Source organism: Pseudophryne corroboree, chromosome 3 (assembly GCF_028390025.1).
Source record: "Pseudophryne corroboree isolate aPseCor3 chromosome 3, aPseCor3.hap2, whole genome shotgun sequence".
Lineage (NCBI taxonomy): Eukaryota > Metazoa > Chordata > Amphibia > Anura > Myobatrachidae > Pseudophryne > Pseudophryne corroboree.
The window spans coordinates 420,056,260-420,128,348 of NC_086446.1; the positions used below are offsets into that span (position 1 = coordinate 420,056,260).

Sequence of the window (72,089 nt, forward strand, 5' to 3'; positions counted from 1 at the left end):
GGTCACATAAAAGACCATTTGCAAATGTTGTAAACACTGATACCGACACGGATTCTGATTCTTGTGTCGACGATAGTGAATCCAGAGAGATAGATCATAAATTGGCAAAAAGTATACAATATATGATTGTGGCTATAAGGGGCGTGTTGGAGGTTACAGAAAGCACTCCTGTACCTCAGGAGAAAGCTTATTTATGTAAGGAAAAGAAATCCAAAGTCACGTTCCCTCCTTCACACGAACTAATTGCTCTGTTTGAAGGGATGTGGGTGAATCCTGATAAAAAATTTCGTATTCCCAAAAGGATTCACATAGCTTATCCTTTCCCGGTTGAAGACAGGAAAAAATGGGAGTCACCCCCTGTGTTAGACAGTGCACTTTCCAGGTTGACAAAGAAGGTAATTCTCCCTGCTCCTGGCACGGCTTCTCTTAAAGAGCCGGCAGACCGCAAAGTGGAAACGACATTGAAATCCATTTATGTTACCAGTGATACACTGCTCAGGCCCACTATTGCCTGCGCATGGGTGAGTCGCGCTATTGAAAAATGGTCAGAAAGCGTGTCATCAGAAATTGACACGATTGATAAAGATGAGATACTCCTTAAGTTAGGGAATATCAAGGACGCTGCCGCCTACATGCTGGAAGCAATGAAGGGTATTGGACTCTTGAGTTCACAAGCCGCTACCATTGCAGTATCGACTAGGCGGGCTTTATGGATTCGCCAGTGGAACGCGGATGCAGATTCCAAAAGAAACATGGAGGCTCTCCCATATAAAGGTGAGGCCTTATTTGGCGATGGCCTGGATGCATTAGTCTCGGCGGCTACCGCAGGTAAGTCAACATTTTTGTCCTCTGCGCCTGCACCGGCAAAAAAGACCTATCACCCGCAAATGCAGTCCTTTCGGCCCAATAAATGCAAAAAGACGAGAGGTTCCCCCTTCTTTGCAGGTAGGGGAAGGGGAAAGAAGCCCATACCGGCTCCAGGTTCCCAAGAGCAAAAGTCTACCCCTAATTCTGCCAAATCCCCAGCATGATGCTGGATCTCCCTTGCGGGAGGCCGCTCGGGTGGGGGCACGTCTCAAACTCTTCAGCCAGGATTGGCTTCTATCTGGCCTGGACCCCTGGGTGTTGCAAATAGTATCCCAGGGATACAAACTAGAGTTTCAAGAAGTTCCCCCATGCCGATTTTTCAAATCGACCTTGCCAGCTTCTCCGCCAGAGAGAGAAGCAGTAACAGCGGCAATCCAAAAATTATGTCAAGACCAGGTCATAGTCCTGGTACCGTTGTCACAACAAGGGCGGGGTTTTTATTCAAGCCTCTTTGTTGTTCCGAAGCCGGACGGCTCGGTCAGACCGATCTTAAATCTAAAAGATCTGAATTTATTCCTGAAAAGGTTCAAGTTCACTTCGGGCGGTGATTGCCAGTCTGGAGGAGGGGGACTACTTGGTGTCGGTGGACATAAAGGATGCTTACCTGCATGTTCCCATTTATCCTCCTCACCAGGCTTATCTGAGATTCGCGATTCAGGGTTGCCATTACCAATTCCAGACGTTACCTTTCGGTCTCTTCACGGCGCCGAGGGTATTCACCAAGGTGATGGCGGAGATGTTGGTCCTCCTTCATCAGAAAGGAGTCAATATAATCCCTTATCTGGACGACCTCCTGATAAAGGCGAGATCCAGGGAGCAGTTATTACAAAACATTTCCCTCTCCCTGTCAATACTCCAACAACACGGGTGGATCATAAATTACCCAAAGTCACAGTTGGAACCGACGACAAGGTTGTCTTTCCTCGGGATGATTCTGGACACAGTAGTTCAGAGAGTATTTCTTCCGCTGGAAAAGGCTCTGAAAATCCAGAAAATGGTAAATTAGATATTGAAACCATCAAGTGTGTCGATCCATCAGTGCATTCGGTTGTTGGGGTAGATGGTGGCGGCCTACGAGGCCATACAGTTTGGCAGGTTCCATGCCAGAGTATTCCAGTGGGACCTGTTGGACAAATGGTCGTGGTCACACCTACACATGCACAGAAAGATAATCCTGTAGTCAAAAAACAGGATTTCGCTCCTGTGGTGGTTATACAGCTCTCACCTGCTAGAGGGACGCAGGTTCGGGATTCAGGACTGGGTCTTAGTAACCACGGATGCAAGTCTCCGCGGCTGGGGAGCAGTCTCTCAGGGAGAAAACTTCCAGGGACGTTGGTCACAACAGGAAGCCTGCCTTCACATAAACGTTCTGGAGCTAAGAGCCATTTACAACGGCCTTCAACAAGCGGTACATCTTCTTCAAGACCGTCCCGTGCAGATCCAGGCGGACAATGTAACAGCAGTCGCATACATAAACAGGCAGGGCGGAACGAAAAGCAGGGCGGCAATGGCAGAGGTGACAAAAATCCTCCACTGGGCAGAAAAACATCTACAAGTTCTGTCGGCAATATTCATTCCGGGAGTAGACAACTGGGAAGCAGACTTCCTCAGCAGACACGATCTCCATCCAGGAGAGTGGGGCCTCCACCAAGAAGTCTTCGCAGAGGTGACAAGTCTTTGGGGATTTCCTCAAATAGACATGTGGCGTCTCGTCTCAACAAGAAGCTTCTGAGATACTGTTCCAGGTCGAGAGACCCTCAAGCAGTAGCAGTGGATGCACTGGTGACCCAGTGAGTGTTTCCGTCAGTGTATGTTTTCCCTCCACTTCCGCTGATCCCAAAAGTACTCAGTATCATAAGAAAGACAAGGGTTCGAGCAATCTTCATTGCCCCAGACTGGCCAAGAAGGGCTTGGTACCCAGATCTTCAGCAGTTACTCATAGGAGATCCTCGGCCTCTTCCTCCTCGGGAGGACCTACTGCAGCAAGGGCCGTGTGTGTACCAAGACTTACCGCGGCTACGTTTGGCGGCATGGCTGTTGAGCGCCGTATCCTAGCCAGGAAGGGTATTCCTAAGGAGGTCATCCCCACCCTTATTCAGGCCAGAAAGGGAGTAACGTCAAAACATTACCACCGTATTTGGAGAAAATATGTGTCTTGGTGTGAATCCAAGAAGGCTCCTTCGGAAGAGTTTCACTTAGGACGTTTTCTCCATTTTTTTGCAGGATGGTGTGGAGTCGGGCCTACGATTGGGATCAATCAAGGTCCAGATTTCGGCCTTGTCAGTGTTCTTCCAAAAACAATTGGCCTCTCTTCCAGAGGTTCAGACCTTCGTGAAAGGGGTTCTGCACATCCAGCCTCCATTCGTGCCTCCAGTGGCACCATGGGACCTTAACGTGGTATTGCAGTTCCTTCAATCGGATTGGTTTGAGCCTCTACAAAAGATAGAGTTGAAGTTTCTCACTTGGGAAAGTGGTGATGCTTTTGGCATTGGCATCCGCAAGGCAGGTGTCTGAATTGGGGGCCTTGTCTCACAAGAGCCCTTACCTGATTTTCCATGAAGATAGGGCAGAGTTGCGAACTCGACAACATTTTCTTCCTAAGGTGGTTTCTGCTTTTCACATAAACCAACCTATTGTGGTGCCAGTAGTTACTGACACATTCACTGATTCAAAGTCTCTAGATGTGGTTAAAGCGTTGAAAATCTATGTTGCTAGTACAGCTCGTATACGGAAAACAGAGGCTCTGTTTGTCCTGTATGATCACATCAAGATTGTCTGTCCTGCTTTCAAGCAGACTATTGCACATTGGATTAGAAATATGATTCAGCAAGCTCATACTACGGCTGGATTGCCATTACCGACGTCGGTAAAGGCCCACTCCACTAGGAAGGTGGGCTCATCCTGGGCGGCTGCCCGGGGGGTCTCGGCATTACAACTTTGCCGAGCAGCTACTTGGTCAGGGTCAAACACATTTGCTAAGTTCTACAAGTTGAGGACCTAAAGTTTGGTCAATCGGTGCTGCAGGGTCATCCGCACTCTCCCACCCGTACTGGAGCTTTGGTATATACCCCATGGTCTTGATGTCGTCCCCAGCATCCTCTAGGACTTATGAGAAAATAGGATTTTGATAACCTACCAGTAAATCCTTTTCTCCTAGTCCGTAGAAGATGCTGGGCGCCCGACCCAGTGCGTATTTTACCTGAAGTTTAGTTATTACAGTTACACAAGTTGTGTTAACTTGGTTTCAGCATGTTGCTGCAATTAGTTCATGCCTGTTGGCGTGTGTTATGTTGAATGCCATGTGTGTGGCATGGTTGAGGGTGAGTTGGCAGATATCTCACCACCAGTTAAGTAATTCCTTTCCTCGAAATGTCAGTCTCCCTGGGCACAGTTCCTACAACTGGGGTCTGGAGAAGGGGCATAGAGGGAGGAGCCAGTTCACACCCAATGAAAAGTCTTTGGAGTGCCCATGTCTCCTGCGGATCCCGTCTATACCCCATGGTATTGATGTCGTCCCCAGCATCCTCTACGGACTAGGAGAAAAGGATTTACCAGTAGGTTATCAAAATCCTATTTTCTGCAAATATCTAGAACATATAATTTAATTTAAAAACCGTGTTAATTACAGTGTCCTTTGACAAGGATTTAAAATTTAGTTTTAGTCTTAGTCACGTTTTTTGGTTTGTTTTAGTCAAGATTTAGTCAGTGGATCTCAGTTTTCCTTTTAGTCTAATTTTAGTCCTGAAATAAACTGTAGTCGATGAATACTTTTAGCCAAAATTTTCCTCGACAAAATTAACACTGCAACTGTTAAAAACAGAAAAACTGCAATACATTTCCAACAAGACAAAGGAGTTTTACATGTGCAAAGAAATTGCTCTTCAGGTCATGAGATGACATTGGCATTTACAGGTAGAAAGAGGTAGAGACATTATACATGAAGATGCCACAAAGAAATACTTTTATGTTCTAATACATGGTTCACAGCTTTCGAATTACAGTTCAAAATGGCTATATTTTTTGTGTACTCAGAAAATCAGGAGTATACAGAAATTTAGTTTTGTGAGCATGAACATCATATTATCAAGAACGTTTGTGTGGACTGGAATAATTACATGAGTGAGGTTTGTGCAGCTGCTTTGCTAAGGAATCCTTAGTTGATAGGAGGGCCAGAACTGACAGAAATATACACAAGTTTATTTTCTAAAAGGACAAATAGCGTTGGCTGTATATTGCCAGAGCAATGGGTTTTCGGAGGAATTTGCCATGAAACTTGTGCTTCCTTATTACTGTTCCAGAGAGAAGTAGAGTATTACACATTAAAAAACAGTATATTCGACGTGGCACTACGATACTATCTGAGGAAGGATGAGTGTTCAATTATCTATCTGATAGAGATTATTTACAGTTGTTGGTAAATCATTCATAAAACTTTGTAAATCCGAACACAAGTGACCACACGCAGTCAGTGAAATCCATCTGGGGTAAGGCACAATTTAAGAACAAAACCCGTTGGGGCACTCATAGGAGCATGTTGGATTCATACTTATGTGAATTTATGTGGCGGGAAAAGGTTGAACAGTGATGACGACCCATTTCTAAATATTCTTGAAGAGATTGTCGCGTATTGGTTCCCAGAGTGACATTGCTACCTAATTTGTTGGTATTTATGTTATACGGTATTATAATTGTTTTATTAAATTTAAACAGTTGTAAAATGTATCACAAATGGAATAAAAAGGTATTTTTCTATCAAAAGTGTCATGTTATATACCAGAATAGTGGAGGGCAGATAAGGCCTCTGGGGTTTCCACTGGTTGGTTCTTCACCTTCATTCCTCCTCAGTCCATACCCCACTAGAAAAGTAGAGGTTTAGGAAACCTGGTGGTGGGGAAACTCCGCAGGGTCCACTGGACCTTGGGTGAGAGCCGAGGTTGTCAAACGCGTAATCCAACCCGGTGAGTACAGACTTGTCACACCTGATATTGCACAAATGCTATAGGTCTTGCCGTGGACATATTTTGAAGTTATTGTGTTTGCATGCTTTCTGAGTGCATTTACATCCTTATTTCTCTTGTCAACCATTATAACATATATTTGTAAAGTACCAAATTTACTGATTTGTTTGTATGCAACATTTACTACAAGTATAATGGTCAAACTGTTCCAGATCTACTGTTACTGTTAGGATTGCAAAAATTACAATGTTTATGTCAGCAATTGGTTGCACCCTCAAATTTAAGCTTTAATAGGTCAAAATGGATTTTACATTTTAGCCAATGATTTGATCAGATGATTGCTTAGGGACACTGACCAATTTGGTCTAAAGTAAACTGTTTGACATAAACTGGGCCAGCGACAGAAATTATGTGGCACAGCACACTCCTGTTTTTGTGGCCCTACATCCCTCCCCTGTAGGTACATTACAGTCGGCCATTGGCTCATCCTCCCCCCCCCCCCCAGTATCTCTCCAGCCTATCCCCCTTGTCTCTCTAACTTCAAGCCCATCTGGGTCTCCCTTATCTCTCCGTGTTTCGCTTGCCTCATCCTCGCCTGTGCCTCTCAGCCCCCCTTGTCTCCTAGCCCCAACATCCTGTGTCTCTTTCTGATGTGTCTCCTCTGCCCTGTGTCTAAATCATCATCTCCCTTTGTATAACTGTATCTGCAGCCACCACCAGCCCATGTCTCTTTAGCTCACACTCACCACATGCTGCTCCTCTTCACAGCTACCCTGCAATCCAGTGGCAAGACGTCATGTTGTCACACATGTTGTGCTGGCAACAATAAAACTTTATTTTATTGACTGCTGGGCTTCTTTTTTCTGTCTGTGCCATGCTGAGTACTGCAGCGAGACAGGCAAGATGGCACATAAACTGGACTACCAGACTCCTTAGGGATTGGGGCCCTTTTGGATTCTCAGGGCCCAGTACAAGAGTCCCCTTGCACCTTCTTGTCCATGGGTCTAGACACAATTGCCGAAGGGTTGAAAGTTGCTGTGCTGGTAACCTTTGATTTTGTTTAAATATAGTTTCCCCTTTAAATCCAGCATCCAAAACCAGTGAAGACACTGTACATAAGGGATGCGGTCAACATCCCGCTGGACGGGATCCCGGCGGTCGAAATACCGATGCCGGAATCCCAACCGCCACAATCCCGACATATTCTCCCTCCGTGGGTGTCCACGACACCCATAGAGGGAGAATATAATAGTGTGCCAAGCGTAGCGAGGCACCGTGCCCGCAGCGAGGCAAGCGAGGCTGCGTTCCGCTCGCCACCCCTGTCGGGATTGTGTGGTCGGGATTCCGGCGTCGGTATTTCGACCGCCGGGATCCCGTCCAGCGGGATTACGTACTGATCCCGTACATAAAGTGCTGCATAGTACATTTAGCCTCAAATGATTAAGTGGCCCTGTTTGCATTGCAAGCCTGTGAACCAGCTGTTTAAATGTAAATACAAAATTATGAGATTACAACATTAATTCACTATAATTCAGCAGATTATAAAGTGTAAACAAAAACCCTAATCTGTTCCCATGCATCACATTGCAGAAATCGTTATAAGATTGCAAATGCTGGTCATACTATCCTGGAACTGGACGACATATAGATAGTTGAGTCAGGACTGTTGTAACCATTTGGTGAATTGGGTAGGCTGCCCGGAGTATATTAATTTTTTATCAGAAACTGAAAATCTACTTGTTTATGAAACATGTTTACTGTAAATAGTGTTAGGATTTTCTATTGCTATAAAGAGTACAGAAAAATAGACATATAATAGTGTCCAGTTATAAGTATAAGGGAAAGCTTCTATATACAGTATAATGTCATGATCAATACAACCTACCATATAGATGAGACATACTGGTGCTGCCCATCCACATGTTTAAATGTAAAGCCATGAGTGACTTCAGCATCTGGAAGAGACCCATTGTATCGTCTGTAGCCATAATTTCCTTCGGAAGTGGAAAATTTGTGTCCCTGCTCTTGACAGCCAACAGACTGCAAACATGCTCACAATGAAATGTAACACGGCTCTTGGCAGAATAAGTAACAGCTGGGTCTCAGTTGCAGCACTTGTTACAGTAACGAGCCATCTATACGGATGCATTCATCATACAGGTAGAGAGCGAAAAAACATTAAATACATGCTATTAGGGATTTTATATTTGTTTGAGATGAAAAGCATTAACTTAAAGTACAGTAGGTCGCAATAGGGGGATTCGGTTACCATATCTGCGTTCAGGATGCTGGTAGTCGGAATACTGATGTCGGAATCCCCACACTGGTTAGAAGATCGATGCCGAGATCCCGACATCGATCACAATGCCAGCACCGGAATCCAGACTGCCGGCATCCATATCATAAGTATGCCGGGGAGGGTTAGGGTTAGACTGCAGGGGGTGTTAGGTTTAAGCACTAGACGGAGGGTTAGGGTTAGGCTGCGGGGAGGGAGATTTAGGGTTAGGTATCAAGGGGGAGGGTTAGGCTGTGGGAGGGAGTTAGGGGTTAGGCTGTTGGGGGGTTAGGGTCAGCCTGCGGGTAGGGAGGGTCAGGGAGTAGGAGGGGAGGGTTAGAATACTTACCGAGTAGGTGTTGGAATTCTGTGCATTGGGATGCCACTGTCAGTATTCTGACCTCCAGCATCCAGTGTCGTAACTACTGTGGGTGCAGGGGGAGCAGCTGCTATGGGGCCCACTGCTTAGAGGGCCTGCTGTTCCCCTTATGCCTCCAAGGCCCGTAGCTCCCCTTCATCCCCAAGCTAAGAACAGCCGCCGATGGCATGAACTCCCCCCAGTACCCCTGAGGCTGCATCCACATGGAGGAAGCAGCAGGGGAGGGGGGGCTACCTTACTGGCTTTGGTGATTTGTGGGTATTTAGGGGGTGGGGTCTAATGCCCGGAAGTGTTCTGCCCCATCAGAGACCTCTGCTGGAGTCAGGTAGTGCTCACCCCCCCCCCTCACTTGCCCCCCCCTCTCTCTCTCTCAAAGACACTCTCTCTTTCTTGCTCCACTCTCTTTTTACTCTCTCCCTGAGACTATTTCTCTCTCTCTCTCTCTCTCCTTGATGACACTGTCTCTCTCCCTCATTCTCTTCTTGACACACTCCCTCTCTCTCCTCTATCCATGACACTGTTTTTCTTCTTCTATCTCTCTCTCTGACACTGTCTTTCTCTCTCCCTGACACTGTTTCTCTCTCTTACTTACTCTCTTCCTAACACACTTCCGCTCTTTCACTCCCTTCTCGCTGACACTGTCACTTTTCATAACTCCCTTACAATGTCTCTATCCCTCTCTCTTGCCCTGACACTGTATCTCTCCCTCCCTCTCTCTCCCTGACCCCCCGGACACTATCACTCTACCTCTCTCTGACACTGTCTCTCTCTCCCTGATACACTCTACTTCTCCCTGACACTGTCTGCCTCTCTCTGATACTCTCTTTCTCTCTCCCTGACACCCTCTCTCTCTTGTTCTTTCTCTCCCCGACACTATCTATTGCCCTCTCTTGCTCCCCTCTTTCTCTCTCCCTCCCTGATACACTTTCACTACTTCTTGCTCACCTCTCTCTCTCTTCCTCCTCCCCTTTCTCTCTGACACCCTCTCTCTCTCTCTCCATGACACTGTCCCTCTCTCTCTCTCTCTCTCTCTCCTTGACATCATCTCTGTCTCCCTGGCTCACTCCCTGATACTCTCTTTCTTTGATTCTGTCTGTCTCTCTCTCTCTCCCTGACACCCTCTCTTGTTCTCTCTCTACCTCTCTGTCTCTCCTTCTTTCTCTCCCTGACACTCTCTCTTACTCTCTCTTGCTCCCCTCTTTCTCTCACCCTCCCTGACACTCTATCTCTCTCACTCCCTCTCGCTCCCCTCCCTCTCTTGCTCCTTCACCTACTCTCTCACCCTGACACCCTCTCTCTCTATTCGACACCCTCTCTCTCTGATGCCCTCTCTCTTTCCCTCTCATCCCTTTCTCTCTTTCTCCCTGAAGCCCTCTCTCTTTTTCCCTCATTCCTTCTTTTTCCATGAAACTCTTTCTCTCTTTCTCCCTGATCTCTTCTCTTTCTCTCTCTCTCTCTCTCTCTCTCTCTTCTTGTGCCTCTCCCTCTGATACTTTCTCTCTCTCTCTCTCTCTCTCTCTCTCTCTCTCTTTCTCCTGCTCCCCTCAGGGGCATTTTAATGACAAAGGCAGGGAGCGGCCTTTCAAGATTTTGCTATGGGGCCCACAAAGTTCTAGTTTCACCCCTGCCAGCATCCAAAGCACTGGGATCTGATACCATCCTGCAATAGGTATGTGTATTAGATGCAATCTAATGTCATGTACCTAATATGTTACCATTAGTGGGACACATGTGTATCTACTTCTGTATTTAGCAAGCATAGCATAAAGACTCACCTGGGCAGTCGCAACACCTGTCACATAAGGCAGTGTTTCACAAACTTTTTTGAGTCACGTCACCCTAGACTACCAGAATTTTACCCACAGCACGCCTAGGCCAAAAGTTAGTTATTGAGAAATTCAGCAAAAATATTAAATTAAGTAAATTATGTTTATATGTCATCCTTAGGTTCAGTTATCTGGTAAGGAACAAAATTTGCTTCTGTTTGTCCACATATTTTGTGATTGGAAGTCACAAGCATTGGTTTTGCCTATTACATTGACCATAATAATTTGAGTTAGTCCTGGATCACCAACTAGAGGCATCCTTGCAAGTGCCCAAGGCACCCCAGGGTGCCACAGCACCCAGTTTGGGAACAACATGAGGCATGCACTGTGAGCAGGGGTGTCACTACACTTGGTGACACCTGGTGTCGGTGAAATACCACATGCATCCCATTAAAAGGGGTGGGGCCTCGCAGGAAGTGATGTGACCTCACATTTTCATCACTACGGGGGTCTTGAAGATGATGGGCTGCCCCCAGAAACTGTCTGCAGTGATGACTCCTTCACTGTGACAGGAATGGAGTGCTGCACGTAATGTTACAATCATGGAGGAGGAGTTGGCATTTTGGTGACACCCCTCGGCAGGTGACACCCGTATACGGCTCGCACCCCCGTACTGATGCCATTGACTATGAGCACTGTTAACATTTTAATTGGTAAAACTAAGAGCAGAAGAGAACTTATAATTGGGGGGACCAAGCAAATTAGATGGGGGAACAAAGCGTAGTGAATTTAGATAAAATGTTTTCTAAAAACAATTAGCATTTTGGTCTGTGTTGGTAGATTAAATAATGATTAAAGTGCATTATAGACATTTGATAGTTTATACTATAGCTGTGGATGAGAGGGGCTGCAATATAGTTTCTGTATTACTGTCTAATAATAAATAAAACTATTACCACATAAATTCAAACAAATAATAATACTCTAAGGGGGGTCATTATCAAAGCATGGAGAGAAATAAAGATAACCAATCAGCTTCTAAAGCTGGGTACACACTAGACTATATGCTCCATGAGCGATATTGTCAGTGTGTACCCTTGAACTCGTGGAAAAATGATATAGTGAATACACACTGAACGGTATCGCTAATGATCTCATTCAGTGACGTCACCTGGCCACCCCACTGAACATGCAGGTTATATGCACGATATAGCCAAAATTTATCTGCATGTACAGATGACAGAACACCTTGTTAATTACTTATGACATTGTTTAAAATATTGCCTAGTACGTACCCAAGCTTTGTTTGAAAAATGATAGGAGACGATTGGTTAGTGCATAATTTCTCTCAACTTCCTCTCTCTCCAATCTTTGACAAATGTGCCCCCTAAGTAGTAATAATAGTATATAATCTCCTATAATTGCTATACAGTATGAGTGTTATATAACGTGTTATAGATATATTCCCCACCCACATAGTACAGTATTTCTGTTTAACAAAAGCTGAATGCAGAAGATATCAAATATATATTTCCTGCATTCAGCTAAGTAATAGAGGGGTAGATGCAGGGTTAGATTGGCCCACAGGGTTACCAGGGAACCCCCGGGTGGGCCCCACTGCCTAAGGGCCTACCGTCTCCTCTAGGGATCAGGTTCCGTACTGTGCACTTGAATGATACATTATACACGTTACATTATACTGCACAGGACTACGGTGTATTTTCTACAGAGCATTTATGTAGTTAACTGGTACATTATCATGCATGTACTACAGCAGAGAGCTGTCCCTGTTGTAGTGATGAGGCAACGACACTTGCAGCTGTCGAAATCGATAGCTGCAGATGTTGAAACGGTCAGTGCCACTGACCGTTCATACATTGCTCCGCACATCCGTGCGCTATCTTACAGAGCATAGCAACCCTGTCATTTAACACTCATTGCGTCCTTAATACATAGGGGAGAAGCGGTATCCCCACTTCTCCCCCATACTGAGTCTCCTCACATCTACTTCACTGATTGCTGTTGTTCAAATTTTTGGAAATGGCAATAGTGATCTTCTCCAATTTAAGCATTTCAATCAGCCTATGTCAACTGAAAGAAAAACAGCAGTTACCAAATTCTGAATATGTTACTCTCTGCCATGTAATAGGAATGTTACAATACACCTTTTTTTTTTCTTTTTGCTCCCGGCTCCCTCTGCATCATTTCTAAAACTGGAGACTGATGGGGCATAGAGGCAGAGGAGCTAACACACTACTTTAGAATTCTTTGCCAGCTCCCAATAAGCCACCGTCTATTCCCCTAGTGTCTACAGCCACCAGTGTCCCCTGTGGAATCAGAGAAACGGATATATTGGTAAGTACCAAAATCCCATATTTTTTGTAACACTTCATTTCAAGTTTCCAAACAAATGCATATTTATTTATTTACATTCCATTTAATACTTATGCTGATCCCTGGAAATAACATAACTTCAAATCATAAATAATATTATAAAATATGTTTTGTTTATGAATGCAATGCTGTCTTTGTTGGTGCAACGAAATTCAAGCTTTCTCCTTATAGGATTGTAATTATCTACTCCAATATGTTTAATAGGATAAATATTTTAAAGGAACATTACAAGCAAATTAATATAATGCAAAGTACTTAAATGAATATAGTGTATTGTTTAAAAGATTCCATTTAAATTAAAAGTAAATAATTGAATACATGCAAGGCCTAAATCAGTACATTTCTGAGGGAACAAAATTGTTTTCTTCATTGATTCCTGCAAATGTTGTTCTTCAGTAACCCCTTTGCATTTGTGAAACAATTAGGGGATAAATCATGTTCTTCTTTTGGTTCCTCCTTTTGGTAAAATGTTTCAGCTCACAAACAAGGAGCCATGCAGTGATTGAATGCATTATAGCTGTATTGTGCAAGATCACAGTCAGAGGAGGAAGGGTTAGTGTGGTAAGAGTACATCATTTTTAGTTTTACTGTAAGATATGATCTGCAAACATGAAATGTACTCAGGAGAAAAGAAACAAAGCCTTGTTATTTAGCAGAACAATCTCTTGCAATGAGACATAGTTATACTAAGTTTCAATTTGCCCCATTTCCATATGATTTAGGAACTGATGCAGGGGCTGGTGGGAAACTTTCAACCTGGGGGGCAGACTCAAGCAAGTGGCCCAGCCAGGGTCGGACTGGCCCACAGGGGTACCAGGGAAACCACCGGTAGGCCCCACTGCCCGAGGGCCCACTCCTTCCTCTAGGGATCAGGTTCCAGACTGTGTACTTGTATTATACATGGTAGATATGTTGCATTACACTGCACAAGACTATTGTGCATTTCAAGCCTCTGTGGAGGCTGGCCACACCCCCTTTGTAGACTGGCCACACCCCTAAGTATAGGCCCCTATCACTGCATTCCCCCGGTGGGCCCTTCATACCCCAGTCCGACACTGGGCCCAGCTACAGGGGCATCCTCTGCCTACCTCCGCAGTCAGGTGGCACTAGAACACTTAAATTGCACTGGCCTAAAGGGCAGATAGCCCCCTGCCCCCCTGCTCAACCAGCCCCTAATCTGATGGGGATATAGTTATGGGATTGGCAAACAATATGTTGACAGTCACAATGTTGATTCCAGAATGCAGGTGCTGGCTTGTTGTGAAGGTTAACATGCTACTTACAGAATGTTACAGTAACTGGATTGGCAGTACAACATTCAAAATGCTTCTAGTGCTAGCATCTATACAGTTTTAATACAGATTCAGATAACATGCTGTAAGTAGTGTATTATATTTCTGAACAAGGTGGCACCTAACTTCTCGGATCAACATCGTCACTATAGAAACTGTAGACTGTCAATCCTACACATCCATCCCATATGATGACAAAGAGACTTATCCAGATCCCGACTGCCGGCATACCATTAGCTGGGCGAGCGCAAATGAGCTCCTTGTGGGCACACTGTTTATTCTCCCTCCAGTGGGGTCGTGGACCTCCAAGAGGGAGAATAGTTGTCGATATGCCAGGTGTCGGGATTCCGGCGTCAGTATACTGAGCGCCCGGATCCCTAAAGCCAGCATGCTGAATACCACCCGTGGCCTCACTATGACTACAGAAATAGTTTAAATCACAATGAAAATATATTGAAGTAAATGGTGAGATCGTGCAGCTAATAAGTAAACAAGTGGTTCGGAGCATCCTAATTGTTCTGCAAAACAGTCACTTATTTACATTTTTTCATTACTTATAAACAACAGTGCATGCTTCCTATTCCCCAACAATTGTGCATGACTCATTCTTTATTTCTGTAAAACAAGTGCTATGGGCAGTGTAAAGCGACTTTATAAGCGCTGCTCCTGCAGTTGTCATATATTTGAATCAGAATGGGGGGAAAAAAACAGTTTAAAAAAAATAATAATTTGTGTTTAAACAGTATTTTTTTCATTTAAACCATTTTTTTTTTGCATTAATGTTTTAATGAGAAGAACATGGAATCCTGCTTATTATACTAATACTTTGAAACATTGCTATTTGAAACCTTGATCAACTGTTGTAATGCTTTCTAACAATAACAGTCCAAAGTTATTAGGCTTTGCCATAATTTTTTTTACATATTTCAATAAAAACTATTTTTTAAAGCTTATTATTCCTTTTACATCTGAATATATGTAGATAGACTAAACGTACAGTATTAAAACATACAAAGTACTGTACACTCATAAACATCTCAATAGGACTGAAGGTTTTGAATTGAAATAAACACGAAAGAGGTGTTTCTCTGTGTATTGCCTCTTTCATGTGTTGGAGTTGTTAACCCTTTAAGATTGAGAATGTTAGTTGTGGTTTTCTCATGTCTTGTATAATTGTAGGGGAGGAGTTTGTGGAGTCTTGGCTGATGCTAGGCAGGTATATGGTTCACCCTCCCACCCTGCCTATATCTCTGTTGTCTGTGTGAATTTACTGCATTGGTTCAGCTCATTCAAATGAATGTGGACATGAATGTGGAATAATACTAGGGATATTCCCTTATAACAGGATTTTTTTAAAGAAGTCAAGGTGCCGTGCCTATAGTCACAGCATAGAAAAAAAACAACCATTTGGTTTAACCCAGCAAGTCCTGATTTGAATAAAATGTGTGCGTTTTTCACACTTGCAACCAATCAAAGCAGTGATCATTATCAATTTTGAAATCATTACTATTTATTTTGAAATCATCACTTACACCAGGCAGGAGCTGACACAAGTCAGACCTCTCCAGGAGGCTGCATTTGATACTTTTCTGTGGCGATTCTCAATTTATGAATATATACTCACAGTGCATATTAACTTACTGTACTTTTTCTGCAGTTACATACACTACAGTCGTATTCACACCCACTTACTTTGATTCCAGAGACATTCTACCTCAGTCTCAGCCCATAGTGGCAGAGAGTCTCAAGTCAGACCTGTCACCTGAGACAGAAAAAAGATGCAGATGGTAAAAAGACACCTGTGTTCAGTAAAGACAACACAAGTAACAGTTCTCAATACATTGAGCTCAGGTGAAAACTGCATAATGGTAAGCCTCTGTGAGATGTTGCACGCTTTATACTGTATGTCCATCCCTAATTCACCTGTAATAAAATTCAAATGTCACAGATAGACCAATTGATTGCAAAAATTATATAAATATTGTTTAGTTACTGGCCTATAAGGTAATAGACATCTATTTGGTAGGTACTGCCATTACAATGTACTTTTTGCCTACATGAAGTAGAATTGCTTCTTTGCAAGGTGACCCAATATTCAGCTAACAATTCAATATAAATGTGTGACATAACTGAGGGACAGGATTAAGCCTTGGTGGGCCCAGTGCACTTAAGACAGGGGGCCCGGGGGAATGGAGTGTGTATATTATAATGTGCATACCTCCCAACATGACCCATTCCAGGAGGGAAAAAATGCTCTCTAAATGCACTACCCTGTTACAGTGGTGCCGAGAGAGGAGGGGAGAGGGTACAAATTACCCGGGCCCAGGTCTGATAGAGGGGCCTAGTGAGGGTCAAGTAGGGGCCCAGGCTTCCTCCCACTTACCTGGCAGCAGCTGCAGCTTTTCTCATCCCAGCACACTCTGCTGTGTACTGGGCTGCAGTGTGGCCATGGAGGTGCCTAAAATACTCTTTTTTTCAGTATTTTTTTCTAAGGGTACATCACCACACCTCCTGAGATTAGGCCACACCCCTTTAAAAGTACCTGGGCCCAGCCCGGCTCTCGACTGCCGTGCCCTGTTAATATGTGATTGGCGTCACCTGTGTTGAACTATTAATTGATCATATAATTAAGAGGAAAGCCAAGGTAGAGAGCATTTTATTCCTCATCGAATTGGTAATGTTATGAGGTATGGATTGTATATATTAAATATAAACCAAAAGTGTATATTAGATTTAAACTAATATTTTAATAATGCCTGAGTACTGTTTATAGCTCCACCTAATTGAGAGACAACTATTTTATAAAGTTTTCCTGTAATGGAACAACGACAACTTAAAAAAACCTTAAAATACACATAGAAAAATAAAATCTATAATTTATCTTGCAAGATTGCAATAGCAGCAGCCTCTGTACTACTTACACACTGTGACAGGACTCAGGAGGACTCTCTGTGTATCTCTCTCTCTAGACTCGAATGCTGTCATTAGAGAACAGGTTACATAGGACCCAGACACCCAGAAGGGAAGGAGGAGAAGCTCGAATCCCTGGGTCACTTACAGCTCTCTCCCCTCCTATCTCTCCACTGGTAGGGAAGCTCTGTCAGTATCTCTTGAAACCTGATACTTCTGTGTCTCTGCCTGTACTGCATACTCTCCTGCTCACATTCTGGTTGCCTGGTTCTGCTGCTGCACAAGAGGGAGAGCTAATGATGTCAGTGTGCTCCGGCTGGGGGTCCCCTGATAGAGGGTGGGCCTGGGTTACAGTATGCCCTGCTCCCCTCCCTTAATCTGGCTATGCATAACTAAACAGGCAGAAGTCATGAAGAAGCCTGTTCAGAGTTGCCCCATGTCTAGCCACAAATGAAGCTTTAAAAAGCAGCGCCTAATGACAGCATATTTACAAACACATGCTGATGTATCAAATTGCAAGATGCATAAAAAATACATTTGTTATTAAAAAGGTTAAGGTTGGCGTTGACAGCTCAGCAAATGTTGGTATGTCAGCATTTCTCCTTGCAGCCATTTCTCCTACAAATAAGGGGTGGTGCAGGTACTGGGTCCCCCTTATCCCCCCCTCCCCCGCTCATGATTTTTTACTAGTTTCATTGATTGTGTATGTAGGCAACTTTCTGTTCCTCCATGTAACCCCATCATGTACACAGCTGTATAGTATTTTACAAGGAAGAAATGTGACATGTTGACATTTGTTTCTCATTTTACTAAGCCTTCTGTCTCATTAAGTAACTGTGTTTCAGGATGAAGACGTTTAGACCATGCTGTAGGTAGCAGCAATCTTTGTTCCTCCACTGTCAAAATGAAATTGGGAATCATGGCCTTGTACTGTAGTGTAGCATGTTTAGGGAGCGTTCCAAAGAAAACAAATACCCTAATTCCATCACAAAAGATTAGATGTAAAATAAAATTCACCTCTCTGTAATCTTACAGTGATGAATTAAAATAAATTCAAATATGACATGAAAAGAGGTTATCTGAACCACATGTAAATGTAAATGTCAAATATAGAGAACAAGACAGGAAGGGGCTAATTTAACAATATATGCATTCTTACCTCTGTAGGTTTAATTTTTTGTATTTTGCCACCTATCGCCTTAATGAGAAATATATTTTATTGGCGTCATTTGCCAGTACATGGGCTTCAAACAAAGCTTGTGCCAGCGAAGTCTAAATAGTAAAGTGATTATACTTCTTGATTCAGTCACTGTAAAGAAGGAACAGTAATTACCAGAAAAGAACGTGGAAAAAATGACGCTCATAGGCTTCAATAGGATTATTACACCATCTGTTAACTTATGTGCCTTTCGTAGCTTAGTAAATGGAGCATTTTCATAGTCCCCAGAGAAACCTATGGTGGAGTAAAGACTGGGAGAGCACCAGGTATCTCCCATCTCTGCCACAGTCCGATTTGGTAAATACCTTGATGCTCAAAAATGCAGCAAACTTTGGAAAACACTCTTTTCCTACAGATTCAGGCATTTTTCAGCTTAATAAATAGGCCCTCAAAAACTAGAAAAACATTTTTTTTGAAAAGGACAACAATAACAAGATCCAGTAATAACGTATATTTTTTGGCATTTGACATTAAATGTACAGACAATCTGTGAATATTCACAATCTATTCCTGCAAATAAGAGTTGTAAATTGTATCTACACAAACATAGCTGTAAATTGTTTAGTAGTCACACAGGTACTGTACAAGACCACATTTTAGCAGTTAACTAATCAGTAAAGAAGAAATGTTGTGTTTTTTATTGTTTAAAGAATCTGCACAGTTGCTGAGTGATTGCGATAACTTACCTGCCATATCTTGACTTGGCCAATTAGCTGACTACATCTCGTATTAGTACCTGGTTTAACAAGAGACTTTTTACTGTCATTTTATGTCAAACATTGTTTTTGTAAAATGGGATCTTGTTTGAGAACTTGCTAATATAAAGTGGTGACTTTTTTGAATTGCACATTTCTAAATTACATTTCTTTCCCCCTTGTAAGAAGCACTTTGCAAAAGAAGATTTCTTGCAGATATCTTCTCTTTATCCTGTACTGAGAAGCATAGGAATCATTCCGTGACAAGACATAAGCCATCAACGGTCTACGTGATCATATTGGGAAGTGTTCACCCAAGTCTTGGTTACACTTAGTTCTAGCCTCAGCTCTAATGTATTGCATAATACTCTCACAATCTGCCCACAACATGCACTTAAGATAACTATATAGTAGTTACAGTATTACAGGAAATCAATCATTTATAGATTTAATCATTTTTACTTGCTTTATAAATGCTACTAGCAATCACCTGTTTCGTAACATTTTGAACTGTTACTGTAATAACAGAAATATCTGGTCTATTATATAATCCCCCACTGTTTCAGTTTAGCACAGGTGCAGTAGAGAGAGCTGGAGGGAGGACCCGTCCCTTCCCTCACAGCTCTCACTGGCTGCCTAACTCCAAAACACACAGCCTCTGTTTTCCCCCCAGCCATTGTCATTTGGAAGTACAGGACTGTTCCCTGAGTCTTGTCAGCACCAAGAGCCCATGATACCCTAGCCGCTGCTCCCATGGGGTGAAGTCAAGACAGAGATTATAAAGAGGATGAGGGACATTGATAAAAAGCTCCAGAGAAAGAGGTCATGGGGGGATAGAGATGAAAGACAGAGAGATAGGGGTGGCAGAGATAGGAAGGTAGGGGAACACAACTGTCTACACCAGGAGCTACTGACCACCCCTCCTGTGCCTGCCCCCCACCCACCTCCCATGGAAAACCCTTACCTGTGACCCCCAGGAGAAGAGAAAGGGATTGGGACAGGGATCAGAGAGAGGTAGATAGGTAGATATAAAAAACTGAAATAACAGGAAAATTGCTAAAAAAATACTAGTCTCATATCAGCTTAACATATGCCCCCACCAAGTACAACTTCCAGGTATTTCAGTCATGCACTGTCCAATGCCTGCCTGTGCCAGGCAATAAAAAGTGCATCTCTGTTATGACAGATTTTCCTCTCCCACTTGCTCTGTTGGCTTTTTCCTCTGTCTCTTCTTGACTCACCCCATTTTTACTGTAAGACCCCTTTATTTTACTGGCTCTATTTCCATGAACTGATCCGTGGCACCGTCTTCATGAAAAGAATTGACCAGTAACGCTGACTTCTGCATTACTCACTTTAGGGTTCATGCATGATGACTCCTGGTTGACTTTGACCACATGTCCATCTGGAAGTTCACTGAACATGCTTTAATGTAATAGTCTACAGCATACAGTATCACCTATAGAAATGGACATGGGTGATTTACATTGAAAGAGAAGCAATCCAATAGAGAGACATTGCTGGGTTAAATACATTATACTGCCAATTATAATGTCTCTCACCAACCTGGGTCAGCTCATTTGAGCTCAGGTTTCAGTTTACTGTTTCTGGGAGGCGATTGTCTGCCCTTCCCTGTGAAGAAGTAGGAAAGCTTATTAAGGAGCAATTTCCAGTAAATAAACATAAGTGAAACAAAACTTTGTATTGTTTCTTAATGAAACAAATTGCTACATTGATTTATTTTTTACTTTTGCGGAACACATCACTATCACTGAGTATAGTTTCATTTTCATTATTAGTACCAAACATCATATTTGCAGTCTCATGTATTTGTTCCTCCTGTTTATACTGGAGCTGTGGGAACCATGTTATACTGTATATTGGGGCAGATGTATTATAAGCCTTGAAAAGTGATAAAGTGGAGGGTGATAAAAAGTGATAAAGTACCAGCCAATCAGCTCCTAACTGTCATGTTACAGGATGTATTTGAAGAATGACAGGAGTTGATTTGTTGGTACTTTATCACTCTCCACTTTATCACTTTTTAAGGTTTATTGCATCTGGCCCATTGTTCCTTCTGTCTATGAGCAAGTTATAGTTCTGCATGCATTAGAAGGGAGCTTATTATAAAATGAAAGCTGAAACAGCTTTTAGAATGCTCAGAAGTAGGTATACAACTCCGTAACAGGGACGCAGTGTGTCCTTTGCCGGCCCCCCAAACACTTAACATCAAAGTATCACACCTAGGCATGGGGCTTATCTGCCATAAAATTCCATATTTCTATGTTACATCATACGATTGTCAACTTTTTTGCTTGGGGGGGGGGGGGATTTTACTCTGCTCCCTGAGATATGGTCAGCATCCTGTTTTGTTACCGATGGCTTTGGCTGATTCAGTAGAGGATGACCTGGAATAGGGGGATTTCTACCTGGGATCACTCTGTGTGCGTCAGTTACATCTCTACCTGCTGACCCATTAAACACTCACCTGGCTCATGCAGAGTAGCTTGTTTTGTGCACTCAGACCAAGTCGTAGCTTGTACATTAAAGGTTCCTCCGTCTGGAAATGTCCTGGAAAGGAGTTATTCTGAACAATTTTCCTGAATACCTGCTTAGAGTCTCTCTCTAACTGCCATCCTACGGGCCCGATTCAGAGGTGCGGGCAAACCACGTGCTATTTTTATGTTGACATAGTAAGTGATTGAATGCTACTGTGCATGAGCCAAAAATTCAGAAAACCCTAAGCCGCATGTGTTACCCTGAGTGTACCAGTGACGTGCGGTGAGGTGAGATGGAGCCTTTCCTGTCATATTCCAGTATACGCCAGAGTTTTGGTTATATAAAGTATATGAAATAGACAAAGAATATATTAGAAATACATTCTTTGTATTATTCTAATCATTTTTATAGACAAAACTCTGGCTCCTACAGTATATCGTGTGTAAATTTGGCTCTGGTACTAGCCTGTGCTTTCTCAGCCATGAATCTCACCACACGTCCCTGGAGTGTATATACAAAGATGCTATTGCATTCTGGACCGATGGTATCAGAAATGAAGCTGTAGAGCAATGGCTGTTCCTGGGTGGTGACTAGGAGGTGGCCTGAAGTAAATGCAAAAAAATCTATCTGGTGGACATGCAATGGGAGTGCTGCCGGCCTGTCAGGGGAAGTGGCTGCGTTCTCAGACTCACAGCTGCTTCCACAGAGGCCATAGTCAAATAGGGAAACTGCACCTGCCATGGGGGTAGTGGCAAGTGTTGATGGTACGCAGATGATGAACTGTCTAGAACCACCAGCGGTATTACAGTGTACATGAATACTAAAAGTGGGTGTCTCAGGGCTTACACATTCAGGCACACACTAGTACACAAGACTAAAGCTAGCATTTGGATATTATCGCACCCGTGACTCTTAAGGTGGGTACACACTGGAAAGATATATCTGCAGATCAATTGATCTGCAGATATATCTATGGACGGATCGGGCAGTGTGCTGTGCATACACACTGCCCGATCCGTTGGGGACTGACGCCCGCCCAGTTCAGCTGTCAATCACCGCCGGCCGCCGCAGCATGTGTACGGGCGGTCGGCCGACCGCCGTACACACACAGCGACGCGCCAATATATCGGTAGATATATTGGCCATTGGCTGTGCTGTGGGGCCGACTCGATACGTCTGTGAACGATGGAGTTCACAGACGTATCGGCCGTACACACTGGCCGACGGACCCACAATATATCGGCCGTTCAAGAGAATGGCCGATATATTGGCCAGTGTGTACGGGCCTTTACAACAGAGGTTAGAGCAGACGCAGCAGCACCCACCTCTGAATCAGGCCCAATATCTCTACTTTCCTATGCATCCAAGAACCTTCAGCAACTTTCCTATCAACATCTTACCACATCACTGTCTACTGGACACATTTCTATGTGGATTACATACCTCCATTACAAACTGCCCTTACTAAGGTCACTAATGTTCTCTTCTCTGCTACTCTTACTGCTTGTCCTGTCCATTGGTCTCTCTTCCCTCTCCAACTGCCCCTTCTCCATCTTTTCCTCTGATTTCATCTCTCCTCCTGTCTCTACCAAGGGCCACCATCAGGAGGGACTGGATACCTGAGCATGGACAGAGAGGGGGCAGGCCCTTGGCTTCTACAATGATGAAAGTAAGGGTACGGCTGGTACGGCATACCATTATGAAAATAGTAGTCATGCTGCCTGATCACCTTATTGCTGCAGGGAGCCAACACCAAAGGCTGCAGTCAGGGCTGCAGGGAGCACAACACCAAACTCGTCACTCCTCCTGTCAGCAAAGACTAGTGGTGACCATGCACCTCCAGCATGATCCTGTCTGCCAACTGAGGAAGCGGAGCATGCAGGTAGTCAAAAGAAGAAGGTAAGTTGGAGGTGGCTGGCTCATGTGACACAGGAGACTGGAAAGACAGGGGCCAGGAGGCTGGAGTGGCATGGGGCAGGAGGCTGGAGTGACATTGAGCAGGAGGCTGGAGTGACATGGGATAGGAGGTTGAAAAGACAGGAGGCTAGAGTGGCAGGACCCAGGAGTGACAGGGGGAAGGAGGCTGGAAAGACAGGTTGCAGTAAGCTGGAAAGATAGGGGACACAATTCTGGAAAGACATGGGACATAAGGCATGAAAGATATGGGGCAGGAGGTAACAAAACTGGTTGAACCTCAGTTGCATGATGATGCCATTGGTTATATTTCTACACAAACAGGTTTCTTCGATAGCTTCAGGACCATGAGATGTCTTACATAATAAGTGAATACCAACTGAAGACTTTGGGCCTAATTCAGTAAGGATTGTAGATTCTGCCCGCCCACCCACTGCGATCATGCTCTAATTGCGATTGCAACACAATTAGAGCATGGTCACAGAAACTAGTGAAGCCAGGCTGCGTCACCAGGAATCTCGCTGCCAGTTTTTCGATCAGAGCAGCTGCATGTGATGACACGCAACCAGCCCGAAAATGCCACCAACACGCACTGGTTCCCCCGATGCCGCTATAAAAATGCTCGATCACCATCCCCCACCCACCCCGCAAGTGCCTCTTCTTATCAATCAGGCATAGGCGTTCGCAGTTAATGCGAGCTGACTGCAGTGCATGTGCAGGATGGGACCAATTGCAGTAGCATTTGTGATGCAACCTGAATAAGGACCATTGTCTGCTAAGGGAGGATCAGTTTCTTCAGAGGTTCCCCATTGCAGAGAAACCACCATATTGGCTGCTGGTCCATGAACTCCGATTGGCTCACTGGCAGCTCTGTAGTAAGAATAGCGTCGTTGCTCTGTCCCTCCGTGGATGCCTGCCGGTGCATAGGCAGGCAGCTGGCATGGCCTCCAATCCTGACTACAGCTACCAGGGCCCCATCTCAGTCCGGGCCCAGGAGTGGAGTCCCCAACTTCCAACCTTGATGGCAGGCATGCCAGTAACTATGATCCTGTATGTCCACTGACTTTATTGCTCCCCACACAAAGTTTCATTACTTGTATTTAGTAACGTTACTGTCTGAGGCTCTCTAATATTTCCCTCACTTTCACAATACACGCTGCATTTGGTTGTATGTATTGATGGACAATTGTATTGTTAATTCCTGTATGGTGCTGAGACATCAAATAAATAAATAAATAAAACATAATGCTGCAGGTGGCTCCTGATCCCTTCATGTCACTGGCTGGAATGAGAGACGGGCGATCCCTTGCCAACTATATACCCCTCCTTATCCCTCCATCAGGTATTAATTACACACGATTTGCTCCATATCCTTGGCACACAAGATTTCCCAGATACTGAAGAGCAGTAGAGGGGTGCTTAGTTAGTCCCATATCCACAACTAGCATTAAGCTACTCTTTTGATAGCACTGTATGTTTGAATATGCACATTAAGCATATAAAGTTTATATGATTGCACAGCATTATTCTGTTTCTTCAGCCTTATTCTATTAGCCTACCTCCCAACTTTTGTAATTTCTAATGCGGGACATGCCGTGCCAAAGGAGCGTCTGCGACCGGAAAATGGGTCGGGCCTCTAGAAAAGGGGTGGGACCTCGAGAAAAGGGGTGTGGCATCACAGGTCCTCCCCTTTTTTAATGTTTTGGGTTCGTGCCCAGCGCTCCCTGTGCAGCCCCTTCCTCTCCTCCCTGCATCTATTCAGAGATCACCGGCTGTTTTGCAAAGCAGAGCAGTGGTGATCACTGGTTCTCCCACCAGCCCCCCCTCCGCTCCACCCATGGGACACTGCGACCCGTGGGAGGGACAGTGCGACAGTTGGGAGGTATGTATTACACCTGATTCTTAGTTGCATACAAAGTGGCTATAGTTGCAGGCAGCCGTGGAAGCCTGATTTACTATATTATGCTAATGTGAAAATTCAGATATCTTATGCAGGGATTTATGAGTGTGCAAGTGGGAAGCCATGTCGCCCATTCATTTTATGCAAGTGTCATCATTAATATGGGCACTTTCGCCAACCCCATGCTAGGCATGAGACTCATCAGAGACACATTTCCCTTCCCTGTATGCACCACTTAGACTCACACAGAGGTTGGTTCCACGCACTTGCATTGTCACCACCTAGGTGTCATCCAGAAATACCCAAATTCACTGAAAGGCAGATATGGACAAGTTCTGTTAGGACATATGCAAATATGCATTCATTCAATCTGCGCATGCACTATACGAAAAATTCACAATTTGCTCCCGTACACAATGATCCGTCCAACGCAGAATCAGGCCCAATATGTGGCTCCTCAGTAGTTGTGGCAATACAAGTTTCTGTATGCCCACCAGCCTGCATGGGGTAGTCGTTATGCTCACCAGCTTGCATGGGGTGCTCCGTATACCCTACCAGTGTCCCTGCGGGGGCTCTGTATGCTCTGCAGGCCTGCTTGAGGTACTCGATATACCCTGCCGACCTGCTTGGGGTACTCCATATGCCTTACTGGCCTGCACGGGGTGCTCTTTATTCCTTACCAACCTGCATTGGGTAATCCAGATGCCCTACCAGCCTGCATGGGTAATCCATATGCCCTGCCAACCTGCATGGGGTGCTCTGTATGCCCTACCAGCCTGAATGGGGTAATCTGTATGCCCTACCAGCCTTCATGGGGTGCTAGGTAACCTAGAGTAGCAGACAAGCTCACTATTCAGTACTGCACAGATGTCAATTGGAAAAAACCACTCTCTTACCCAGGAGAACTTAGCTGCTATTTAACACTGGGCGGGGAGCAGACGTTCCATGCACTGTTTTATTTCATGGCATTACAAACCACTAAATGGTTACTGCACCCTGTCACATACAATCAGAGCAGTGCGTAAACTAGATGGGAAGGCAGCTCTCTGAGGCTTTTAAAGTTAAAAGCTTGGATAAGATTGAATTTGTGAACCGATAATGCATACTACCCTCCTTTCTCTCTCTCTCTCCCTTTCCCTCTCTGTCTCCAACATTCTTTTTCTATGCTCAGAAATGTTTTGTATTTTTAGTATTTTTGCTTCACTGAAATGTGTGCATGTAAATCATTAGTAACCAAAACTAGTTCCTGAAACATTCCAAATTTCTGTCAATGAGGGCGAAGCATTTTTGGGCCCCTCAGGTTAAATATATATAAATAAGGGATCTTACCATGTTCACAAATGTATATGTAACAGTTTTAAAACAGTTACAGATCTGAAGTTACAAGTGATCTTCTGAGCGAGCTGACTACAAGAAATTAACTTTCACTATGCAACTAAAGTCTCTTCTACAACCCATCCATGTCCCAATATTTCCAGTGATAACGGCGTTATATGACGGTACATGTGTATATGTAGGGGGCATGGCAATCATATGATTTCAATATGATTATTATTATGTATACATAATAATGTGATTGACGGGTTACTAATTTTACATTAATTTATATGTGTGTACTAACTGAACAAGTTCCGATGTGACATGGCTAATCAGCCAAATGAATAATATTGGGAAAGTTGTTTTGTCTTTTGGAACTTAGGGGTACATTTACTAAGCAGTGATAAGAGTGGAGAAGTGAGCCAGTGGAGGAATTTACCCATCAACCAATCAGCAGCTCTGTATCATTTTATAGTATGCAAATTATAGATGTTACTTTAGGGCTGATTGGTTGATGGGGAAATTTCTCCACTGGCTCACTTCTCCACTCTTATCACTGCTTAGTAAATGTATCCCTTAGACCTAATGTCTTATTGAAGTCACTAGTTTCTAACAAAGTTGTAAAAAAAACCCTCTCTTGTGGATATTAGTTTGCATGTGATGATTGTAATGAGGCCCATACATTAGGGGAGTATCAGGGAAATCTGCATCTGGGGATTGGGGAAATCCAACTTGTTGGAAATCCTCAATTTGCCGATTCAGCCCAAAAAATTACCAGGATGGCAAGTTGGGGATTTTTAACATGCTGAATTTTTCTTTTTTGCAGATTCCCCGATGGACCACTGACCAACAGTGTCCACTGATTGACAGATAGGCATCAGAAAAAGGAGGAATCGGGACATAGATATATGGCTCACATACATTCATGGAAGTGTGACACGAGACAGAATATTTCTTGACAGTCCCAAATTTTGTTTTTACAATTTCGATTCTCTGGGTCCAGACTTGTCTGAAAAGGGGCATGCATTTGGCAGCAATGGCTTTGGAATGGTTATGCTTATCGGAAAGTAGAACAAATTAGACAATACCACCAATCAGGCATTTAGTACATGTAGCAACCCCACATATTTATGTAATATGTTGACAGTCTCAGTGGTTGGGCAGTACAAGTTAAATATATATTGAATATATATTTCTGGATACTGAGATTAGACAAAATTTAAAATAGTATTCGGACCAGTATTCAATTAGACCCAGTAATGTTTCTCCCTCAAAAAACAGGATAGCACAATTTGTTCCTGATGGTCATTATTGGGCTATTCAAGTAAAGCTTGTTTTTCACAGGAGAAAAATGTCCCATTTTCATGTGACAACACATGGGATCTGGTATAAGAATCCATCCCATGTGTTATCGCTGGCTCTGAGGGCTGCTTTATGGGGATTATAGTCCCTGATAAGTGTTGGGTAATGGGGATATTTGAATACCCCCCCCCCCCCCAGTGAATCAATTAGCTGTGTTAAATTACCACAGCTAATTGAATATCCCATTATTCTTACATGGTAGTAGATCTTTCTACATCCTCTTCTGGAAAGGTTGATATTTACGCGCCAATAATGTGCACAAATATAACTCTGCTTACAAATAAGGTCTTTTGTTTTATTGCTCATTGCAGAGGGGAAAAAAATAAACCCAATCATAATTTTGATAAATAGAAAATGCAACAGATCTAAAGGAGCTTGTAAGTATGTACAGTATATATGCAAATCACTCATCCATACTATATAATTATAAACTGTATGTGAAAATATCTAACGATATCAGAAGGCACAAATAAACGCAAAGAGTATGTTTTACTTTAAATACTTAAGTAACTCTATTGAATTTTAGATTGATTGCCAATTGTCTATCTGGAAATGTAAGAAAAGAATAACATAAGCAGATCAGCAGCCTAAAGGGTTGCACTGAGAATCAGCTGTGCAGTGTAACTCTGACAATTCATTTTGCCTAATAGTTTTGTTTTAACATCATTTCCAGCATTTTTATTTTAGAAGGAACAGAGTAACCCAGCAACCAGCCGTGCCGGTTCCCCTCACTTTCAGCCCTAGTCCCGCTTCAGTCTTGTAGTTTCATGGCAGACAGAGGTGTGCCCAGCACATCTACTACTCAAGGAAGGTAATGAAACAGCACTTCTCATCAATTGTACAAACTACCGTAATCATTTTCATCTGGGCTGTGTGCACACTACAACACAACAAATTTAGCAAGAAAGTAATTACAACAATTTAGAGCTTTTTATAAAAACAAAAACAAAAAAACTGTCAATACGTTTAACTAATCCCCTTCACTTTGCTGTTGTAGATTGGAATCCTACCCCTCTGCTTCACTAGTTTGGAGTTTCGTCAAGAGACAATCTCCCCTTCTAGGCTCTGGATGGTATTATAGGGATCCGCCCAGCAACATATGGACCTGCATTCTTGCTGTCATATTTTAGCACTGGGCCAAGTGAGATAATGTAGGAGAAAATATATAGCCAGGATCATTATGCAGTACATAATTGCAATCATCATAGCATTGTTTCTGTCGCTCATTTATAATCGGTTATTTTCTAATCACGTGGAGAGTTTTACTGTACAGTCCTGAGTGTCACTGTCATCATTGCATAACTTGTGATAAGTGTGACTTGCACAGATTAGGCACAGCATCCTGTAGAAGTACTGTATTTGGTCACAGTGTGGTTTGTAGTGAGCCTTTAGTCAGCAGAGCTGGGAGTCTGCATTAAGAGATTCAGTCTGGCCTCTTCATGAGGAATTGTAGAAAAAAAGTGAGTCAACTGACTTCTTTCATATTCAGCCAGCAAGGACATAGGAGTGAGGAATTTACATGGAAATTAGACTAATGATTGAGAATTACAAATGAGTACAAGCAGACTTTCTCATACAATGTTTGTATAGTACTGCTAATTTAAAAAGTACAACCCTACTGCATAACATAGGGGAGCCATCTATCAAAATCACATATACTATTCAGCTTTTCCTATTAAAATATAATTACTCCTAAGCACAGTAACGGAAGGACAAGCCGTTACACAGTGTGCAAAATGACAGCAATGCAATAGCCAAGTTCTGCTTTTGCTCCTCTGTTCCGCAGAAATTCCAATCTTATTTGTGTATTTGCATTCCACATTTGCACAGAAATGATAATTCACAAATAGAGCTGTGGTGACAGCGGGGTCATTTATTTTTCTCTGAGTATTACAATGATAAGGTCCAGGTTACACGCAGATATAGGGGACAGATAGGGGACAGACAGTTCTGTGCTCACTTAAGGCCAAATTCCACTGGTGAAATGTGTTAAATTCCCAAATGCAGAATATACCGCAAAGCAATATGGAAATTTTAACCCATGCCTATTCCATACTCAACTCTCCTGAATGTACAGGAGAATTACAAATTCTGGGGTGTTCTCCTAAATTCCCAGAAGAGCTCCCCACATCCTGGCTAATTCCTTAGTGAAGTGGATAAGGGCCGGGCTGGATGACGAATCATGAAACACTGCATTGCACATAGGGTCCAACCAAGATGACAGCATGTATTTGCCACCTTACCACCATTCCACCACCTGACATGTCGGCAAGTATTCTGTAAGTTCTCCCTATTATTGAGAGATTCATTGTGAATAAATTGTTCAGAAAGCTGCGATCGGCTAAATTGTTTTTGTTACACAAAGCAGCAGCAGGTCACACGTGTGGACAAGGCTATATTCCTAGGGGCATGCCTAGGCCTCCTGAAGTGCCAATCCCACTATGGTGACCATCAGGGCAGTGGTGGACACAGTTGGCTGGTGGTTCAAGCCTTGACTGGTGGTTCAAGCACTTAAAAAAGGTACTGTGCTACTTAAATCTAATACTACTGTAAGGTAGTATTCAATGGAGAGTATTTGCTCTGGAGTAATTCATAACACACAGCAGCCCATATTGACAGTGTGTCACAGCTCTTCATTTGGCCTTTTGGAATGAGTGTGATATGTTAAAGGGGAATCGCATGCACTGAATGGATCAGGAACTTTGGGCCGGATATAATGGAGTGCGAGACGGCCGGAGCTCCGAGATTCTGGCCAAACTCGTTTTTTTTAAAGCTGCAAATATTTCCAAGGCAAAACCAACCGGGTTTTGCCTTGTAAATGTTGCTGCTTTAAGAAAAAAAAGTACGAATTTGGCCGGGATTTCTGAGCTCACACTGTCTTGCACTCCATTACATCTGGCCCGTTGTCTAATTTGTCTTGACTTTCTATTTGTCGAAAAATACATACAAATTCAGGTGCTAATTATATTAACAAACAGCTTTTAAGTGATCAAATATCAAATAAAATACTAACAGCAGCGGAAGCAGAGTACTATATGTCTGTGAATGCATACAAAATATACTATATCCTACCTGGATAGAGTGCAACAAATATTCTCAAGAGATCCTGCACAATGTTCATAAGTGGAAACTGGTATGAAACAATCTACAAGCACAAAAATAAGTTTAAATATTAGAAGCATTTATTGTACATTAAGCAACTGGTTGCTATGAACCAAGCATAAGAATAAAATATCTTAGATGTATATATGATTTTCCACTTGCCAATTCTGAGATTTATGAAGGTGTCACCAAACAGAAGCCAACCCTTCCTCCTCACCCACAGCTTCAACTTCCTGCCTTTTACTTGTATAATGCAGACATTATTTTAAATGGAATGGATTCTCAATGCAGGGCAGCTTATCATGCAAGACAGTAGGCGGAAGGTGATTTGTATGCATGATTCTCCTAATCAACAGGCAGGGGGAAGGGGTCCTAATACAAGTTTACTTCAAAGTAGAGATGTGCAGTTTGGTACTGTAAAAATCCGAATCCATCCAAAATGTGTGGAATCTGAACCAAACCAAACCCCAGTCCAGATATCCCAAGGAGATCAGATCTAAATCGAGTTTTGGTTTGTAATAATTTTTGAGATGAGCGGATTCAGTTTTACTCGGATTTACTCGGTTCTCAAAACGGCATCTTATTGGCTCACGGATGTCACTTGTTTTGGATAGCCAATCAGATGCCGTTTTGAGAACCGAGTAAATCCGAGTAAAACCGAATCCGCTCATCTCTAATAATTATACGATTTTATCTATTTTTATCAGAGTCTCATTTTTATCGGTTTTAAACCAAACCAAAAATCAAATCCGAACCAAAACTCTTAAAGAGTGGTTTTGTCAAAACCAAAACACATTGATGAATTAATTTAGAACCAAGACCAAAACCCGGGGTCCGCGCACATCTTTTCCTCAAAGTGGACATACTGTACAGTAGCCTTTGATATAAAGACATAAAAGCACACCCTGATACAATCATACCACCAAAATAGCAACAAAAAAAGTCATGTGCATGTTCCGTCATGCTAAATCCTAATGCATCTTCTTTTTGACATCTAGATCAGGATTACCCAGCAAAAAAATTGGATACCTTGAATATGTTTTAGATTTCCTAGTGCGGTAAGTGATAGCATTACCAGTTTTACATGTGTAACAAATTCAAAGTATTTACAGCAATGTGCCTTATGTTAGTAGTTCCTTATGTCGTGAGTTCCTATTGATAGGCTGCATTTCATAAATTGTCTCCGATGGGCTTAGCCAACCTGTGGTTCTTCAGCAATTATGGAACGCCATGTCGGCTGACAAGACATGTTGGGACATACTTCCACAACAGCTGAAGGTTTCTGATTTTCTATCTTTGTGGCTGTAGCGTAACAGGCACGTATCACTGCCTTAGAGACTGGCTGACAGTAAATGCATGGAATGAATTTAGCAAATTACCATGGAGACAGCGTCAAATAGGGATTTTTTTTTAGCGTCAATGTTTAATTCCAGTATTTTTCAAGTGTTAAAATACTGTACTAAGCAATGTATATTTAAGAGAATTTATAAGTAGCATTTAATTTCCTGTAGAAGACACAAGCTTATGAGGTGTATACTATAGTCCAACCTATTTTACGTTAAGCACTGTTGGATGTATTTGCGCTCCACCTAGTTTTATCTTTTACATGTCAACAGCACTATCCTGTTCCAAGTGTCTGATGGCCAAAACCAGAGTAGCACTGCGCTTACGTCACTGTGACAGGTACAGTAACATTGATCCCTCACACATCTGTAAGAGGCATGGTGTGGTTTAGACGGTGGGAACATTCAGAAAGAGTAGATGGACACTGCAGACAAGCACTATGGGCCTTGTTCAGGTTTGTTAGCAAACCAAAAAAGCACACTAATGGGCAAAACCATGCTGCATTGCAGGTGGGGCAGATGTAACATGTGCAGAGAGAGTTAGATTTCGGTGGGGAGTGTTCGAATTCAAATCTAAATTTCAGTGTAAAAATAAAGCAGCCAGTAGTTACCATGCACAGAAACAATATAACCCACCCAAATCTAAGTCTCTCTGCACATATTACATCTGCCCCACCTGCAGTGTAACATGATTTTGTGCATTATTGTGTTTTTGGTTTGCTAACAAACCTGAATAACCCCCAATGTCTCTCATCATGCAGAGCTGTGTCTCAGCACGCTTTGCTGGACACAATTCCTTCTGGCCAGCCAACAAGTGGGCAATATCTGCAAGAGTCTTTAAAAATTATGAAATTATTTGATTTAGAAAGGTTTATATAGAGTTCAAATCAATATAAGGGTTTCAAAATGTTTCATTATTGTGAAGTATTACAATGGCCTGATCCGGCTATTTCTTAATGCCACCAGGCTGAGGTATTTATGAACAGCTCTAATATGAGTTTCTTTGTAATATTGACGTTGTTAAAAAGTTAGGTCCTAATCTACAACAGAACTCCAGGTGGTCCCGGACACTATCAGATGAGAGTCCCAGCTGAGATTATGCTACTTTGTACTACTTTGTACTGTTATCTTCATCTGAGCTTTAACAGAATACTAAGCACCTCGTCTACATGTCATTCTAGGATTCTGTTCTAGTCTACTGGCTCACATTTAACTGCCTCATATACATACTATACAGGTCTGTGCAACAGACAAAGTTACAGATATGGCGTTATTTGAAAACTGTATATACTGTACTTTTTTAGCACTTTCGGCTCCTACCTTTTGGAGAGAGGGAGGCTGTCTGGGCTGCAATTCATTTCGGCCGGTAGTCAGGTCTGTTAATTGTGCATGCCACACACTCTAAAGGGGGGTACACACGGAGAGATCCGTGTTTAAAATCTAAGCAATCTAACTAGATTGCTTAGATTTTAAGCACGGATCTGCTGTGTGTATGCCCCCCAGCGATAGCCGCGCATCGCTATCGCTGGTGCTAGGCAGGTCGCTCACTTCACCGTTGTGTGAAGTGAGTGCCCCCCCCCTCACTCAGTACATCGCGCTGTGCTGAGCGGGGGGAGAGATGTGTGCTAAGCTGTCTGTGTTTAAGATCACTCAGCACACATCTCCCCAGTCAGTACCCCCCTTAACAGTGAAGGTAGGGAAAAATCCCGCATGCGCACAAAACCTGTGTTCCAGGGATTGCATCTGTTGCAGACCACAGTAGCCAGGAAGTTCTGGTGTACTAAACACAGAGGCTTCCCACTGCAATAAGCAGAAAGCGCTTTCAATGTAAAATCTATCTACTGCCAGTGCATGGACTAGGAGACCGGTGACTTACCGGGTGAATGTAGCGGGGGGTGTTAATGATATAGACATAACTATGGGGGTGATTCAGACCTGATCGCTGGGCTGCAAACTTTGATGTCCTGCGTTCAGATAGTCTCCGCCTTCAAGGGTAATGTAAATTCGCTGTGCAAGTGTGCGATCCCATGTGTACGCCGAGGTGCAAAAATCCACTTTCTGCAGTCTCTGCGCAGCCCAGAACATGCTCCTTCAGTGCGATCATATCAGGCTGATTGGGGTTGAAGCTGATGTCACACACCCTCCCTGAAACGCTTGGGCACGCCTGTATTTCCCTTTCACTCCCAGAAAATAGCCAGTTACCACCCACAAACGGCCTCTTCCTGTGAATCACTTGCGAATGTCCGTGCGAACAAATTTTTCGCACCATCCTGTCGATGACCGACGATGCCCTTTGTTGTCCAACGCGTGTACGCATTGTGGTGCATACGCATGCGCAGTTACTACCTGATCACCTGCTGTGCAAAAACGCACAGCAGCGATCAGGTCTGAATCACCCCTTATGGGTCTCCATCTACAGTGGAGTGGATGGCCCACGATTGGATCTCTGCCCTCTCATTGCTGTTATACTGTGTTTCGTAGGTCTGCGTAAAGGGAACGGAGCCAAATATGACTCAGATATTCACAATTGCATCTTGTTAGCCATGCCCCTTGCATTACTATCTGAATACATATCTTATTCAGAAACCCCCCACTACATATTAAATAGTCATTGTCAGTAGATATTAGTTTATTTTGAATACAAGAATACACTGCATATTTGTCAAATTAGGCCACGTGCCTGAACTTCCCAAACCATACCCCTTAGCACATACCATGTCCATGTGAGGGCAAATCCCATTCTGGTACTGTAGGTCACAAAGCTTTTGAGCAACAAAAATCTGTAGATTTGTCATGTTAGTGATTGCAGGAAGTTGTAATGAGCAAATAAAGGCTTACTCCAGCTCTAACTCACTCTAATTGTTTTTTCCCCCTAATAACCTTCTCTAAAAGCCGGCCGCACATTCTGACATATCCCAACATTTCAAGACCATATATGATACAGTAAATATTGTTGGGCGTGGAGGACAATGTGGCCAGAAGATAACTATTGGTCTGTGTGCATCGCCATCTTCCTACCACACTAACAAGACACACTGAAGCCAAGTACCAAATGTCAAAAACATGGCAACCTGTGGTGTGTGCCCATTCACCCCCAACTGCTTCAGTGTCTTCTTGTCCTGACGTTGACATATAAATTAGATCACATTTCAAGTGCCACTGTGCCACTGCTCAGGATAAAAGCAAGTGTTAGAAACAAGAACTGTTTCATGGCAAGTGTGGTTGATTTCAACTGGGGCTCCTTCCTTGTTCCTGCCACATCTAGTTGCAGGGCAAGCAGCAGAATTTATGTTGCCCACTACACACATTTTTTTAGGTGCCCCCCATACCAGGTCCCTGGCAGGTAGAGGCCAGTTGCATGACAGTATACCTTACATACGTTATATGGAGGTTTCTCTGCAATGGGAAACCTCTAAAGATATTGTTCCTCCCTGGGTAGATGGTGACTTCAGTTGGCATTCACTATTCATGTAGGACAACCTTTTTTCTACGAGGGCCATTTGGATATTTATAAAATCCTTCGGGGGCCATACAAGTCTGCCCCCGCGCGCGCCAAAAAAATGGGTGTGGCCAGTTCAAATGGGACGCGATACACATAATCCCCCAATAGTGCCAGGTATACAAATGCCCCCACAGTGCCAGGTATACAAATGCCCCTCACAGTGCCAGGTATACAGATGCCTCCACAGTGCCAGGTATACAAATGCCCCCACAGTGCCAGGTATACAAATGCCCCCACAGTGCCAGGTATACAGATGCCCCCCCACAGTGCCAGGTATACAGATGCCCCCCCGTCCCGCTTACCGCTCCTTTCGGCGGGGACACGGAGGAGAGCGCGGCTATGTTGGGCGGCGGCGTGTAAGACTTGAAACCAGCCACCGGTTCGAGAGCCAATCAGAGCTCGCGGACCGGCAGCCGCGGCTCTTGATTGGATGCCGGTCCGCGAGCTCTGATTGGCTCACGAACCGGCGGCTGGTTTCAAGTCCTACACGCCGCCGCCGCCGCCCGACAATAGCCGCGCTCTCCTCTGTGTGGTGACAGCTGAGACACGCTGCTCCCAGTGTCATTTCCAGCCCCAGCACAGAGTGTCACTCCCAGCCCCAGCACAGAGTGTCACTCCCAGCCCCTGCCCCCAGTGTCTCTTCCAGCACCAGCGCCAGTGTCCCTTCCATCTCAGGCATCTCTTCCAGCCCCAGCCCAGTGTCAATTTCTCTTCCAGCCCCCAACACTTACCTTCCTCTGGCTACCTGCACGATCCGTAGCTCCTCTGCTGTTTTTTTGCAGTGCTGCACTGCGTCATGATGTCATGATGCACGCTGCACCACAATACGGCCCTCTTATGCCTGTGCTCTGCTGATTACTGCAGCAGTGTAGGCAGCGTTTAGAGCAGGGGTGTGCAGGTTTATCTGGGGGGCCTCCCCAGGTACAGCTGTGCTCCCAGCTGGAATGTACGGTGAGGTAAATGGCTGCGGAGGTACTGGCTAGTACCAGAGCCAGATTTACACACAATATGAGCCCAAGAGTTGTGGGCATTGGTGGTCATTCCAAGTTGTTCGCTCGCTGCTTTTAGCAGCTTTGCACACGCTAAGCTGCCGCCTACTGGGAGTGAATTATAGCATAGTAGATTTGCAAACGAAAGATTAGCAGATTTGCGAATAGACAGTTCTTAGCAGTTTCTGAGTAGCTCGAGACTTACTCTGCCACTGCGATCAGTTCAGTCAGTTTCGTTCCTGGTTTGACGTCACAAACACACCCAGCATTCACCCAGACACTCCCCCGTTTCTTCAGCCACTCCCGCGTTTTCCCCAGAAACGGCAGCGTTTTTCCGCACACACCCATAAAACGGCCAGTTTCCGCCCAGAAACACCCACTTCCTATCAATCACACTACGATCACCAGAACGAAGAAAAAACCTCGTAATGCCGTGAGTAAAATACCTAACTTAATAGCAAATTTACTTGGCGCAGTCGCACTGCGGACATTGCGCATGCGCATTAGCGACTAATCGCTCCATTGCGAAAAAAAAATAACGAGCGATCAACTTGGAATGACCACCATTATACACAGATGCACTGTATATACTGTTGGAAATGTGTTGAGTTTTGATCAGAGATGTGCGGAAAGATAGGCAGGGGAGGCACTGCCTCACCAGCCATAGGGGTATATGCAATAGCGGGCGAAATCGCGGCAATTATCGCCGTTTTTTCAATTCGACCAAATTCGCCAGGTGAATTCCGGAAGGTGGCTTCCGGAATTCACCATATGCAATGAAAAACGGATTCGCCAGAGTCGCGGGCGAAAATCGGCCGATTTTGCGGATTTTACCGCGATTTTAAAAAACGGGAAAAAACAGGGAAAAACCCGGAAAAAAAATGGCGTGGGGTCCCCCCTCCAAAGCATAACCAGCCTCGGGCTCATTGAGCTGGTCCTGGTTCTAAAAATGCGGGGAAAAAATTGACAGGGGATCCCCCGTATTTTTAAAACCAGCACCGGGCTCTGCGCCTGATGCTGGTGCCAAAAATACGGGGGACAAAACGAGTAGGGGTCCCCCGTATTTTTAACACCAGCATCGGGCTCCACTAGCTGGACAGATAATGCCACAGCCGGGGGTCACTTTTATACAGTGCCCTGCGGCCGTGGCATCAAATATCCAACTAGTCACCCCTGGCCGGGGTACCCTGGGGGAATGGGGACCCCTTCAATCAAGGGGTCCCCCCCCCCCAGCCACCCAAGGGCCAGGGGTGAAGCCCGAGGCTGTCCCCCCCCATCCAATGGGCTGCGGATGGGGGGGCTGATAGCCTTTGTGTTCAAAAAAAAAGATATTGTTTTTTCCATTAGTACTACAAGTCCCAGCAAGCCTCCCCTGCAAGCTGGTACTTGGAGAACCACAAGTACCAGCATGCGGGAGAAAAACGGGCCCGCTGGTACCTGTAGTTCTAATGGAAAAAAAATACCCAAATAAAAACAGGACACAGACACCGTCGACAGTAAAACTTTATTACACACTGCCGACACACACATACTTACCTATGTTCACACGCCGACATCGGTCCTCTTCTCCATGTAGAATCCCGGGGTACCTGAAAATAAAAGATCAATTATACTCACCTCAACAGGCTCCAGAGATAAATCCACGGACTTGGCAAAAAAAGAAAACGAACAACCGGACCTGCGGACCGAAAGGGGTCCCATGCTGACACATGGGACCCCTCTCCCCGAATGCCGGGACATCACGTGACTCCTGTCACTGATGTCCCTTCAGCCAATCAGGAAGCGCTACTGCCGTGGCGCTCATCTGATTGGCTGGACGCCGTCTGTACTCTGACAGCGCCTCGCACAGCTCCCTCCATTACTTTCAATGGTGGGAACTTAGCGGCTAGCGGTGGGGTCACCCGCCGGTCACCGCTGACCGGCGGGTGACCTCACCGCTAGCCGCTAAGTTCCCACCATTGAATATAATGGAGGGAGCTGTGCGATGCGCTGTCACAGCGATCAGCCAATCAGGTTAGCGCAACGAAGTTGCGCTTCCTGATTGGCTTAGAGACCTGTCAGTGACAACTGTCACTGACAGATCTTAATCGTGGATAGGTGTCCCATGTGTCAGCATGGGACACCTTTCAGTCCGTTTTTGGTGCGGGTAAATGCGCTTTCTTTTTTTGCCAAGTCCGTGGATTTATCTCTGGAGCCTGTTGAGGTGAGTATAATTGATCTTTTATTTTCAGGTACCCCGGGATTCTACATGGAGAAGAGGACCGATGTCGGCGTGTGAACATAGGTAAGTATGTGTGTGTCGGCAGTGTGTAATAAAGTTTTACTGTCGACGGTGTCTGTGTCCTGTTTTTATTTGGGTATTTTTTTTCCATTAGAACTACAGGTACCAGCGGGCCCGTTTTTCTCCCGCATGCTGGTACTTGTGGTTCTCCAAGTACCAGCTTGCAGGGGAGGCTTGCTGGGACTTGTAGTACTAATGGAAAAAACAATATCTTTTTTTTTGAACACAAAGGCTATCAGCCCCCCCATCCGCAGCCCATTGGATGGGGGGGGACAGCCTCGGGCTTCACCCCTGGCCCTTGGGTGGCTGGGGGGGGGGGACCCCTTGATTGAAGGGGTCCCCATTCCCCCAGGGTTCCCCGGCCAGGGGTGACTAGTTGGATATTTGATGCCACGGCCGCAGGGCACTGTATAAAAGTGACCCCCGGCTGTGGCATTATCTGTCCAGCTAGTGGAGCCCGATGCTGGTGTTAAAAATACGGGGGACCCCTACTCGTTTTGTCCCCCGTATTTTTGGCACCAGCATCAGGCGCAGAGCCCGGTGCTGGTTTTAAAAATACGGGGGATCCCCTGGCAATTTTTTCCCCGCATTTTTAGAACCAGGACCAGCTCAATGAGCCCGAGGCTGGTTATGCTTTGGAGGGGGGACCCCACGCCATTTTTTTCCCGGATTTTACCGTTCCAGCAATAAAAAAAATAAAAAAATAAAAATATTATTTTAAAAAATATATAAATAATATTTGTGCCTCCCCCCAAAAAAAAAAAAAAACCTAATCCCTTCTAATATAAATAGATCTGCTATTCCTAAAAAAAAAAACACAAAAAAAAACATGTTTAAAAATTTTTTATTTGTTTTCACCCTCCAAAGTGTGGCGGAGTGAAAATCGCGAATTTGCTGTCTAAAAGCACTGCAGGCGAATTTCCAAACTTGAATTGAATATGCTGGAGGCGAATTGCAGCATCTGTACCATTGCAGAAAAGGCGAATTCGGAAAAAGGCGAATTGAGAAAAGGCGAATTTTGACGGGCCGTTTTTTTGCGAAAAATGACTGCACTGCATAGGCGAATTGATTTTTGGAGGCGAAAACGGCCCGGAATTCGCCTATTTTGCCAATTCGCCCGCTATTGCATATACCTCATAAGCTTTTTACTCCAGAATTTATTTATTTTTTATAACAATTTTTATTGATGAGTTAGCAAACATACAAACTTTTCTGCTCACAAAAGAGCATTTCAAATAGAATATTGTAGAAGTGTTCGTTATTGTACATCTCTTACAATTGACATCTGAAAAACAATATCTGTCCAGGGTAATGACAAGGATAGGGCAATCTAAAATAATTTTTTAACGGAGAATGTCAGGAGTTATTTCTTCTGAAAATATATATATTGTTACTTCCAGTCGATTATAGACACATAGAAATACACATAATATAACTTTTACAAAAAAAAAAAAAAAAATCAATTATGAAAATGGGACACCGATAGTAAGTTGCAGTGCCGTAACTAGACTTTGTAGCGCTGTGTGCAAGTAACCGCAACTGCGCCCCCCCCCCCTGTCATGTTTTGAAATGAATGCTACCTCTCCCCCCTCTCCATCCCTTCCTATAATTCACACACCGCTAGTTACGCCACTGCCAGAGCGGCAACTAGACATTTTGGTGCCCTCTGCCAGAAAGAGAATTGCCCCCCCTCCGTTAGCCACATTACACTGCATGGTCACATTACACAGCACGGTAGCGTCCGCCAGTTACATTACACAGCACGGTTGCGTCCGCCAGTTACATTACACAGCACGGTAGCGTCCACCAGTTACATTACACCGCACGGTAGCGTCCGCCAGTTACATTACACCGCACGGTAGCGCCTGCAGTCACATTACACCGCACGGTAGCGTCCGCCAGTTACATTACACCGCACGGTAGCGTCCGCCAGTTACATTACACAGCACGGTAGCACCTGCAGTCACATTACACCGCACATTAGCGTCCATTAGTTACATTACACCGCACGGTAGCGTCCGCCAGTTACATTACACAGCACGGTAGCACCTGCAGTCACATTACAACGCACATTAGCGTCCATTAGTTACATTACACCGCACGGCAGCGTTCATTAGTCACATTATACCAGACAGTAATACTCCAAATATATATATATATATAGTTTTATACCATAGCAGAAAAATATTTACACACAATCTTATGTATTCAATTTACAGGGGACATTACATAAATGTATATGCAGTTTATTTATTTTTTCTTTATTATAGATAAACTACACAGTAGTTTATCTAATAAGTCACTGAGAGAAAGTCCAGAATTTCCAAACACAAGAAAAGTAGTTTGTTGTTGTATTTATGTTGTTTTACTGGAATAAGTAGTAACTAGCAGCACATACCTACAATATAAGGAGCACTTGCACGATGGGTGGGAGGGAATGGAGGGAGAGACTTCACTTGCTGTGATAAGCAGCAGCTGCAGCCGTCGTCTCTCCTGTACCCGGAAGTCAGTGTACAGTGCAGGAGAGCAGGAGGAGGGGGGGGCGGAGCAGAGCCCAGCAGCACACGGAGGACGGAGAGACTCTCACACACAGATTGCCCAGCGCTGCCTGCTCTGCCTGTGATCTATATTAGCAGCGCTGCCTCCGGCGGGGAAAGAGCCGGGCGCAGCGCTACTAATATACTGTACACTACAGCGGGCAGCGCAGCAGCTAATCAGTGTGGATGCTGATGGTGCGCCCACAGCGCGATTGCGCTGTGTGCAATGCCCCCTCAGCACACACCTAGTTACGGCACTGGTAAGTTGTACCAGGATGTTAATTGGAAGCAATTCTTTAAAGCTGTTTTTCATTCTGGTGACAGAGTGTGAATGTAAGGTAACCAAGTACAGAAAAAAAATAATTATATTGTGTTGTCTACGCCTAATCCGTTACTCCAGAATTTTGTTTGTAAAAGTGATTAGAATAATATATTAGAAGATATTTCTAATATATTCTTTGTATTTTTCATATACTTTGTATAGTCAAAACTCTGTAGTGTACTGGAGTATGACAGGAAAGGCTCTGCCTCACCCCACCGCAGGTCATTGGCTCCTAGTCCGCCATGTCACTGGGACTAACTAGTTGGAGTAGGGGGGATGCAAAAAGTGCTTTGTTATCAGAGTTGTTCTTTACATTTCTAAAGGGCTGTATTCACGGCCAATCTAGCACCAGCGATAGCGATGTACGGGGCTGCGCATCGCTATCGCTGTGAGTACCCCCCTTAAGACACATATTCAAAATCTGCAAAATTCTGCTCGCATAACATACACGGGAATGTTTATCAACATAGTAATTATGTATGTGATAACTTTCTCATTTTTCAAAATTGCATATCAACCACATTCATCAAGTAACTTATATATTTCATTATGAACAAAATAAATATGGGATGTAGTTAATAACCTTGCAATCACCATCCCAACTGTCAGAATACTGACGGTAAGTACTGGGGTTAGGGATAGGGCTGTAACACACACTCCGGTTTTTCCCGGATGGCAAAAAGCCGGACAAAGTTTGTCCGGCTTTTTGCCATCCGGGAGAAACCGGCAGAGTCGCTCACACAGGACGGCTTTGAGCCGTGGGTGATGCTGTGCGCATGCGCAGCATCAGACACGGCTTCAGAAAAAACCATTGTGTGTGAAAGCTCCCCTTCACACACATGGTTTACTGGCTCCAAGGGCGGCCGCCCGGCCGCCGGACCTTCCAGTGGTGAGACCCGGCTGCAACCCGGCAGCCGGGGCGGTGCAGTGTGAAGGGACCCTAGCCCTCACACTGTTAACTACAATGCCGGCACGGGAAAAAGCCGTCCGGCTTTTTCCCGGCCGGCAACAACCGGGTAGTGTGTTTTAGCCCTTAGAGTTAGGTTTCAGGTTAGGGTTAGGCACTAGGGGGAGGTCAGGATTAGTCTGCGGGGGCGGCAGTTAAGGTTAGGCTGCGGGAGGGGTGGGTTAGGGAAAGGGTTAAAATACTCACCTGGATCTGTCTGGATTTTGAACACTGAGATGCCGTTGCCGACACTTGGGATAGCGATACCATTCCCGAAATATAGGCCCTCATTCCGAGTTGTTCGCTCGTTCTTTTTCATCGCATCGCAGTGAAAATCCGCTTAGTACGCATGCGCAATGTTCGCACTGCGACTGCGCCAAGTAACTTTACTATGAAGAAAGTATTTTTACTCACGGCTTTTTCTTCGCTCCGGCGATCGTAATGTGATTGACAGGAAATGGGTGTTACTGGGCGGAAACACGGCGTTTCAGGGGCGTGTGGCTGAAAACGCTACCGTTTCCGGAAAAAACGCAGGAGTGGCCGGGGAAACGGTGGGAGTGCCTGGGCGAACGCTGGGTGTGTTTGTGACGTCAACCAGGAACGACAAGCACTGAACTGATCGCACAGGCAGAGTAAGTCTGGAGCTACTCTGAAACTGCTAAGTAGTTAGTAATCGCAATATTGTGAATACATCGGTCGCAATTTTAAGAAGCTAAGATTCACTCCCAGTAGGCGGCGGCTTAGCGTGTGTAACTCTGCTAAATTCGCCTTGCGACCGATCAACTCGGAATGAGGGCCATAATTATTAAAGATTTAAAAGCAAAGCACTTACACAAACACACAAACATAAACAACATTATTGATACTATATAATTGGAATATACAGAATTTCTTTGCATATATCAACTTTATTTTAATAATTACATTTTTAAATTGTAAGAAAAAGATTGCAAATAGACGGAAATGGGCATTTCTGGATTTTCATTGTGCTGCCACATTGCGAATGTATGCAAGGGACCCATTTTGTGGTTACTGAAGTCCTGTGCTACTATCAGGGGCGCTGACAGCTCTGCCGGGCCCAGGTAATGGGAGGGGGTGTTGCCAACAGGTGAGGTGTAGCCAGGCCCCCTCCTAACAACAAGATAAGAAAAAATACTTCTAATGTGCAGCCGCGAAGCACTGGTGGTAGTGGTGGAGAGGGGCTATATTAGATTTGTTGGGCGGCAGGGATCAGGTGCGCACTGTGGGGGGGCTTGTGTGATAACCTTGCCACCGCACATCAGAGTGAGTCTGACTGCTGTCTCTCTCCCTAGCTGAGCACACAGCAGTGCGTGCTGCGCTGGGGGATAGAAGCTGCTGAAGCAGCAGCAGTCAGTCCTCTCCCCTTGTCTGCCTGTTGTCTGCAACGAGGGAGGGTCAGCAGCCCTGGTCCCGGGTAAAGAGTACCTGCTCGCCCCCTCTTGCGCCACTGGCTACTATGACTTGTGCATATGCTGTTGTTGATGGATCTTCTGCACCCAGCATGGGTAGGTATAAGTTCCAATACTAATGGTGACAGCTGCGGCTGTGGATGTAAAGGCTACCCACATGAAGCCGTATGGATAATCACATTAGCATAAGCGAGTCAATCCAGCACTTAAGTGGGCTTCAAGTGCAACTTGGACTCAGGCCCTTTATAAGGAAAAAGCACCACAAAATATTCTCCGTTTCTTACATATGTTCTAAAGCCTTACTATTAGGATGAGGTGACTGGCAGATATACATATATTATCTATATAATAACCAGAGGTGACAGTTACAGGCTCTGATGTCTATATTTTAGGAGGAAGTGAGAAATACATGCGCTAATGTTTGAGTGTTAAGAAGAGGTCATATGATTATGCTACTATGAACTGGAATACTTTGAAACTATACTGCAACTGTGTCTTAGGAGAATCTCACATGAACATGCCTTCACATATTACCGGGGGTAGAAGTCGAGCTGCGTGTCTATACCAGTAATAAGTCCTGTAGCAGTTTATGAACACTTGGCCCCTGGGTGTCTCTTCATTAATTTTAACTGCAAAATCAAACCTGAAACTTTGTTTCCCTGCAGCCCTACCCTTATAATAAAAATAAAAAGCCTTTAAGAGAGAGAGTAACCTAATTTTGCAAAATTCTTCCCAAATAGAAAATCAATAGGTGCCTTTCCAGAAGCAATTCTGCAGAAATAACGCTGAGATCATAAATAGTTCATGGCTAGTTTGTGTCCAATGATAACCGTATTTGTCTGAAAGTAAAAATCAATGCTGCTTTATTGATGTTGGGAAGATAAAGGGGCCATCGTGCTTGAAAACCTCTTTTATATAGTTTGCGACACTAATAGTAGTAATGAAAAGAATATATATTACAGACTACTCAATACACATTGGGTTTGTAAGTTTATATATAATATGTAAATCATGCAATAATTACAATGAAAAATGCAATACTGTAAGCATAGAACGTAGGTAGAATCAGTTCCAAAGCAGCTGCTAGTGAATTAGACAATTTGATTTTAACTCAATGCAAACTTACTTGTACCTAAGAATGCAGAGCCATGACTAGACTTTATGGTGCCCTGTGCCAGAGAGAAAATTGTCATCCCCTCCCCCCAATTTCTTTCAATAGGGACACAAGGCGCATGAATCGTGGGGAAGGGGCATGACAAGATTGATCCCAGAGAAAGCCCATGATATGATGCCCCTTCCCACATTATATATAGATATTATATACAGTATATAAGTAATACACACGCATTTATAGACCACTGAAAGAAAATGGATTTGGATACAAATCCTCTTTATACCACATTTATACACTTATCTTGAGAGGCCATTGGTATTCAGTTATACCCTTTATTAAATAACACATTTCCATATTCTGCCATACCCAGGATTCAAACCTATAACCTGTTGAATTCTAAACACCATACTCATTAAGCTATTTGATCTTGAATAAAAACTATGACCACTATATGGAGCTACTGGTACTGTGTAAAAAAATAATCAGCATTGCAATTGAGCGTACTATGTAATGTACAGTAACACATCCAATCTCTTGCAGTCACACACTACATAGATCTGCTCAGCTGCAATGCTGATCATTTTTTTACAAAGTATAAGGTAAGCTTCAAATAGTTAGAATTATCTGGCTTAGAATTATCTACCTTTCTATGCAAGGGCAGATAGCTTAATAAATAAATTGTCTGATTGCAATGCCACAGGCAATGGGTTTGAATTCCGGGTATAAACAGAAGGGGTTTGGGGTAGTAGACAGCGGCGGTCAGGAGATGCTGGGCTTCAAAAAGGGGAGAAGCTGCAAGTGAAAGTAATTAAAACAGATAATTGACAAGTTCTGCCAACAGCGCCCCCTACCCTTCACCGCTATGTGTGGTGCCCCCTCCACACACACCTAGTTATGGCCCTGTATAGACCCTACTAGTATATTACTCTTAGCAGGAATTTATGAGAAGCTGAATGCAATTACAGTGCTCAAATGCAATGACCCGTCCCTGAATGCAGCAGGCTACAATTTTGACTTGTTTCATTTACAAAGATAGGGCATACTTGCTGAGTTCTGGGACCTCTCCTTTGGGAGATCCAGAGGGATACTCCAAGAGGCAGGTGCAGGGGACATGGCAATGTTATCTAAGTCATCTTGGAACAACTGCAGCGTAATTCCATGAATCAGTGCATTAGGCACTGATTCACTATCCAAACCTAAAACACATTATTGTATATCTATACAGTACACCATAGTATTATCCTGTGGTGGATTTTACCTTTGGAATGCAGAACTGCAGCCCTCCCCAGTAAACTGAGCTTAGCTGAGCCAGTTGCAGTCTTTGTGATTGCACTGGCTCAGTAGCTTCACTATGACTGGCAGTGACTTTCTATTGGAAGTCCTACTTGCCAGGCACCCGCAGGACAGGCAGTCCCATTGGGAGGTGTTTCCTCCCTCTGGTACTGCCAGCCCGGGCTGTGATTAGCAGAGAGCAGGCTTCCTGTGGGAAGCCACCCCCTGCCTGATCATCAGCCCAATACAGCTTCTATGGGCTGCAGTTGATGCAATCCAAAGAAGTCGGAGGTTTGCGCATGCACACTCAAGCTTCCGCTTGTGCACATGCACTGGTCCTAGCACCTGCCAGATCCATTGCGCAGGCACCGGGACTCTGCTGGCGAGGGCCAGCTCTATCCTCTCCGGCATGGGTAGCGACAGCCCCCCTACCCTGAAAAGTTAGGAGCCACCACTGGGGTTATCCTAGCCTTTATACACATCATAGTACAGCTAAGCAGTAGGTTGGTGATTACATGATTGAATCATCAAATCACGGCCCACTTCAGTAGGGAGAGTTACCTGAGCTCCCATGAGTCAGGGAGAACGTCATGAAATTCAGGAATCTACCATACATTCCAAGAGTGCAATTAAGTATGAGACAGGGTTTTTCCCTATTTATGAAAGGCTATTGCCCGCAGTGGATATTACTGAGTATCCTTGGTGAAACTGTTGCCAATATAGCATGGTAAATGGTGGTGCTTCTAAGCATGGTGATAGTGGAGGGTTGTAAAGAAAAATACTTTATTACTAAAATATTTTTTCTTTGTTAAATATATTTAAAGATTTTTGTTGCAAGTTTTACCAATGTATTTTTTTCTGTTTTGCTTCTAATAGAATCTGCATCTGGAAGCCTAAGTGCTGGACACTTTTTTTGGGATGTTTCCTAGGACTCTCCTCCACCAACTCCGGGCTCCTCTCCACCATGAGGTGCTGCTCAGTGTTTACCAGCTGCTGCTGCGTGCACACAGACACACATCCCCCTTGCGGTTCCGCCCCTTGTGCGCCTCGCCGCTCTCCTACTGCCCAATCCGGCACGCCGCTGTCACGGGCGTACAGGGGATTGCCCAGGGAATGCACCCCGACACTTTCGGCCAATGGGGAGGCTCCACTTAGAGCGCAACAAAAATCTTGTGGGCCGGGATCCTGACCGTCGGGATGGTAACCGTTCCCTTTTATACATATAGATTATTAAGTGGTTAAACTAGGAAGACAATAACCAAGAAATCACCATTCCCCATAACAAAATGTGGGGTATGTAGAGTAGGGGCCAATGTAGCGGTCACATCCCCTGTGTTAGCTATAGTGTCACTCCTGGTGGTTATTCTCTATCTTGCATCACTCTAGTCTAGGGTAATTCATAAACCACATATCATGAAATTGTCTTGTGGATTCCTAGATAACAGGGATTATCTGTAAAGATTGGTAGATTCATACACAGGAGTGAGGAAAATGAGATAGCAAGTATAGCTTTTTGCCACGTGTCATATCTCAGGTCACTGTCTTCACATCTGTTTGTAGTGGAGGGGGACAATTTTTTTTTTATAATTTATATAATTTTATAGGTTAACAAATAAGCAACAGGGTAAGACTATACAATGTTTTTTATTGCATATGTGAACTTATTATGTATTATATTTGCCTCTTAAGCAATTTGAAGCAGGTCTAATCTCAACACGGCAGCTGCATGTACTCATGTTTAAAGATGTTTAAAGATACAGAAAACATATGTCCTCCTTCTATACTGTATACATACATGTTAAATTGTCTTATTAGATTTCTGCTTCTGTAAGTTATAATTTTCAATTTTAAAAAAAATATACATTTCATTTTAATTAAATTGGCAAATCTGTCCCAGCTCAGGAGTTATGCACATAGGGGGTAATTCTGAGTTGATCGCAGCAGCAAGTTTGTTAGCAATTGGGCAAAACCATGTGCACTGTAGGGGGGGCAGATAAAACATTTGCAGAGAGAGATTTGGGTGGGTTATTTTGTTTCTGTGCAGGGTAAATACTGACTGCTTTATTTTTACACTGCAATTTAGATTTCAGTTTGAACACACCACACCCAAATCTAACTCTCTCTGCACATGTTATATCTGTCCCCCCTGCAGTGCACATGGTTTTGCCCAACTGCTAAAACATTTCCTGCTGCGATCAACTTGGAATTACCCCCATAATACAGAAATCGTACTTGCCATTATATTCGTCTCTGCAAATGTTGTTACAATGTGGCAATGCGGTAGCAGACATTTAAATCAGCTACATTCTTAGACCTGGTATCTGAGGGGTTTATCAGGACCTGGTCGTTTATTTTCTCCTATTAACATCTGTCAGGATGTTTAAACGGAGGTCAGACTGATTAGTCTGGTATATGTTATAAATAGTGTCTCTTTGGGGCAATCACCAGATCAATCCAGGCTCCTGTTAATGGGCACAGGAGACAGGTTTTAATGTTATGAGGCCTAAGATAGTGCTGCTACTACTACTACAAATCACAGTATTCTAGGAGACCAATGTCTACTAAAGCAGAATTCTTAAAAACTTTGAGTAAAGTCTGCTCTGTGCCATGGGGTGTGTGCAATCCTACTGCTGGGTCCTTAGGACCAGGGTCGGACTGGCCCACAGGGGTACAGGGGAAACCACCGGTGGGCCCCACTGCCTGGGGGCCCACTCCTTCCTCTAGGGATCAGGTTCCAGACTGTGCACTTGTATTATACATGGTAGATATTTTGCATTACACCGTAGAAGTCTATTGTGTATTTCAAGCCTCTGTGGGGGTTGGCCACCCCCCCTTTGTAGTCTGACCACACCCCTAAGTATGGGCCCCTAACACTGCATTCCCCCCGGTGGGCCCTTCATGCCCCAGTCCGTCACTGCTTAGGACCCATGCAAACAGGGCCCCTAACAAGGTCAGGATTCCATATTTAAATAAACTGCAAGATTGCCACAATATAGACTGATTCCGGGCTGCAGAAGTTGGGGTGATCAAAATACTAACTGCATATTGTATGATAGGAGGCACTCAGAAAATCACACCAGTTTCTGCTCTCAGAAAACATTGAGATGCTGTATGCTGGCTTGGACTATAACGTTCACTAAAGAACATAAGATAGAAAACATATTGTGGTGCAGGTCTAATATGAAATTCCTCCTCCCACCTAGCAGAAATCATGATTCCAACATAATCCATTTTGGTTGTGCTGCGGCAAGCACAATAAGAACATGACTGTATTAATGCACATCTTAAAACAACACACAATAAGGTTGTTGTTTTTATGTATTATGGAGACTATCATGGAAAACATTCCAAGAAAGTTTCAAAACAAATCGGTGATACCTGTTTCTTTAGTACACAGATATGATGGATAGGGAGCACTAAAGGTCCCTCTTGCCTTTGGCAAAACAAACCTGAACATTCAAGTATATATACTGTATAGATATTGTGTGTTGATGTAAGTCATATTTATTTTCTAAAGTAACTTGTTTACTCTGTGCAGCAGTCACTTTCTCCAACATCATAGAACATTCACATTTCTCATACGTCCTAGAGGATGCTGGGGTCCACTTCACTACCATGGGGTATAGACGGTTCTGCAGGAGCCATAGGCACTTTAAGACTTTTCGAGAGTGTGAACTGGCTCCTCCCTCTATGCCCCTCCTCCTGACCTCAGTTTAGAAAATGTGCCCAGGCAGACTGGTTGCACTCCAATGGAGCTCTACTGAGTTTCACTGAAAGACTTTGTTAGGTTTTTAATTTTCAGGGAGACTGCTAGCAACAGTCTCCCTGCTTCATGGGACTTAGGGGGAAGAAGTAGGAACCAACTTCCTGAATAGTTTCATGGCTCTGCTTCTTGCTGACAGAACACCATTAGCTCCTGAAGGGAACTGAACACTAGCTGCGGCTATGCGCCCACTCCCACAGCACGCCGTCACCCCCCTAACAGAGCCAGAAGTCAGAAGACGCGTGAGTATTATTACCGGAGATCTGCAAGAGGGACCTCCGGTCATCATGACGGCTCAAGGTACCGCGTAGCGAGCGGGAACGCTGCGCGGACATGCTATCCATACACAGCGCACAGCAAGGTGCAAGGCGCGTGGGGGGGATGCCCTGGAAAGCATGAAAACCTACTCTGACTGGCAAAAAGGTAGCATATTGGGCCGTGGCACAATCCTACACCCCCGCCAGTATAAATATTACCTCATGTTTGCAGAGGAAAAACGCGCCATTGCAGGGGGCAGGGCTTCTTCCTCAGGCAGCCAGCATACTGTTCAGCGCTATTTTCTTCCAGCAAAAAGCAAGGGAGGAAACGCTGATCCTCCTCTCAACTTATGATTTTAGTATCAGAGTGAAGGGGGGAAGTGTATATTGTGGTATTATAACCTATTATTGACAATATATATATAGAGCGAAAAGTCTCTGTGTACAAAGTACACGACACAGGGATTTTTTATTTAAGCGCTGATTTGTGGACTGGCAATTCCTTTCTGTGTCCCTCTGACAGATTTTACTGTGGGTCTGTCCCCTATAAGCCCCGGAGTGTCTGTGGTGTGATTGTGCACGTGTGTGACATGTCTGAGGCAGGGAGCTCTCCCTCTGTGGGAGCCATGTTAGGGACACAGAGTTGTAATGTGACACCAAGAGCCTGACTGGGTGAAAGATTTACGTGATAGTGTGAATCATATCAGTAAGAGTTTGTATAAGTCTGAGTCTCATGCAGAAAACTGAAAATAATCTGTTGAAGATGTGGTTTTTAATAGTTCTGCCTTTCATCCACAGGGGACCCCTCTGGGTCACATAAACCTTTGCACAAGTAGTATGAAATGATACCGACACGGACGCTGATTCCTGTGTCGACAATAGTGATTCCAGGGGAATAGGTCCTAAGTTAGCGAAAAACATTAAAAACATGTTTTTAGCTATAAAGGAGGTATTAGAAGTTACGGGGGCCCCTCCTTTACCACAGGAGCAGGCTTACTTTAGTAAAGAAGTAATGTAACTTTCCCTCCACCTCATGAGCTGAACAGTCTCTTGGAGGGAGTCTGGTTTAACCCGAAAATACATTTTCAGATTCCCAAAAGAAGTCAGGCAGCTTAGCTTTTTCCATGCAGAGGACAGGAAAAGGTGGGAGTCACCCCCCATTTTAGACAGTGCCCTGTCACGGTTAAAGAAAAAAGGTGTCTCTCCCTGCGCCTGAGACGGCTTCACTTAAGGAGCCGGCAGACCGCAAGTTGGAGACTACGTTGTAATCTATTGATGTGGCCAATGGGACACTACTCAGGCCTACCATTGCCTGTGCGTGGGTGAGTGGTGCTATTGAAAAGTGGTCAGAAAACTTGTCATCAGACATTGATACACTAGATAGAGACGAGATACTCCTAACGTTAGGTCATATCAAAGATGCTGCTGCGTACATGCTAGAAACCATGAAAGATATTGGTCTCTTGGGATCATGGCAATCTCAGCACGGAAGGCGTTGTGGATTCACCAATGGAATGCTGACGCAGATTCCGAAAGGAATATGGAGGCTCTCCTGTATTAAGGTGAGTCCTTATTTGGAGATGGGCTGGATGCTTTAGTTTCTGCGGCTACCGCAGGTAAGTCAACATTCTTGCCTATTGCTCCTGCGCCGGCGAAAAAGACACATCAATCTCAGATGCAGTTATTTCGGCCCAAAAATTACAAAAAAAGGTAAAGGTTCCCCTTTCTTTGTGGGTAAAAGGAAGGGGAAAAGGAAACAAAGTCCACAGTGTCTCCAGAGTCCAGGATCACAGGAGCAGAAATCAACCTCTGCTTCTGCCAAATCTTCAGCATGACGATGGGGCTCCCTTGAGGGAGTCCGCTCAGGTGTGGGCACATCTGAAACTCTTCAGTCAGTTCTGGGTTCAATCTGGCCTAGATCCGTGGGTCATACAAATATAGTTCCACGGGTACAAACTGGAGTTTCAAGACATTTCCACAGGCCGTATTTTCAAATCGACCTCACCAGCTTCTATCCCAGACAGGGAAGTGGTGGCAGCAGCAATACAAAAATTGTGTAAGGATCAAGTTTTTGTCCTGGTTCCCTTATTACAACAAGGTGAAGGGTTTTATTGCAACCCTATTCGTGGTTCCGAAGTCAGACGACTCGGTCATACCGATTCTAAACCTGTATACTCTGAATCTCTACCTGCAAAGGTTCTAGTTCAAGATGGAATTTCTGAGGCCAGTGGTTTCCAGTCTGGAGGAGGGGGACTTCATGGTGTCAGTAGACATAAAAGATGCCTACTTACACGTTCCCATTATCCTCCACATCAAGCTTATCTGAGATTCGCAATACAGAATTGTCATTACCAATTTCAGGCGTTGCCATTCGGACGTTCCACGGCACCGAGAGTTTTCACCAAGGTGATGGCAGGAGATGATGGTCCTCCTTCGACAGCAAGGAGTCAATATAATTCCTGACCTGGAAGATCTCCTGATAAAAGTGAGATCCAGGGAAAAGTTGGTGCAGAACATGGCACTCTCCCTGACAGTGCTTCAACATCACGGTTGGATCATAAGTTTTCAAAAGTTACAATTGGAACCGACGACAAGATTATCCTTTCTGGGGATGATACTGGACACAGAAGTACAGAGGGTATTTCTTCCAGTAGAAAAGGCTCTTAAATCCAGAGAATGGTCAAACAAATTCTGAAACCAACAAGAGTGTTGATTCATCAAGGCATTCGGTTGTTGGGGAAGATGGTAGCGGCCTACGAGGCCATACAGTTTGGCCGATTCCATGCAAGAGTATTCCAGTGGGACCTATTTGACAAGTGGTCAGGATCCCATCTACACATGCTTCAGGGGATAATCCTGCCATCCAAAGCCAGAATTTCGCTCCTGTGCTGGCTACACAGTTCTTACCTCCTAGAGGGACGCAGGTTCGGGATTCAAGACTGGATCCTGGTGACCACGGATGCAAGTCTCCGAGGCTGGGGAGCAGTCACACAGGGGGAGAGCTTCCAAGGAAGATGGTCAAGTCAAGAAGCTTGTCTTCAGTCTTCACATAAATGTTCTGGAGTTGAGAGCCATTTACAACAGCCTTCTACAAGCGGTACATCTTCTTCAAGATCAACCCATACAGATCCAGTCGGACAATGTAACAGCAGTCGCGTACATAAACCATTAGGGCGGAACGAAAAGCAGAGCGGCAATGGCAGAGGTGTCAAAGATCCTCCTCTGGGCAGAAAGACATGCAAAAGCTCTGTCGGCAATTTTCATTCTGAGAGTGGACAACTGGGAAGCAAACGTCCTCAGCAGACATGATCTCCATCCAGGAGAGTGGGGCCTCCACCAAGAAGTCTTCGCAAAGTTGACAGGTCTTTAGGGAATTCCTCAAATAGACATGATGGCGTCTCATCGCAACAAGAAGCTTCAGACATATTGTTCCAGGTCAAGAGACCCTCAAGCAATAGCAGTGGATGCACTAGTGACCCAGTGGGTGTTTCGTTCGGTATATGTCTTCCCTCCACTTCCACTGATTCCGAAAGTTCTCAAAATCATAAGAAGAACAGGAGTTCGAGCGATCCTCATTGTCCCAGACTGGCCAAGGAGGGCTTGGTATCCAGATCTTCAGGAGTTGCTCATAGAAGATCCTCTGGCTTTTCCTCTCCGTGAGGACCTGCTGCATCAAGACTTACCGCGGCTACGTTTGATGGCATGGCTGTTGAGCGCCGAATCCTACCCCGAAAGGGTATTCCAAAATAAGTCATTCCCACTCTTATTCAGGCCAGGAAGGGAGTAACGTCTAAACATTACACCGTATTTGGAGAAAATATGTGTCTTGGTGTGAAACCAAAAAGACTCCAACAAAACAGTTTCAGTTAGGACGTTTTCTCCATTTTCTCCAGGCGAGTGTGAATGCGGGCCTACGATTGGGTTCAATCAAGGTCCAGATTTAGGCCTTGTCCGTTTTCTTTCAGAAACAATTGGCCTCCCTTCCAGAAGTTCAGACATTCGGGAAGGGGGTGCTACACATCCAACCTCCATTTGTGCCTCCTGCGGCACCATGGGATCTTAATGTGGTGTTGCGATTCCTTCAATCGGATTGGTTTGAACCTCTCCAGGAGATTGAGTTGAAATTTCTCACTTGGAAAGTGGTCATGCTGTTGGCCTTGGCATCCGCAAGAAGGGTGTCCGAGTTAGAGGCCTTGTCTCACAAGAGCCTTACTTGGTTCTCCATGAAGGTAGAGCTGAGTTACGAACTTGTCAACAATTTCTTCCAAAGGTGTTTTTTTCTTTCCATATAAACCAGCCTATTGTGGTGCCAGTGGCTACTGACACCATCGCTGCTTCAAAGTCCCTAGCTGTGGTTGGGGTTTTGAGAATCTATGTCGCTAGAACGGCTTGGATAAGGAAAACAGAGGCTCTGTTTGTCCTGTATGCTCCCAACAAGATTGGGTGTACTGCTTCTAAGCAGACTATCGTGCGCTGGATCAGAGGTACGATTCAGCACGCTCATTCCACGGCAGGATTGCCGTTACCGAATTCGGTGACTGCCCATTCTACTAGAAAGGTGGGCTCATCCTGGGCAGCTGCCTGGGGGGTCTCGGCATTACAACTTTGCCGAGCAGCTACTTGGTCAAGGGCAAACACGTTTGCTAAGTTTACAAGTTTGACACCTTGGCCGATGAGGACCTACAGGTTGGTCAATCGGTGCTGCAGGGTCATCCGCACTCTCCCGCCCGTACTGGAGCTTTGGTATAACCCCATGGTACTGAAGGGGACCCCAGCATCCTCTAGGACGTATGAGAAAATAGGATTTTAATGCCTACCGGTAAATCCTTTTCTCCTAGTCCGAAGAGGATGCTGGGCACCCAACCCACTGCGTACTTTACCTGCAGTTATTATTTTGTTGAAAATGTTTTCAGCATGTTTGATGTAATGTTCATGCTGTTGGCATGTGTTTTGTTGTATACCATGTTGTGCGGCATGGTTGCAGACTTGCAGTGTGAGCTGGTGTAAATCTCACCGTTAACTTTAAAGTAAATCCTTTCCTCGAAATGTCCGTCTCCCTGGGCACAGTTCCTGTACTGAGGTCTGGAGGAGGGGCATAGAGGGAGGAGCCAGTTCACACTCTAGAAAAGTCTTAAAGTGCCCGTGGCTCCTGCGGAACCGTCTATACCCCATGGTACTGAAGTGGACCCCAGCATCCTCTACGGACTAGGAGAAAAGGATTTACCGGTAGGTATTAAAATCCTGTTTTTGCTACTGTATTTCACTAGTACAGCTGTTAGCAATGTTTGTAGATCATTAATTGTTTTTAGTGTAACCACTGCAACATCAATTCTCTATTAGCTGTAGTTTACCATACCTCCCAACTTTTCCCTTCTGTAAAGAGGGACACACGCGCGGCGAATCCGCGCGCGCTCCCGAAAAGGGGACGTGGCCTACGGAAAGGGGGCGTGGCTTCGCGGAGGACCCGCGATCGCGAGCCACGCCCCATTTTCAGCACTGAAGGGGCATGCCCAGCGCTCTGTGAGCTGCTGGCATGGTCCCTCTGTCTCCAATGAATAGACGCTGTGCACATGCGCACAGCGTCTATTCACCGCTGCTCTGCTAAGCAGGGCAGCGAGAGACAGAGACTCCCAACTGCCCCCCCCCCCCCCCACCGCGGGACACTGTGGCCCGCGGGTGGGACATCGGGACAGTCCCCAAAAAACGGGATTGTCCCGCGAAAATCGGGACAGTTGGGAGGTATGAGTTTACTTCAAAGTTCCTCTGCTGTTGGATATGAAAATCTCCTGAACAGTAGGGCCCTGGGCAGTGGTGGTGTGGGTATAGGACCATTACAAGTTTCAATGTTGGAGTATATCCCTTAAACAGAAGACCATAGGCATGGGACCAGTGATGTGGTATGTCATGTACTGCACAGATTGGGCGTGGGCAGGGCCGGTGTAAGGTTTCTCGGCACCCTAGGCAAAACTTCTGCCGCCCCCGCCCACCACTTCCCATTCCCTCAGGTGAAAGTATAGAGTCGAGGTCTTATAAGTTCCGTACCCAACCAAATAACCTTCAATGCCTCCTTATCTATTTTCATCCTCTCTGTACAGTCCATACATAACCTTACATATTTTGTCTTTCTTCACGTTCACATCCTCCTGACCCCTTGCCAATATTGCTGTGTGACCTTATACAACCCAGTAAGAACATTTGCAATCTGCAGACTTTTATGCAATAGGACAGACAGTGTAATAGTTAGCATAGTTAGCCTCACAGCACTGCGGTCATTGATTCCCACCATGGCCTTAACTGTGTGGAGTTTGTATGTACATGTGCTTGCGTGGATTTCCTCCGGGTACTCCGATTTCCTCCCACAATCCAAAAATATACTGGTAAGCTAACTGGCTCCAACAATATTAACTCTAGCGTGAATGTGTGTGGGTGTACATGTGGTAGGGAATATAGAGTGTAAGCTCCACTGGGGCAAGGACTGATGTGAATGGGCAAATATTCTCTGTAAATTGCTGCGGAATATGTGTGTGCTATATAAATATCCCAGCACTCGGAATACTGGCACTCAAATCCTGAAATCTATCACAATGCCAACGCCAGAATCCCGAACGTAAGTATACACAGGAGAGTGTAGGCTGCGAATAAAGGGTTAGGTTTAGGATGCGGGGAGGGAGGGTTAGAATTAGGGATACTTACAGATGGAGCCTCCGCTATCTATGCCTGCCTCGTCACGCCTGCCTCGTGCACAGAGCAGCTTCCCATTGTAAGAGTCTGTCTGGGCGTGCGCGCCCGTCCAGATGGAGACGCTCACAGTGACTAGGTGCACCCAGGTGGGCACGCCTAGTCACAGAGGGAGCAAAGATAATGGAGGCTACATCTGTACCTCCACTGCCTCTGTTGGGATTTTAACCCGTCTGACCGCCAGCATCCTGTCCCCAACCCACTGGCAATAATACGTAGCACATATCCTTGTGTGTTAATGCCTATCTCCCAGTAGAGTGTAAGCCTGCAAGCAGGGCCTTCCTACTTCTATGTCTGTCTGCTAAAATCCAGTATTGTTCTATTACTGTTTGTTCAATTATAAATAAAAATAATAAGCAGGTGCTAGCAGCTTGATTAGTAGTACTACTCACTGGTCCCACCAGAGGAGGGGAACAAGCAGCATTGCGGTTATACAGACACCACTGCAGGAGTTGATAAAATATCATATATATATATATATATATATATGAAAACTCAAGTTTAGTTAGTAATAAAATAAGAGTGAATACAGCCTGCCTTCCTTATGCTTTACAGTCTCTCAGAACGAACACAGGAATCCTCCTACCGGCTGCACACAGTTTTACTTGACTGACAGCTGGTTAGTTTGCTCAGCTCAGGGCGGTTCGGTTGGGGCAGTGGCAGGAGTGCCAGAATGATTTCACACGGGGGCAGGGGCAAGTTTGAATTTAATTTTGCGCCCCCCTCCCCCCCTCGTGGTGCCAGGCTCCTCTCCTTCAAAACCCCCTCATCAGTGCAGGGGGAGCGCTTCCCTCTGTATCCCCGTGGGCGGCTTCTAAAGCAGTGTGCTGCCGCAGGCGAGTGTGCGGTACCCTTTCTGTACTGCCCGGTTGTCTCTTCACTGGTGATGCATGACAGCCGGGCAGTACAGAAGCGGCACCGCACACCCGCCTGCGGCAGCACACTGCTTTTAAAGTAATAGTTGCTTACGGGGATGCGGAAGGAAGCGCTCAGCCGGCCGCACCAGCGCCTCCATCGTGTTTGGGGGGGGGGGGTTAAGCTGCCCCCCCGTTCCGACGCCTACGACTCGCAGTGGTCACGCAGGGTAGGGGGAGAGGGAGAGACTATGCGGGATGCAGTCACGGTGGGTGGTGAGGAGGAAGGGAGGAAAATCGCTGGGTGGTGGGAGGCCGCTGAATGAATCTTAACTGTTGACAGCTGGTCACTTTGCTCAGCGGGGAATGAGGAGGGAGGGCGGTTAGGATGAAGGGGAGGGTTAGAATATGCGGCATGTAATTGCGTGGGGGGGAGAGAGAGAGAGACGCTGTATACACGAGTATGCGGTTGTGGCATGGAGCGGGAAATGCTGGGTGCTATCGCGGGTTGGAGGGGAGCTACATTTAACAAGAGCCAGCTTACGTTAAGCGCGTAGAACTCATGCGGCCAGTGCCTGCTGATAATGGATGGGCGGCTGCGGAATCCCAGCTCCTGGTCTAGCTAAGGAAATAGTAGAGGAAGCATTAATCTACAATGTGCGGTGCCGCCCTCTAGTGGCCGGCGCCCATAGGCAGCTGCCTAAAGCTGCCTAATGGTGGCGCCGGCCCTGGGCGTGGGAGAGTTACACGTGTCAGAGGTTAGGATTATTTCCTGGACCACTGGCACTGAGCATGAAAAGGTTTTCTCTTACGTCCTAGAGGATGCTGGGGACTCCAAAAGGACCATGGGGTATAGACGGGATCCGCAGGAGCTTGGGCACACTTAAAAGACTTAATCTGGGTGTGAACTGGCTCCTCCCTCTATGCCCCTCCTCCAGACCTCAGTTAGACTTTGTGCCCAGGAGTGACTGGATGCACACTAGGGGAGCTCTCCTGAGTTTCTCTAGAAAAGTCTTTATGTTAGTTTTTTTTATTTTCAGGGAGACCTGCTGGCTACAGGCTCCCTGCAGCGTGGGAGTGAGGGGAGAGGAGCAGACCTACTTCTTCTTAGTTAAGGGCTCTGCTTCTCGGCTACTGGACACCATTAGCTCCAGAGGGTTCGATCATTTGGTGCGCCTAGCTGCTTGTTCCTGGAGCCGCGTCGTCACCCCCTCACAGAAGCCAGAAGAAAGAAGTCGGGTGAGTATGAGAAGATCAGAAGACTTCAGGACGGCAGAAGACTTCAGTAATGGAAGGCACAGCACAGCGGTAACGCTGTGCTCCATGCTCCCACACACATCACCAACGGTATTTACTGGGTGCAGGGCGCTGGGGGGGGGCGCCCTGGGCAGCATGTTACTGGAGTTTTGGGGCTGGCAGAGAGCTTTTCGGTGCCTCAGCACCGTTTCCAGAAACCCCCGCCGGCATTTTTCATTTTTAAATTTGGCGGGCCGAAGCGCGCCGGAAAGGGGGCGGAGCTTTGTCCCGCGGCTCACTGGCGCCATCTTCTCCTTCAACACGCGGCTGAAGGGAGACGCTGCTGGGACCTCCACATTCCTCAGACAAGTAACGGGGAGATATTCAGAAGGAAGGGGGCCGCAGTGTGGTGCTTATTATCATTACAAAGCAGCGCTGGGTACATATATCTTTTCTTGGGATATATGGGCGCTGGGGTGTGAGCTGGCATACTTCCTCTGTGTCCTCTGTCTGGGCTTCATTGTGGGCCTGTCACCTAGCTGGGACGTTCTGTGTGTTGTTGTGTGTCGGTACTACGTGTCGGCATGTCTGAGGCTGAATGTTATTCACCAGAGGAGGTTATTGGGGGAGCGGATGCGGGGCTAGATTTGGGACTGTCGACACAGCCGACACCTGATTTACTCGCATTGCTCCATACTATAAATTCGAATGTTGCTTCTTTATCAAAGAGGTTAGATAAGTCTGAGTCACAGACGGAGGTGTGGAAAAAGTCCATGGAAGAGGCTTTGTCTCAGGTTCAGACCCCATCCGGGTCACAAAAGCGGCCATTTACTCAGGTGGTAGATACTGATACCGACACGGACTCTGATTCCGATGTCGATTTCACTGAGGCTGCTTTACATCCACGGTTAGTTAAGAGTATTCAGTACATGATTGTGGCTATAAAAGATGTTTTACACATTTCTGATGAACCAGCGGTACAGGAAACAAGGATTTGCTTGTTCAAGGGAAAAAAACCTGAGGTGAAGTTTCCCCCCTCTCATGAAATGAATACTCTTTGTGAAAAGGCTTGGGAGTCGCCGGATAAGAGGTGGCAGATTCCCAAGAGAATTTACATGGCGTATCCTTTCCCCTCTGATGACAGGGAAAAATGGGAGGCGTCTCCAAATGTTGACAAAGCTCTATCTCGTTTGTCTAAGAAAGTGGCACTTCCGTCCCCTGACACGGCAGCTCTCAAGGATCTGGCGGATCGCAAGCTGGAGACGTCTTTGAAGTCCATTTTCGCTAATTCGGGTGCATTGCTCAGACCTGCTGTGGCGTCGGTATGGGTGAGTAGTGCTATTGCTAAATGGGCTGAGAATTTAGCTAATGATATGGATACCCTTGATAAAGATAATGTCCTTTTGACTCTCGGTTATATCAAGGATGCTGCAGATTACCTGAAGGATGCGGCGAGGGACGTCTGTCTCTTGGGTACAAGAACCAATGCCATGTCGATATCAGCCGGGAGGGCGTTGTGGATCCATCAATGGAACGCTGATGCCGACTCCAAGAGGGCTATGGAAGCATTACCCTTCAAAGGTACTGTCTTGTTTGGGGACGGCTTGGCTGACCTGGTCTCGACCGCGACTGCGGGTAAGTCCTCTTTTCTTCCTTATGTTCCCACACAACAGAAAAAGGCACCATATCAGCAAATGCAGTCCTTTCGTCACAATAAATACAGGCGTGGAAAAGGTTTGTCCTTCCTCGCTTCAAAAGGTAGAGGAAGGGGAAGGAAACCTCCTGCAGGCTCAGGCGCCCAGGACCAAAAGTCCTCCCCTGCTGCTACCAAGTCCACCGCATGACGCTGAGGCTTCCCTGGGGGAGTCCGGACCGGTGGGGGGCCGTCTACGAATATTCAGTCAGGTCTGGATTCAATCAGACCTGGATCCTTGGGTCCTAGAGATTCTGTCTCTTGGATACAAACTGGAGTTTCAGGAGATACCCCCTCACCGGTTCTTCATTTCGGCATTACCAGTAGCTCTTCCGGACAGGGAGGTGGTGCTGGCAGCGATTCAAAAATTGTGTCTACAGGAGGTCATTGTTCCCGTTCCCTCGTCCCAGCGGGGGGAGGGATTCTACTCGAGCCTCTTTGTTGGGCAGAAACCGGACGGTTCGGTCAGACCAATTCTGAATCTAAAATCCCTCAATCCATACTTGAAAGTTTTCAAGTTCAAGATGGAATCCCTTCGAGCGGTAATTGCCAGCCTGGAAGGGGGGGATTTTATGGCGCCAGTCGACATAAAGGATGCCTACTTACATGTCCCGATATATCCTTCGCATCAGGCCTTCCTCAGGTTTGCAATACAGGATTCTCATTACCAATTTCAGACGTTGCCGTTTGGGCTCTCCACGGCTCCGAGGATTTTCACCAAAGTCATGGCGGAAATGATGGTTCTCCTTCGCAAACAAGGGGTTACAATTATCCCGTACTTGGACGATCTCCTGGTAAAGGCGAGGTCCAAGGAACGGTTGCTGAGAAGTGTAGATTTGTCACTGTCGGTGCTACGACAGCACGGTTGGGTACTCAATTTGCCAAAATCTCAGTTGATTCCGACCACTCGGCTGCCTTTTCTGGGCATGATTCTGGACACGGATTTACAGAAAGTATTTCTTCCAGAAGAAAAGGCTCTGGAACTGCAGGCGATGGTCAGGGAACTTCTGAGGCCGACGAGTGTGTCAATCCATCACTGTACTCGGGTTCTGGGGAAGATGGTTGTGGCGTACGAAGCCATTCCATTTGGCAGGTTTCATGCCCGGGTGTTTCAGTGGGACTTGGTGAGCAAATGGTCGGGGTCTCACCTGCACATGCACCGGAAGATAAGTCTATCTCCCAGAGCCAGAATTTCTCTCCTGTGGTGGCTACAAGATCATCACCTCCTAGGGGGACGCCGGTTCGGTATCCAGGATTGGGTGCTCCTAACAACAGATGCAAGTCTCCGGGGCTGGGGCGCAGTCACCCAAGGAAGAAACTTCCAGGGGAAATGGTCGCTCCAGGAAGCCTGTCTCCACATAAATGTTCTCGAGTTAAGAGCCACTTACAACGGCCTGCTGCAAGCAAGAAGCCTTCTTCAGGGTCGACCTGTCCTGGCACAGTCAGACAACATCACAGCGGTGGTGCATATAAACCGTCAAGGCGGAACAAGGAGCAGAGCGGCAATGGCGGAGGCCACAAGAATCCTTCGCTGGGCGGAACAACACGTGAGCGCCCTGTCAGCAGTCTTCCTACCGGGAGTGGACAACTGCGAAGCAGATTTCCTCAGCAGACACGATCTCCATCCGGGAGAGTGGGCTCTTCACCAAGAGGTATTTGCAGAGGTGACAAAACGTTGGGGAATTCCGTTGATCGACATGATGGCGTCTCGTCTCAACAAGATGCTCCCGAGGTATTGTTCCAGGTCAAGGGACCCCCAAGCCAGTGCAGTGGACGCCCTGGTGTCTCCGTGGGTTTTCCAGTCGGTGTATGTGTTCCCTCCACTTCCTCTCATTCCAAAGGTACTGGGGATCATTCGACGAGCAAGGGTTCAGGCGATTCTCGTTGTTCCAGATTGGCCAAGAAGGGCCTGGTACCCGGATCTTCAGGAATTACTGGTGGAAGATCCTTGGCCGCTTCCTCTAAGAGAGGACCTGTTGTTGCAGGGTCCATGCGTGTTTCCAGACTTACCGCGGCTGCGTTTGATGGCATGGAGGTTGAACGCCAGATCTTAGCTCGTAAGGGTATTCCCGGGGAGGTCATTCCAACTCTCATTAAGGCTAGGAAGGAGGTTACGGCGAAGCATTATCACCGTATTTGGAGAAAGTATGTTTCCTGGTGTGAGTCTAAAATGGCTCCTGCGGAAGATTTTCACTTGGGTCGCTTTCTCCACTTTTTACAGGCGGGAGTAGATGCAGGCCTGAAATTGGGTTCCATCAAAGTGCAGATTTCGGCTTTGTCTATTTTCTTTCAAAAAGAGTTAGCTGTCCTCCCAGAGGGTCAGACTTTTGTGAAAGGAGTAATGCATATCAACCCTTCGTTTGTGCCTCCTGTAGCTCTATGGGACCTTGATGTAGTCTTACGGTTTCTCATTTCTTCCTGGTTTGAACCTTTGCATAAGGTTGAGTTGAAATTTCTCACTTGGAAGGTAGTTATGCTATTGGCACTGGCGTCTGCCAGGCGGGTGTCAGAGTTGGCGGCCTTATCTCATAAGAGCCCGTACTTGAATTTTCATTTGGATAGGGCGGAATTGAGGACTCGTCAACAATTTCTGCCGAAGGTGGTTTCTTCATTTCACATTAACCAACCTATTGTGGTCCCGGTGACTACGGAAGCTGTGGCAATTCCAAAATCTCTAGATGTTGTAAGAGCGTTGAAGATCTACGTCACTAGGACAGCTGTTGCTAGGAAAACTGAGGCGCTGTTTGTCTTGTATGCTTCCAACAAAATTGGTCATCCTGCTTCAAAACAGTCTATTGCACGCTAGATTTGTAGTACGATTCAGCAGGCTCATTCTTCGGCCGGACTACCGGTGCCGAAGTCAGTAAAAGCCCATTCTACCAGGAAAGTGGGCTCATCTTGGGCGGCTGCCCGAGGCGTCTCGGCGTTACAGCTTTGCCGAGCAGCTACTTGGTCGGGTTCAAACACTTTTGCTAAGTTCTATAAGTTTGATACCCTGGCCGATGAGGACCTTGCGTTTGCTCAGTCGGTGCTGCAGAGTCGTCCGCACTCTCCCGCCCGTTCTGGAGCTTTGGTATAATCCCCATGGTCCTTTTGGAGTCCCCAGCATCCTCTAGGACGTAAGAAAAAATAGGATTTTGGTACTTACCGGTAAATCCTTTTCTCCTAGTCTGTAGAGGATGCTGGGCGCCCGTCCCAGTGCGGACTATTACTTGCAGTGTTTTCTTGCTGGTTAAATTAATTTATACAGGGGTTGTGTATTTCTTGTTTCACTTTGTTGCTGGTGTTAATTCATACTGTTATCTGGTTTAAAGTTACTCCGGTTGTACGGTATGTTTGTGGTGTGGGCTGGTATGTTTGTAGCCCTTAGTTTAAACAAGAATCTTTTCCTCGAAATGTCCGTCTCTCCTGGGCACAGTTCCTATAACTGAGGTCTGGAGGAGGGGCATAGAGGGAGGAGCCAGTTCACACCCAGATTAAGTCTTTTAAGTGTGCCCAAGCTCCTGCGGATCCCGTCTATACCCCATGGTCCTTTTGGAGTCCCCAGCATCCTCTACTGACTAGGAGAAAAGGATTTACCGGTAAGTATCAAAATCCTATTTTAAGTGCCATTGGTGGTAAGGCCTTGGACATGGCGCTTTTAAAGTTACCATTGGTGGCACAGTATGTCCTAAACCACAGGCCTGACCCTTGAGCTTTAGACCGATGTGGCATGTATCTTCTGAACCACAGACGCTGGTACTGTTAGAACCAGCAATGATCATGTCCTGAATCGCAGACCCTGAGCATGGAATTTTTACAGGTACCAGTGGTTGGGAGTGTCAAAGGTGCCATTGGTGGGAGTATATCCTGAAACACACGCTGTGGGCATGAAGCCATCAGGTGTCATTAGTAAGTCCATAATGACAGATCTTGGTACTTAATCTTCACATTCTACTAGTAGAGGAGGATTATCAGTAAAATGTAGCTTTTTGTTGAAATTATACTTCCAACATGTCACAACCATTGTCAGCATGAAAGAAAACAGCGTCTGGTGAAATTCATTGTCCTGGTTAAATTATGATTTACTCCTGTAAAAGTAATTATGAAACATTTTGCTTGTTGCTCCAGGGGCAAACACAGGATTTACTGGTGTGGTCCATCCATATGTGTATGTATATACAATTATACATATATACATATAATGATATCACACACTCTTACATACACAAATATGCATACACATATTTACTCATAACCGGGGCTGGGGCCAGACTGGTGGCACTGTGAGGATGGAAGCGGCTGCTGTGGCTGAGAATGCGCAGCCAGCAGCTCCCTCTGGACATTCTGTAAGCAGGGAGCTACAGAGCTCTCTGTTGCTGCAGCGCTGCAATTTCATTTTTCCACTGTCTCTATCTCTTAAATAAAAAATTTGGCACATCAGAGGGGTTTCTAGGTACTCAAATGCCCCACCCCCATGTGCGCCATTGTACTCTGTACTATATTTACTTAATTTGCCCATAGAGGAAGCTGAAGCTATTAGCCAATCATGTGGGCATAAGCTCAGAGCAACAGGTCAAGGTTTGTGGTGATAAACCAATATAATTTGTTGTTACTTGTAATCCAGGTATTAATTGCCTCCTAATAGTTAAAGGGGCGGGATTTACTAAAGGGAAAATGTGGTAAAACCCCCGTTTTACCGCATTTTCATATGTACTAACTCCCGATCGCAGCGTTTTCGCACCATAGGGTATCGCCATCTTTCTATGGCGATACTCTATAGAAGTCTATGGGATTCTTACCGCCGCCGCTGGATCCCGCTGCATCCCTCCGCCGCCCCGCACCGCTCACGACAACCCCCCCTTCCCCCCGGCATACCTGAGCCGCTGCTGGTGTGGCCCCCGTCCTCCTTCTCCCCCGCATCACAGCCTTGTCTCCTTCCGGCTGCAGGGGGGAGGAGGAGGAGCCCGGGGTCTCCCTGCACACGTCACCTCCCGAGTCTGGGAGGTGACGGAGACCCCCGCCGACCCCCACTGACCCTGGCAGACATCATCGCTGGGGGCCTCCTATACCGCATTACGATACTAATCGCATATGTTAGTACATATGCGATTAGTATCGCTGCGGTAGGCGGCGAGGGGCGGCGATGTCTTATAGTACATCCCGCCCAAAATGTTTACGGGACATTTTTAGATGCTAAAATACCATTTGGTGTGTCTTTAGATGCATCCATTGGTTATACCACTAAACTTGTACTAGTCATATACTAGATGCAGATTTTCCATGAGAATGTGGCCTTCATTGTGCGCAAGTAAGAATCTGTGTACACAACCACTTCAGGGGCACACTTGCTCCACTCTCATAACACGCCCATAAGAAAGACCATCTCCATGCACCTGAATAGCCACCTCTGTGTCACTGCCCAGGAACACTCAATATATTTTTAATCCACTTCTGCATGTGTGTGTCCGAAGTCGCTACTGCGACTGTATGAACACAATCAGGATGTCTGCACAGTGCAACAAAGAACTATGCAAAAATAAAATTGCTCAACTGTGTCCATTATCGACATAGCATTAATTTCAGATTCAGGCTGAGAGAATGTGCAGTGTTACCAAGTTTTGTTATTTTATACTAAGTTTATAAAATGATAAATGGCAAGTGGGAAACAATAAATAAATTTATATATATAGAAAACAGTAACTATTTGTCAAAAGACTTTTCTCATACGTCCTAGAGGATGCTGGGGACACCAATAGAACCATGGGTATAAACGGGATCCGCCGGAGACATGGGCACTTTAAGACTTTGAAAGGGTGTGAACTGGCTCCTCCCTCTATGCCCCTCCTCCAGACTCCAGTTTTAGAATTGTGCCCAGGCAGACTGGGTGCACACTGAGGAGCTCTACAGAGTTTCTCGGGAAAAGACTTTTGTTAGGTTTTTTATTTTCAGGGAGACTGCTGGCAACAGTTTCCCTGCTTCGTGGGACTAAGGGGAGAGAAGTATGACCTACTTCCAGTGAGTTCAAAGGCTCTGCTTCTGGCTACAGGACACCATTAGCTCCTGAGAGTTTGATCGCTAGGTACGCCTAGATGCTCGCTCCCAGAGCCGGCCGTCACCCCCCTTATAGAGCCAGAAGTCAAAAGACAGGTGAGTAGAAGAAGATCAGTAGACTTCAGTGACGGCTTTATGAGGTACCACACAGCGATCGCACGCTGCACGCCATGCTCCCACACACACAGCAGCACTACAGGGTGCAGGGCGTGGGGGGGAGGCACCCTGGGCAGCAGAGAAACCTCAAAATGGACTGGCAAGAGGGGACATAAGTGCCTAGGCACTGTGCTAACCCCCGCCAGTATAAATATATATTTTGTAAAAGCGGGAGTGAAGCGCGCCATTAAGGGGGCGGAGCTTCGTCCTCACAGTTCACAGAGCTCAGTGCCATTTTCCTCTCCACAAGGCTGCAGAGACGCTGGTCCTTCCTCACACTTCTGACTAAGTATCAGGGTACAAAACGGGGAGGGGGGGGGGAGGTTGCACAGGAATATTGGTGCAATATATATTTTTATTATAAAAGCGCTGCAGGTCTGGGGCATTTTTTAGTGTTTCAGAACCGGTGATTGTGCGCTGGGTTGTGAGCTGGCAAACTCTCTCTGTGTCTCTCTGACAGACTTTACTGTGGGTCTGTCCCCTATATGCCCGGTGTGTCTGTGGGTGTTTGGTGCACGAGTGTTGACATGTCTGAGGCTGAAGGCTCTTCTCAGGAGGAGGCTGTATTAGGGACACAGACAGCTGCGGGGGTGACCCTGTCGGCATCGTCGACACCTGATTGGGTAAATGTGTTGAACGCCTTGAATGCTAATGTGGCTCTTATTAGTAAGAGGCTAGATAAGTCTGAATCGCAAACACAGGCATGGAAGAAATCTGTGGAAGATATGTTATTCCAAAGTCAGGTCCCCTCAGGGTCACAAAAACGTACGTTGGCCCAGTTGGCTGAAACTGATACCGACACGGACACTGATTCCAGTGTCGACTATAGCGATTCCAGGTTAGACCCAAAATTGGCAAAAAGCATTCAGTACATGATTGTGGCGGTGAAAGATGTATTACATATCACTGAGTACCCAGCTATCCCCGATAAAAGGGTCTGTATGTATAAGGAAAGGAAACCTGAGATAACGTTTCCTCCCTCTCATGAACTGAACACGCTATTTGAAAAAGTTTGGGAAGGTCCTGACAGAAAGTTCCAGATTCCCAAAAGAATTATGGCAGCTTATCCGTTTCCCTCGACGAATAGAGAAAAGTGGGAGTCACCCCCCACTGTGGACAAGGCCTTGTCTCGTTTGTCTAAAAAGGTAGCTCTCCCGTCACCTGACACGGCGGCCCTTAAGGATCCTGTGGATCGTAAACAAGAGACTACGTTGAAGTCCATTTATGTTGAAGTCCATTTATGTGACCACACAGGTCACAATCCTATTAAAATCCTATTTTGAGCACTGCTGTATAATGTTAATTCTGCTGAGTGACATACGGAAGTTTAAGTTTTATATAATTTGAAACTCAAATTGTTTAAAAACTACAACACCCAAACTCCTCATCTAATATGTGCATGGCTATGGTTTCTGGGAACTGTAGTCTATCAATCTTTTATCCGCATAGAGAGGAAGCATTCCTACCGTTTTTATTCCACAAGTAAATTTTTTTTGCTTTTTTATTTTTAGTACAAAGGGTGCAGCTACTGTCAGTGCCCAACCATCCTCGCCCCATATATATCCACGTGATGGGGTCAACCTCAGTCATTCTAGGCACTTTCAGCTTGGCTTTCCCTTTGATCATACATCAATTCCCCTGGCCTGGCTCACTGCCAGTCCTAACCCGCCAAGGAACTGAGAGACGAACACAATCAATGAATCATCCCTAATAATTACATTTAGCTAATGAAAATGTATGTAATTGATATTTTATAACTATTTTTGGAAGTTGAGGACTTTAATGGTATTGATCTGCAACTGAGGAGCTTTGCCTTCCATTATCTGTTGGAGGCAGTTAGAGAGTGTCCATTCAGACAGCCACACTCCACCTGATAGTTAACCCGCTCACTACCAAGGCATGCAACTGGCAGTCTTGTCTACAATAGGGATTAACCCATACTTGCCTACCTGACCCTCTCCATGAGGGAGAAAATGCTCTGTTCCTGGACTTTCCTGGTAATGTATGATTGCTATCACCTGTGGTGAAACACCTTTCTTATCAATTAACCAGCTCACCACAGGTGATGGCAATCATACATTACCAGGAAAGTCCAGGAACAGAGCATTTTCTCCCTCATGGAGAGGGTCAGGTAGGCAAGTATGGATTAACCTCTTGTTTATCAAATCTCCATTAAAACATAATGGTGCTGCTGTAGAGACCTACATAGGCTTAGAACTGTTTTCCATTAATTACTGCTGAGATGAAACCTGAGTTATGTAACAACTATGCATGTAGCTGTTTGTTTGTGTATTTTTTTTTAACCCATATTTCAAAGAATTTACCTAAAAGGTCAGAGGGACTTTGGCCCTCATTCTGAGTTGTTCGCTCGCTAGCCGCTTTTTGCAGCAGTGCACACGCTAAGCCGCCGCCTTCTGGGAGTGAATCTTAGCTTAGCAGAATTGCGAACGAAGTATTCGCAATATTGCGAAAAGATTTTTCTTTGCAGTTTCTGAGTAGCTCCAGACTTACTCTTCCAGTGCGATCAGTTCAGTGCTTGTGGTTCCTGGTTTGACGTCACAAACACACCCAGCGTTCGCCCAGACACTCCCCCGTTTCTCCAGCCACTCCCGTGTTTTTCCCAGAAACGGCAGCGTTTTTTCACACACTCCCATAAAACGGCCAGTTTCCACCCAGAAACACCCACTTCCTGTCAATCACACTACGATCACCAGAACGAAGAAAAAACCTTGTAATGCCGTGAGTAAAATACCAAACTTCTTAGCAAATTTACTTGGCGCAGCCGCAGTGCGAACATTGTGCATGCGCAGTTAGCGGAAAATCGCACCGATGCGAAGGAAAAGAACGAGCGAACAACTCGTAATGAGGGCCTTTAAAGGGCCAAAAAAAAAAAACAACATAAAAAAAAATGCTGTGGCTGCTATTTTCCTGGATATATACACAATGGGGGTAATTCCAAGTTGATCGCAGCAGGAAAGTTTTTAGCAGTTGGGCAAATCCATGTGCACTGCAGGGGAGGCAGATATAACATGTGCAGAAAGAGTTAGATTTGGGTGGGTTATATTTTATTTCTGTGCAGGGTAAATACTGGCTGCTTTATTTTTACACTGCAAATTAGATTGCAGATTGAACACACCACACCTAAATCTAACTCTCTCTGCACATGTTACATCTGCCTCCCCTGCAGTGCACATGGTTTTGCCCAACTGCTAAAAAAATTCCTGCTGCGATCAACTTGGAATTACCCCCAATGCCAGAGTCTACTCGCAACTGCTAGAGAGGAGGGGACCTACATGGAGACTGCTGACTGTAGTGTGTGGCTGCATGTAGGGAACTGAGCACTGTCCAGGGTTTTATAACCACTGCTTTTAGTGAGCTGCCCTTAACGTGCTTGACTTGTCCCCCGTGTAAATCAAGTCGACTGATGCTGACTGCCAAGGATGACTAAGGGGTCTATGGTGGTCATTTCGAGTTGATCGCAGCCAGCAACTTTTAGCTGCTGCTGCGATCAATAGTCCACGCCTATGGGGGAGTGTATTTTAGCTTAGCAGGGCTGCGATCGCTTGTGCAGCCCTGCTAAGCTAAAAAAATTTCAAGCAGAAGTAGACTAGGGCTGGACATACTTACCTTGTGCAATGGATCCAGCGATGATGGACCCGGCTTTGACGTCACACCTCTGCCCTCCGTTGTCCTGGACACACCTGTGTTTTACTCACCACTCCCCGAAAACGCTCTCCAACGGTCCGGATCCGCCCATCCACGCCTCCTTCCTGTCAATCTTCTTAGCGGTCGCCACACGCGCCTTGCGCCCGCCGCGCATGCGCATTCCGCACCCGTTCGCACCGCAGCGAAAAACCACTGCGTACGAACGGGTTGGAATGACCCCCAATGTACAGCCTTGGAGAGAGACAAAGTGGACAGGGATAAAGTACCCGCTAATCAGCTCCTAACTGTCAAGTTAAAATCAGAGCCGTAACTAGATATTTTGGTGCCCTGTGCCAGAAAGAGAATTGGTGCCCCCCCCCACACCCCCCATAACTAAAAGGACAGTGTGTGCTGAAGGCGCGTGGCAAAAATATAATGGCATGGCTTCATGGGGAAGGGGCATGGTCACAAAATAATACCAAATCACATTATGCCAGACAGTAGTCTCCATTATCCAAATTATGCCACACAGTAGTGACACTTATATACATTACGGCAGGTAGAGCCCCATTTTACACATTACTCCAGGTATAGTCCCCGTTTACACATTTCTGCAGGCAGAGCCCCCTTTTACCCATTATTCCAGGCTGGGACCCCTTTTTCTCAATGATCCAAGCAGAGCCCCTGTTACACAATACGGTGGTGGTGGTGGGGGGTGTCAATGTGTGTGTATGTGTGCGTGCTAGGTTATATTTACATTCAGGGCCAGACTGTCCATCTGGCACATACCAGAAGGGCCGATGGTCTGGTGGTCCGGCCACACAGGTAGTTGGGAAGGCCTCATACAGCACAGCTTCTGGTTTTCTGATTCCCCCCGCACGCACCGCCCAAAGTGCCGTGAGTCCATACCCTCTGACTTGTGGCATGCCCCGTGAGCATGCCCTTTTCATGTGCCAGGGCCGAAAAGCGGCCCCAGTCTGTCCCTGCTCACGTTGCTCTGGGCCAACAGCTTCCAACAGCCTCCTCCGGCCCAAACACACAGCTCTTCAGATGCTGCGGACACTGAAGGGGAAGCTGATAGGGGCGGAGCGGACCAAGGGACACGAAGCTGCAGCGCTGCACGGCTACC

General features: G+C 45.5%; 1 long non-coding RNA gene across 4 annotated transcripts; it reads right to left on the bottom strand.

Moving 5' to 3' along the window:
* Positions 1-12,729: 12,729 nt before the first annotated feature.
* LOC135057848 (uncharacterized) lies at positions 12,730-41,486 on the bottom strand. Of its 4 annotated transcripts, none has more exons than XR_010244410.1 (8): positions 41,367-41,486; positions 30,820-30,892; positions 20,322-20,387; positions 20,111-20,214; positions 18,747-18,796; positions 18,001-18,150; positions 15,624-15,693; positions 12,730-13,156 (listed from the first exon to the last, which is right to left on the bottom strand). It is a non-coding gene; the product is annotated as an uncharacterized LOC135057848 (long non-coding RNA). The 4 variants fall into 4 exon arrangements; XR_010244408.1 differs by having other exon boundaries at positions 41,363-41,486; XR_010244409.1 differs by having other exon boundaries at positions 12,730-13,240; positions 41,363-41,486.
* Positions 41,487-72,089: the final 30,603 nt, after the last annotated feature.